General features: G+C 37.6%; 1 protein-coding gene across 1 annotated transcript; it reads left to right on the plus strand.

Annotated features, from left to right (window-relative positions):
* Nucleotides 1-1,132: 1,132 nt before the first annotated feature.
* On the plus strand, nt 1,133-35,487 carry LOC139715709 (uncharacterized). The gene is made up of 2 exons (XM_071627261.1): nt 1,133-1,680; nt 31,592-35,487. The coding sequence occupies exons 1-2, from the start codon at nt 1,254-1,256 to the stop codon at nt 32,227-32,229; spliced, it is 1,065 nt and encodes a 354-aa protein (XP_071483362.1). The 5' UTR covers nt 1,133-1,253; the 3' UTR covers nt 32,230-35,487.
* The last annotated feature ends 36,602 nt before the right edge of the window (nt 35,488-72,089 follow it).

The raw sequence follows: 72,089 nt of genomic DNA on the forward strand, positions 1-72,089 counted from the left end.
AAGCCAAATGTATCTTACAATCATGAAAAAAAGAGCAAAAACCAAGTAGGACGCAATTTGTTTCAGCGTCCTTTCCATCCATGTACACACAGTTGGGAAGAGAACTCGTCACCACTAAAAGAAGACGAGATTTTCATTTTGATGTTATTACTAGACTAACTAGAGTCCTCCACAAGTATCTCTACCTCCTCCTCCAAGGACTCGGGTTTGTACACACTTTACCTGAGAGAGTGGGCATGACCTTTCCAAACCGTATATATATAATCAGGCACGCCTACCACCCCACCACCAAGCCATTCACCAGTGAGCGTTGAGTACGCTTGTGTGTGTAGATGTGAGTGAAAAACTGGCGCGATCGCAATTGCGCTAGTACCGCTCGTATTGCGGGCTTTTATAGCTCATTTTCACGCTATAGGATGTGCAAAGTTCGTTTCTGCTATTAGACTGGAATGTGTCCCAACGAGGTGTTGAATGCTCGTGTAAGACTGGACTATTAACGTGTTATGACTGATCGACTGGCCAATAATAATACGGATTCTTTGCAATGACCTCGCATTCACGCATCTATTGCAGGAACAGCGAAATCATAAAGAGATTAGTATGATTTGCATTGAATATACAAACGATTAGATAAGTGCACGTTCTCAACCAACTCCTCAACGTTCGGCAGATATACACTGTATTATCACAGGCTCAGGCATAAAAACATTATTTGGCAAAACGTCTTCTTTGAAGACTACGAGGAACTACTCCAAACCAATCAGGACGTCTGAAGGGAGACGACGCACAGATCACGTCGAGAGGTTTTACTCTTTTTTTTTCTTTTTCTTCTTCTTCGATAGCTAGCTGACCTCGGATAGGAATCCGGGGACCTTGCGTGGCTCGACCCCTATCTTGTTTAATGGTTCGACCCATCCGCCCGTCACACTGTCTCCGGCACCATCGCAACATTTTTTCTCTCTCTCTCTCTTCTTTCTCGAACACTAATGGTCTGTTTTATCAGAATTTTAAGACCCCTGATAAGTGAAGGTAAATGTTTATTCGCAAGAAAACGTCCCGGCTTGGCTAGGAGAGATTGACGGGCGAATTTAATGGAAGCGGAATTGTTTCACTTCGAATAGGACGCCTAAGGATTTTCAGCTTAGTCCCGTGCCAGTGGTGGCTAGTTAGTTCTCAGTTTCGCTAGTCATTTATTCTGGGACCTTCGTCAGCAGACGCGACAGGCCAAAGTGAACCGCATATTCGGGGCAACCATGTCGTTCATGCAAACGTACCTGCCTCCCTGCGGACCGCCAATGTTTCAGGGTAATACCTCGTCTTTTTCCATGAAAAACATCCTAAATCTTGCGGAGCAGCAGCAACAGTACAGACTGGCCAGCTATCAAGCGCAAGGCATGCCGCTAGACCCATATTATCCGTACGGCATCCAGGACGAGTGCGCCGTTGTTCCGGATCACCATACGAGCATGCCACCGCAGCAAGCATGTGACTATCAGCCCCCTAGTAATGGCTACGCCGTTGCGTCCGGAGCCGCTTCTCTGGCTTCTAATTCCTCCGATGGCACGTCTGCGTCTGCCCCACAGAACGGAGTGCCGTGCACGTACCAGCCCAGCCCAGCGGGCGGGGAGATGAGTATCGCCCAGTCCGTCGACGAGACGCCTGCACCATCAACCACGCAAGGTATTAAAAGCTCTGATTTTAAACTTGTCGACCATGATACCTTTAAACGTTCGACCTGGCTCATAAGTAGGCCCTGTGTTGAAAATATAGAGTTAAAAAGGTTATGCATTTTCTCGGTTTAGACATAGTCGATACCGGTATCGCTGATCCACCAAGAGTATTGGTGTTTATGCACACCTGTGTATCTCCGTTCTCCTTGATTTGGTTTCTCCTTTACCCTCCCCCTTTTTCTCTCATACCTCCTGCCATGTACCGTAAACAATTTTAAGAGTTCACCTGTTACTCATAACCTAAATAAAAGAAAGGACCAATGTCTCTCTTGATCCTTCTGACATTGTCTTACCCTTATCAACAGCCACTTGTCCCTATTCTTGTTCTGCTCAAGGCGAGACAGAGCAACATGTTATCAATCACTTCATGTATACTTGAAAGACACTTATCTCTGAAGAACCTCCTTGTTCACGGCGGGCAAGTGCGCTCCTCCAGTCGGACGTCTTCTGCCGATTATTGATGCTCACTCTCGGATAATTATTTTTACACGCTAATCGTCATAAAAGTGTCATTTATATTTCACCACGGAAGCTTTGAGCTCACCTTGAATCAGATAGCGATATTTTCATTGTCGGTGCATGCATTCAAGCTCATTACGTGTTGTTGCGGTGTGTCGGTAAACACACACTTGCACTGGCTGTATAGAGACCCGTTTGATTTTTATCCTGGAGATTTGCGGGAAAGCACGCCCAGAACAAATTGGTGAGTGATGATAGAGCGTGGTTTTCGTTGTGTTTGGTGTAGTTTAATTTTTGCATTTTTGTCTCCAGTGACAGCAACAATTAGGTAGGCCTACATCTGCAATCGATGCTATTACATAGCAACACTTTCCCATAGCCAATCAAAGCCATGAAATCACTAATTGTTACCATGGATTTGCAGAGTTACCATTAATAACAGATTGTAAAGTTACCATATGTTTTATGCAAGTTGCAACGGGGCCATCATGCAGATAGATCAGTTCCGTAAACGACACTTCCCCGCAGCGATTGCACACAGGAAAGTAGAGAGACATTGCATATTATACGTGGAATCAATTCGGGGGAAACGATTCTGGAGACCGCTATCGTAAGCAGAGCTATATAGCTTTGATGGAGCCCCATCTTATACATTCAGATTACTAGCACTATATACGGCACATATGAAGAGTTTGATTGGAAAATGAATTAAGCGCCATTTGTAATCATTTAACAGTAAGTCCATCATCAGATTGAACGAAATAAAGCCTTTCCAGTCATACCTCACTTGTTACATAATAAAGAATATTTTTGAAGTTATGATTAAGCATAAACCACATTTTCTTTGTGTTTTTTATTTTTATTTTTAGCAGCTTTATACGAAAATATCCCAAATAAACAAGAATGGACTTAACTTGTTCTGCGATCAAAATTCTTCACATATTCCTATTTTGGAAAGGTGACAAATTATGAGATGACAAGTTCATGTTTACATATGTGCGCAGGCTCGTGTTGGATGTGTGGTTAATATGCAGTCAATATCAATGACTTTACGAGAGAGAGATAATAAGTACATTAGGTGTATGATATGTCTGTAAGTGTGACGTAAGTACCAGTTAGTGTAAATGTTGAATGTGCATGTTTTTGGTGTAAAGTTTACGCCTGTGTGGTATAGTTGCTCAATCGGAGACGATCCCTGGCCCAACCTCGGTCTCACAATAAAAAGCACATCCCTGCTTCATTGGTTGTTATCTTCTGACATTACACACTCCACGGAGAGAACAGCGATTTGATTCAGCCAAATTCATCATTTTGTTTTTTCTCTCTCGATCTCGTCTTATTTCAGTGGGTTTGTTTTTCATGCATTCCGTTGTCTTGATCCTCTGCAATGACTTGCAACGATTGTGCCAATACTTTACATTCAGGGAATTTTAAACGACATTAAGGTCAATAGCCGGTGAGCGTAATCCTAACCATTGCTCATGAGAATAGATTTCAGTAAATTATTGATTACTCTTGCAAGTTAAATCATGTACAATGAAATGAAAACGCGAAAAACAAAATCAGGGCGTCAGACCAAACGAATTACATTACGGCGCCATTTATTTTGTATATTTAACGCGGGAATTTTCACATTTTATTTGTTAAGTTTTCTTGGCAGCTAGCCAAATTCGAGTCATATACTCATATACTCATAGCTTCATTAATAGAACAAATATTGACAATAAACAACTGAGGACATTGATTCATGTGCGTATGAATATTGTTACACTTTCGAACTGATATTAGGGAGCTATGTTTCATGATATTCTCTGTTTAGGCGTTGGGGGATTTTTTTTTCCTTATAGGCCACGAGAGAAAAATAATCTCTATATCGTTACAGTCATTATATCGTCATTGTGTTAGCACTGATTGAAATAATACTGACGCAGAAAAATAATCACGGATGCGACATAAGGCGATGATTATTTTCATTACAGTATAAGATGCCGAGACTAGATACTTATCAGGATCAATAATTGATAACTTTGAACGTCGTAGCGGGCTTAAACTATATGCCAGTCAACACACAAAGACAAATACAACTCTGAGCAGACGTTCACATGCTTTTCGGTCATTATTGCCGCCTTTACCATTTTTGTTTGCATGATGCCATCTGAACTCAGATTTCATAAACTTTAACTGGTTTAAATCGTCTTGTATAGGGCTTAAGTATAAAAACTACTCTATCAAAGCTGCAGGTATGCTCCTATCGAAGTGGTCAATCGTATTCATTGGTTGTTGTTGTTGATTTTCACCAGGCTCAAATGATTTTCCACAGTTTTTATGAAATTTGAAGAAATGAATAATGTTAACGACAATCCATAGCGTCCATAAACTCGGGGCCCTAATGTTAAAAGATTTAAGTGAGCGTTGTATTACGATACTTTTTTTTTCAATCCCCTGAAAGACACAAATATAATTAGTTTAGAAAGTGTCGCAAGATGCCAACATTTTCAGAGGATGAATGGTGATTATATGTAGTGGTTAGTCATCAGCATTTTGACGGGACTGCATGCATGCGGTGTTGTTATTGAAACGCGCTGCGATTTATTCTTACATCAGAGAGGTGGGAGAGAGAGCCGCTCTTTCATTACACCAAATGAAGTGCGTGGTGCTGTTGTTGGTCAAGTTCCAGTAATAGTGCGATGGAGCTATAGCTCCATGCTAATAGCATTTGGTCAATAGAGAGTTTTGGTATTAGTGAAAGTGCGCTTGACACCTCTTAAGCCTGTAGTTGGACAGACGGAAAGATGTTACGAGTTCTAAAAAGGTATTGAAAATGTACTAGTACTTTGTTTGCAAAGATTCGATATCGCTTAACTTTATGATGCAACAAAAAATATGGACTGACGAACAACTTGGCTCATATTTCACAGCTTTAATAGACGTTGGCATGTACGACATGAATTTTCACATATTCCTGTTTCATGTCAAATTCGTCTCATGGCTCAAAACTGAAAGAAGAGCGTATTCATGTTAAAATCTTGAAGGACATTTTAAAGCGGTATTTTCTGCATTTAAGAACGTATGATAACGTCTGAGTGCTGTATGATCATCGTCGAATGTGCAAGAATCTGAAGAAAGTCAGACTACAGTTGTCTCTGTTTGTCTTGAAAAGAATTTAAAGGAGAGGATCAATCATGACTACCACAGTCATGATTGTTGACTACAAAAATGTATGTGTATCTGTAGTGCATCGGTTTTTGTGCACATTACTGTAATGGAGTACATTACCCCCTCGGCGGGCGCTACTTTCTGCCGGGACCATCTCGCCTCTCTCAGCCTAGTACTTCCCTCTCCCTGCCGAATCTACCAAACCATTGGTTACCTCTCTTATTTGCCATTTTGCAGATGAAACAAAACCACAGCTTAAGTGCTTCAAAACAGTTTTAAAATGTGAGTTAAGGATAGAAACAACCTATGTAAAAATCTTAATCAGTATGATCAGTGTTAGTATTGTTAGATATACAACATGACGTGAACAATAATCATAATAAAATTATTTCAGGAATAAACCGTCTACGGATATGGTTTATTGAGAAATGTAGCGGTATCTCCTTACATTGCGAAATTCTTATATTTGTTTGATAGATACTTTATTTTCTGCAAATCAATATACATAAGTTACATAATCATGAAAATGCAGGAAATATACAAAGTAAATTCAACGCAAAGTCGTTTGACTTGCATAAACCACGATACATATTAAGTACATAATCATGAACATGTAGGACATATGTAAAGTAAATTTAACACAGTCTTTTGACTTGCATAAACAACGATATGAAAGAAATTTAATATACAGTATGCATGTCTATGCAGCAGTGATTCAATAAGAATAACATTTATAGTTGAGAAACGATTATGCAGAGGGCCGCCATTATAAGCATTGCTTGAAAAGATGGCCGGCCCGAAGGATGTTTTGTGATATAACTGACCTACACATGTATTAAGTGTGATAACTCAAACATTATTTAAATCCGTGCTCCCAATGGTAAACACTACCTTTAACATGCTCCGATAGGCTCTTGATCGAGATCTAAGCCCTCCCCTCCCCCATTTCGCCTATATAATTTCGTTAAAGCGTGTCACGCAGATTTCATAAATACAAACTATCTAAAAATAAGATGTAAAGCTTAGAAGGATATTTCGATAAAGAGCAAGTTAGAGTTACATTTTGTTATGTGAACATCAGCTTATCTTAGTTCTGTGAGTCACTGTAACACCAACATATCACAACGATCATATGTCTGAACCTTCCAAAGAAAGATTGAAACTGAGAAAAGTTTATTGAATCAGAGTAGATGTTGATGGTCAATAATGATTATATTTCATTCAGTTGAATGCCATGTGCTATGTTTGATTCCATGAGCTATGTCCGTTATTAGCAATAAAATTGCAGAGTTTACTTTTATAGGGCGGATACAATCCTTTGTTTCGATCATTTGGCAATATTGATGCATATCATTTTGAAAAGGTATTGTAGAGAGAACATGTTCAATTCAATATATGAATCTGGATATATGAATATTATGTCAGCTTTGCGTTTAATATGAAAAGCATATAATAGCAAATCAATTGACAGCGATTCTGTACCAAAAACATACAAACAAACAAAGCGACGAACGTGTATTTTGGGGGATATTCACATTAGATCACTTCATGGCGGACCTCTTGACTTGAAGAAAAACTGAAAGAATATAATATTGTAGAAACCATTATGAGTTCTCCAGTTTTGAGGAGACATGAGCACTCATGACCCTCCGAAGTTAGAGTGGGTATAACTGTAATTTTTACAACTTTTCTTCTCCAAAGTTTTCACCTAATTTGATAAAATGCCTTCACCTGTATGTCGTCTTCTTGCAGAAGACGTGAAGATTTTTTTTTTTTTTATCGGATGGTCAATTTGAAAATGCAGAAACAGTTGAAACTGGAAAGTAGATATAATTATTTAGAAGATTTCTCGCCACCGCAAAGATACGTCATCGCTTCTACAGTAATATAAACTGTCTGCTTGTTTTCTGTTCTATTTCAAAACGGTTAAAAAACCCACTATCAGCCTCAGGGCTATTTTTCAGTGGGTTCGTATATCGGTTTACAACATAAAACGGCACTATAAGATAGAGTACAAAAAATAAAATTCACAACTAGAGAATGCACATATTAACAAAAAGAGAGAGATACAGAGGTTGACTAGAGTAAAGGAAGGACAGAAAAAAAGAGGATAAAAAGAGGAACGTGATTATTTGCAATATCATAGATCATGTTACGTGATATTTTGTGAATAAACAGAATTATAGTATATTTGAATGAAAGATTATTATTGTTTTATTATATATCTCAATTTACCTGATCGAAACGGAATTTAAAAGATAATGCAATCAATGTTTAACCAAAAAAAAAACATTCAACTGGGTTTCACATCTTAAATTGGAAGGTTATCGCAGATTTTTGACGCTACATACAATGTGCTATTTTCCTTGAAATTTGTGTTTGGCTTTGGTAAGGAAATTTTAGACTCGTTATTTCTCATTAAGTAATGTAATAGTTTTGTCCTTATTTTAGCACAGATCTTCTTTGGAACGAGTTTATTAAGTACTTTGAAGGACAATATAACCAAATCTTTCTCTAATTTCACATTCAGACAGTCTACATGTTATGTTTCATTCAGTAATTTTCGACAATACATGCCATTTACTTGTAAGATTATTCTCAGTGCCCTGTTTTGAACGATCTGGAGTTTCTGTGTGGGGGTGGAAATTTAATTCATGTGAAGTGACGTCTTCAAGAGAGTTATATAGCAAGAATTTGAAAGGCTTACTGAAGGTTATATGTGTTTGTTTATTTTCTTCACAGACATTTAGATTTTTATATTCTGAGTAATCTTAAGAGTGGCTTTAGTGGACCTCTCATTTTTTTCTCAACTGAAGCATAACTTTATAATTTTTGCCAGTGTGCATGCATATCTTTATCTGTATCATTTATTCTCTGCATGTATATGTTTATGATATAATTCCTGATTTATTCTGTGTTGTTTTGTTGGGAAAAGAAGAGTAAAAATAAATGAATTAAATTGAATTGAATTAAATTGAATTGAATAGAATTGAATTGAATTGAATTGAATTAAATTGAATTGAATTGAATTGAATTGAATTGAATTGAATTGAATTGAAAAGCACCTTAGAAACAAGTTTTGATAACATAATAGATCAGTCACTTACATAACTATTATATTCTTTAAGGAGACCACATTACATGCACAAGCCGTATGAGAAAATATGGCTTGAGGCCGTGATATGAGACGTGATGACCAGGTGGACTGGTACTGTTGAGTCCTCTTTACTCGTTTGCATTCAAGGCAAAAGCGTCAGCTTCAATGTGTTTCTCTATGTCCCTCAGTAAATTCTATAATCAATCATAGATCTACATGTTTGTGAAATAATCATGTTTATTATCTTTTCCTTTTCTTTTCTTTTCTTTCCCTTCACTTCGTATGCCTCTTTTTGTAAGATGGCAAAATCAACGGCATTTATGCTTACTTAAACAATAGAGTTTATACAAACTATGCTCCATGCTGTATGTAATATTCGCTACTACAACCATTGCCGAAGTCCACGTGCTCGTTCAGTAAAAGCGACAAAAGCTGCTCACTTCCTGGTCACCATCCATTACAGGGGCCACAGAACATTTTGTTTTAGGGTGAATGGGGGCGCTGCGGAGCCAATAAGGAAGGGGCTCAAGGGTTAATGTAAAATGTACAATGTTACAGCACCCCCCCCCCCCCATCCTGCTTTGATGGGAAAATTCAACGGGTGGAACTGTAGGAGATTTTTTTTTGGGGGGGGGGTGGGTGTCACCCCCAAACAAGCATATCAAAAGGATAATAGAAGCACAATGAAAAAGAAGTTACAATAAATCTTTACTTGGGTCATCTCCACAAGACGAGAAACGATCATTCACTCCTCCGCCACATCTTGCAAAAGCACAATTCGCTCATAATCATCTATAGACATGCATTCCCTGAAAGAGACAGTAGCATCTTGTCATTTCTCCCTCCTCAACACCATTCCTATTCTTCTGTCCTGTTCCCCGCTCCTTCTCGTTCTGTCTCTCAATTGCTGGACTGACAGCTGACAAATTGCATGATGGATACGAGTGATGGCGGGGTGGAAGTCTTCAACCGACAACCAGCTTGATTGCTCGACGAGCGTAAAAAACCCCGGCGGCTGCGACCACCGGCGACCCGCCTCTATTCGGTGCCATGTCTGGTCGTTGAGTGCGTGTCACCTAACCACTGCTTTAGTGATGCAGTGGTTGCGATCAAGCTTAGCTCATATATATATATACGACCATGATACGACGATCCTCTCCCCCATCATCACCCCTGCAATAAGAGTTACAGTACCATTGGTGAAAGCATGATCCCCCCCCCCCCCCCCCCTCCGAGTATGAGACTTTGGCATTTCTATATGAGAATCGTCTCATTAATCGGCACCATTAACGCACCTTGCTAAATCCAGGATCACCTATCCGGCTCCGCAACGTGCGCTGTACTCCCACAAACATTCTGTCATATCGTTCTGTTATTTGATAAATTGTGACTTAAGGGACGTATGTCCTCTTCTGTGCTTTTCTTCGGTAACCGATAGAACATTTTGAACTCTTGCCCATTATGATACGGAAACATGATACTCTGAAAAATAACAGTTCCACAGCAACGCGCTCCACAGCGAAGGACTCTCTGCAAAAACTAATTGCCTCGTCCCTTGAATTGAATTATTCCTGTCGACTGTTGGGTTAGTAATTCAGTAAGTAATACTTCTAATTGAAACTGGGTCCTGGTGGACTAGTTATTGCAATATTGGTGAAACGTTATCCTATCCATAAACGTGGTTTTGATTTCCTTGTATCCTGTATTAAGCTATACGATGCAAATGAAGTTGTATTCCCCCTCAATTTAAGTATACTACAAATCCTGTCACTGGGCAGGGTAATGTATGCAAACGTGTCTCTGTTTTTCAGCGACCAAATCACGGTTAGACCGGCTGAAGTCCTGTGATTTCCATGAAAGCCCGAAAGAAGTAAGCGATAGCCTCCTTCCGTCTTGCGCTGAGTCCTAGCACCCAGCCCACCATGCATGCGTTGATCCCTTTTGTTCCCCGCGAGCTACGCCTCACGCCGTTGCATATGCGTGGGTCTGCACACGCCGAACGTCTCCCCATAAAAAGCGCGCTCTTGAACACAAGTAGGTTGTATCGTTCACCGCTTAGTGCTTCATAAACAAATACTTCAAAAGTTATGAATGAGCCGCACGAGTGGACTATTTCCGAAACTTGCCGGGTTCCCACCCCCTCATTCAGTTGTTTTTTAAAGGTTAAACGTGCTGCTAATCACGCCTAACTGTAACGGCTGGCCTACGTGCCGAGTCCGAATTTCTCCCCGTGTTTTTCTTCATCCTTCACGCAACTTGTGCTGTTGACATATTACAGCATAATTCGATCCAACGCAGCATGGCACTCTTGTGAACAGATATAACTGATTTGTCACATTATTGTTGCACGACTAAAGGTAAAGAAATCCCGAGTAATCTAAAATAGTTTGGTTTCATGGGTAAAAGTCCAAGTGTTGTCAGTTTCTTCTTTCGTTTAACTGGATTTTAAATTCTATACATTGTCTTATAAGACAAAAGTCATTCATCACCTTCAAACCTTCAACAGCCAATTAAACTTCTGTCTCCACTGAGAAGAGAGAGGGCTTACAAGACTAAATCCACGATCTTCAAGTAAAATCAATCATTCACTCTCTAGGAGGCACTAATAAGTTCTGGGACCCGATCAGCAAGAACCGTGCTTTTGTCACACATGTTATAGAAACTCACCTTGTTTGCTATCTTTCTTTCTTCTTTTTCAATTTTTTCTTTATCTTTTTCCTTTAACCCTTTCCAGTCTTTTCCCCGTGAGCGTTGGACTGAAAGCAATGATAAACAGAACATGATTACGCCTGTCATCATTGTTCAGGCTTGATACCAAGAAATGGAAAATGTTGGACTAGTCCAGGACAACCAATGTAATATCCTATAGAACTTGTTTTGAAAGGTTTTGCGTTTTGGAGATTACGGCAATGTATAATAACCTATACACTCCCCATAGATATCATTTAGAAGTTCCGCTGAATATATATATATATATATATATATATATATATATATATATATATATGTATATATATATATACATATATATATATATTTGTCAAATACTAGTATAAAGTCAAATAAAAGTTATGACGTGAAGAAGTATAATCAGTACATTGAAAAGTACGTTTTGGCCAAGCATGAACATATTGACGAGAAATTCTTACAAGAATGTCTTTGTTTTTCTTTTTTGTTCGCTTGGCATATCAAGTACAGTAGACCTCGGATTGTTTACATGTGTTTATTTTAAGCACGAATGTCATCTATTTGAGTTTGTACATATCGTGAAGATTGTGTGTAGATCATTTCATTTTGTTTGTAGTGAGTCGGTATATATAATCACTTTGAAATCAAAGCAATAACTCTAGTTTGATTGGGTAGAGTATAGTGGAGTGGAACTTTTCTGTCCGGTGACATTGCGATCGATATGGAAGGTGATGGATGTGTTACGTTTGCGCCTGTTTGTGTTTGCTTCCACATAAACGATGCAACAGAGGACATGCAGTGTATCAGAAAGCGCGCAGCGTTACGCACGGAGACCTTTCTTATAAGAAGAGAGCAATTTGAAAAGTATACTTTATGCTCGCACTGTTTCGGCAAACGAATTTTGCTTTTCGATGGACAAAAAACAGAGTCCTTTATCTTTGACGCTCATATATTTCCCTCCCCTGTCCCCAGTAAACTGGTGCCCCACATCCGTGTGCATACCTGCATGGAATATTTCACTCTCGACAGCTTAAAGCCCTCAGATAAGCAGACCAACGGGCAATGATAAAAATGGGTGGTCTTCAGCAAACAACTGCCAGCAATATTAAAGGGACAATATGCTCTTTATAAAAATAAAATCCGACCCACATTTTATCAGATATTTGTTGATTTGTTTGGCTTTATTTCTGCATTTTTCATCATTTCGATTAAAAATTACATCATGACTAGTATTTTTCTAAACATTTTCAATACAAAAAATATCATCGATAGTATTTTTCAACATTACGGACGAGAGAATAATATACAGTGCAAACATAAGTTACAAATCTATTGTCAACGATGATAATCGACGCCAGATAAAAGGGAATGTCTATAAGGAGAAATATGCTTCAGACCATATATCGTAAGCGTGTGCTTGAAATGATAGTGGCCTGAGAAAGTGGTAGTGGGAAAAAGGGAATCTAAATTGAAGTATTTTGTCTTTCTTCTTCTTCCTGAAATAACTCCAGCAGCTTTCCAAGGTATTTGACGTGCCGGGGATGAACCGACATACAGTCTGTTCATGACTCCCATTACATTCATTAACTTTCACAATTAACGAGAATGATTCGGATACGAGAGACACGAATGTCCCCCCCCCCCCCCTTGTGGCAGGTCGAGTGTAATAATGAAGGTTCTGTTATTTAGTGACGAATAATGTCCTCGGAAGTGATATTGAGAGTCTCCATGAGAAGACGATGAAGTTAAAGCAACCAATATCCTCCTATCAATCAACTTAAGTAAGACCGAAACTTGGCCTGGTGAACGATTTGGACGTTGTGGCCGTTCGGTTTGCACGTCATGTAATGAACATACGCATCTCATCTCATCTCATGCCATTGTGACGTATAGCCGAACCTCTGACTGTGATGGAAAAATATACTTTAGAGCACTTGTGGTATATGCAAGAAATGTATTTACGATGTGACTGATATTTCTGTAATTCTTCTTTTTAACACCTTATTGACAAAGTGAAAATGATTGCTCTCTTTTTTGGAACTCCCGGGTTATCCCATGATACGAGATTATGAGTAATTGATATTCTACATGGCAGGTACGAAGTAGATACCAAACGTGTCATCCCCATGTATTCCATGCATATAGTTTGTAAGTTTACAACATTTTTGTTCTAATGTCTGTTGATTATTCTGTCTTGAGCTGGTACGTATGATTCAATTCGAATATTCTGTTCAAATTGATGATGTATAATATTGATGACACTTTTATCATGTGAAATGTATAAACAAACAAAGATGCTATAAAATCTGATAAAATCACATTCGCACTGGTTTTCAACTCGCTGACACCATTCCTTTTACAATGAATAGACTTTGTCAGGTGTCATCACAGTTAAAGCGGGATTTTACCGATGCCATGTAAATATATTTTTACACAGTGTGTGATTGTTACAGGGAAGAGATGCAATTACATTCGACAAGTGTACAAGTGAATCTAATGAATGAAAATATTCCGCTCACGTCACACTTCTGTAAGAAGCAGGGGAGTTAAACAGGATTTAATTTTAGCTGGTTCGGATTTTGTTTTCTATTTTGTTTTCTTTTACCCTTTCACATCGTTTGACGCTTAGACTTTTGCTTTAAAATCACAATCGAGTCAGACATCAACCGGATCAAGCCTTTTCAGTCCTAGTGTGTGCCATACACGTGTATAAGAACCAGAAATGAGAGCTATACGCCTATCAAAAATAATGAATTCATGAAATAGGCGCTTATGACAATGACAATTATCGTTCTGCCGTAACGTTATAAGAAGTACCTTGAATGTTTTTGATTGTTTGTTTGTTTGTTTGTTTGTTTGTTTGTTTGTTTGTTTGTTTTGTCTGAATGTGATGGAACGCCAATGTTTCCATCCGTTTGGTTATGCTCTTTTCTATTCGTTGGAGTCACATTGACGTCGGAATGAAATTTCACTTCAGATCATCCCTTTTAGTTCGAATCATTGGTGCTGTTTTGTATCTTCTCCGTTGTTTCTTGCAGAGACTGTATGTCATTCTATCATGGCTAATATACATCAATTCAATTAAAATGTGGTCTCATTTTTGTCCACAGAACATAACATAAACTTCACTATTTTTTTTTTTTTTGGAGGGGGGTCAAAAGGATAATGCGAATGGCACATTATGGGGAAAACAGTTTACAAAGACGGCGAGACATTATGATACGTCATTTTATAACGAAACATTATAAATCACCAATAGAACAGAATGATATTATGTATTGTACAAAACGAAATAAGAAGGAAACACTGGAAAGGTGATCCTTGTAATGTGTGGGCCCCTCTGCAGAAATGACTCTTTTACGAGCCATCCTATTACCATATCAAATAGTAAGGAAGGACCAATCTTTGAAATTCGCTTTGTGATTTACAATTTTTTTTCCCACATCACCCAGTCACATTCATGGAAAATGTTCGAGAAATAAATTGTCTGACTTTGGTGTTTTCAGCATTGCATATCGTAACCCCTCTCTTGTCACCATCCCCCTCCCACACCCCTACCCGCTGTCCTCGTATTGAAAAAGCTTGAAAAGGTCGTAGTGTATACTATAAGCACTGTCACCTGCAGCGAAGGTTACAGCTTTCCGATGCTTCGAGGCAATAACATGTTTATCTTGGATGACGCCACCGCTATTCAAGGATCACACTCCGGTGTGTGTACCAGCGTTCCGTCTTGTCTCCGGACGGTGTACAACTACACAAGTCTCGAAACGACTTGCGAGCACGTCACGAAACACTCGGATTGCTCGCTCGTTGAACGCCGCCGTGCTTGTGCATCAGGCGCTCATCTGTAATCTAGACTGTATCTGGAGTTTTGATAATCATGTTATCAGCAAGAAGCAGAACGCCTAATGAATTTTTATCATATTCGCGTCAAATATGTTTAGTAGGGCGTTACCGGACACCATAAGACAAGCCTTGGAAGACGCTATCGCTGTTTATCGGGGGGGGGGGGGGGGGGGGGTTCTCTCGCTCTCCTGCGTATGGCTTAAAAAAGTTTCCACGCAACCGAACCCACAACTTTTCTTCATTCGTAATTTTGTAGAAGATATCTACTTCCACTGTCTCCATTCCTTTTTAGAGCAGTCAGTTCCATGATTTAATTTGTGGAAGATCGTAATGACGGTATTTCTTTTAAATGTGTGTGTGTGTCTTTTTTTTTTGGGGGGGGGATGGGGGAGGTAAAAATCTTTGCAATGGATGCCAAAAATGCCTTCAAATCTTAGTCAGGTTTGTCAAAATATTTGCATTTTTATGTGCTGTGTTTAGAACTTTCCTATTACGTAGTTCCTTTTTCCTGTAGGTTGAATGTTCCTTTTTAATGTTTGTGAATGTCACAAAAGATCAATCCACATCGTATTGCTTTCAGTTGAAGAAGGTTTGATGTGCTGTTCAGCAGAGAAAATGATTAGAGAGTTCTGCGGAAAATGACTGATTGTGAAGCGATCGACCAACATTGTGCCCATGACGAAGTCCACGCTATGCTTTGAGGTAAAGCTACTCTCATTGTTTGCGTCATAAAAAAGTGACGAAGTGGATGGTAAAACTATTGGACGCCTAAGTCTAACTAACCTCCCATGAATACTTAGAGAGATATAAATTCAAAGTCAAAGTCATATAAGTCTTTATGTTGCTTTCCCCCTCCCAATACGTGCTTTAAACCAAGACCAGAGCTTTGTATGACAGTAAATAGCCATTAGTCACCAGAACGATCTGCCCACCACCATTATCATCGAGAGTAAAATTTGTAAACTTCACTGCACACTGCTATTTTTTCGCATGAAATTCTTCGAAAATGCCTCTTGGTGACTTTCAACAACTCTCCTCGACTCGCGGCCTCAAACACTGACAAGGCGAGTGCTGCTTTCTGTGCCTTTGCAATGTCTTTCTTCAGTTGTTTTCACTGTCTTTGATATTTACTTATTCAATTGCATCCAAGATTTGAAGAAAAGATAGGAAACAAAGCATTCATTGAAGTTGTGTTGAAATCTATGCTTGTTGTCGTTTGTTTTTCATTCGAATACATGACACAACGAAAAATGCACTAAAACGTTATAGAAAAATAATCATGAGATCTTTAAAGACCAAAGGAGCGGATAATCGGAGGCTGGTTTGGTAATGTCCGCGTCACCCCATTGTATTTTCATATACGTTTATGTCCGATGTCTTTATAATTACCGATCATCTGAATATAGATTTAAAAAGATGGAAATTGCACCATGACTTTACCAGTAGCCATCGAACCTATATTGGTCTTAGGAGATTCTTGGTTATCGTAAGGACTCGGTCGAGTATGTATATAGATTCTTATTTTGTGTCCGACTTCACTAAAGCTGCCACTGTTTTGTTTGATTAATTTCACCGCAACACCGCAACTATTAACGATTAAAGTCAACTTGGAAATGATGTATAGCATCACACTTCCAGAAGCGATCTTGGCATCGGGGTCAACGTCTCTTGTGAACGTGGTAGAACCATCATCATGTGTACGGAAACGATCCCACTTCAAGGGGAATTCCGGACCAGTTAAAAGTTAGTCTGAAAAGAAAGAGTAAAATTTTATATGCATATTACACAGGGAAAATTTGATCAAAATCGGATAAAGATTAAGGAACTTACGAAATTATCAATTTTCGGTAATTTTCACCAAACCGTTCTTGAACAATCAATATGAATAATTATGTAAAGGAGAAAGTTGACGATGTCGTCGCCCATACTTGCCAGACAATGTATGCATAAAATCGTGAAATTTCCCATTTTTGTATTTTTTGTGTGTGTCTTTGTTCAAGAGCAATTCTTCCCTAGTCTCAAATAATACTTTATGTGACTGACCACACTTGAAGTTATTAAGCCAGAAATAACATCGTGTTCAACACTTTTATAGCAGAAAATTTTAATTTCCTTGGGCTTTTTTGTACACAATCAATAGAATATTACGACTCTGGGTAATGACATCATCACCTCACCAATTTGTATATTCATATCAACTGTTTCACAATTTCATAATTTCCTTTTATATCCGATTTTAATAAGATCGTCACTGTCGTGCTTGTCGGATTAACTTATAACTGATCCGAAATTTCTCTTTAACCGAGAAGTTTTCCCAAACATATACATACGGCTTTCAGTGAATGCAAAAAAAGAAAAGAAAAGAAAAATAAAAAGACTAATGATACGGAAGAAGTTTAAGGAGAGTCGGACGATTCGTTCAAAAGGGTTTTTTTTTTTCTTAAAGTTATGATTATTCCATGGGCCGCTCTCACAAGATAAGCAGTCTACACATTTTTGTCTGCCACATTTAAGTTCACCTTAATCATAAAAAGACACACACACACACACACACACACACACACACGCTATTCAATTGTATGAAAACAAATTCACTCTATTTTATACTTCAATGCAAATGCACTTTACGTCGACATACCATTCTCCATGCCCTCTGGCGGGGCTGGGTCAAGCGTTCTTTCGATCTGTGATATCGATGACGCAGAACTTTAACATTAAATAAGATTATAACGCAATTATTTAGTTTGCAGCAAATCCATATAACCCCAACTCCTGCCTCATTTACACCACACCATTATTAAATCGTTACAACTCTAAAAACGATATGATTACTTCGAAGAAGGGCAATTTTTAAGTTAGTTGCACTAAAAACAAATCATTCATTGATTAGAATGATACGCATTACCCGCTTCTCTAAGAATGAGACCCACCACTGGCTGTCGGGCGGAAGCTCGGTAGTCCAGTGAGATATGACGCCTGTCTATAGTGATCAGGAGATTGTCGGTTCGATTCCAACCCGCGTATTAATGCATGAGCAAGATCTTTTTTTTGAATCATTACCACTACTAAAACACTGAATACTAGTACTCAGTGCTTATTTTCGTCCTTTAAGGGCAATTTGTTAATCAGTTGCAATAAAAAGATTCCCAGAATACAATTTCTTCTTTTTGAATCTATCTCATGACAGAAACTTTAGCGAAGATATATTCGAGTATAAGTGAATAGTATAGAGGTTGTCATCATCTCCGTATTTTAATTTTTGCGCTTTGACCATTGAAATATATAATTTTTTTTTTTTTTTTTTGCAGGAGGAGAGGATGAAAAATAAGAAACTAAGTCCCTTACTCTCTTTTTCTGGCTAGTGTTGAACATTCATCGCTTGTTTAATTGATTCAAATTTAATGTTTCATGAATTCTGTGTCAACATGATGTGGATTGTCACTTGTAGAGTGCCATCGTAGAGGTATCAGGACTGAGTGCTACAGAATTATAGAGGGTTCACCAAAATCAAACCTAAGATGAGAAAGAAAAAGATTTGGGTTACTTTTGTAATCGACCTAAAATTGATGATATTCTTGTGTTCGTACCAAGAGAATACTATTGTAAAACTTCGACATTCAGTGAATTTGTTATTTCGTTTGAATATTCAGTCATGACGAAACTTCATCAAAATGCTTATACTTCTTTTAACGATATCTTGCACATGAAATAGAATTGATCTCTGCTAAATCTGAATAGTCATTCTTGAGTTCACTTAAACATATGATTTGATAAGATATAACGAATAGTGCCATTCGTTTAGTTAGGTAACATATTTACCTACGCTAATACTTTTTTAATTCATGATTTTCACTATCGATAAGAAAGATGTCATATGAAACTCAACAAAGGATGAATAGAACAAAGGACGTTAGAGAATAGACTAACTGATAGAGACAAATTAAAGTTGGGGTATGTTTCAGCAAAAACAGTCAGTTAAATCTATACTTTCGATGATGTTGTCTCATACAATATGTGTATAGTTTTATTGAAAATTGTAACTTTTCTGTAAATCTCAAACTTTTGTTTTGTTTTGTAGACACTGTTGTCTCGTTGTCTATTTGCGTGGTTTTTTTAATGATTTATTGGACACTGATAAAATGTAAGTGATATCTGCAGCCGAAAATGGAAAAATGATAATCAAAATGATGTCTGATGAAGTATATTTCGGTTATTTGAATTCTTTTAATTGTTCAATTAATTTCGAGCAGTTTTAGCTATCCATAGAGACAGCTGTTTCGTCAAGTGTTAACATCGCAAAGGACATGTAGTGGTATCAATGTAATCAAAATTGTAAGAAGTGTATTTTTTTCCCTGAATGTTTGCTGTCATCTATGCCATTTTGCCCAAAGCGTCTAGGGGTTGAATTTCCGTATGTTACTCCTGTTCATACGTCCCTCTATTTCCTTGTCTTTTCTTCAGGTGTTAAAATATTACCTTTTCCCCACAACTATCATCTGTTTCTCTTGGCATGCTTCTGTCGAAGATCGCTGTCTCCGTTGTGCGTTTTTTTGTCTGCTATTTTGTCATCTGTTTGTCAGTCTTGTCCATTCCGTTTTGTCCTGTACAACCTTTTCTTCAGTAGCTGTTTTGTTGTCTGGTCTTGTTTCATGTCTGTTCGCGTCTATGAAAGTGTATTTCTCTGTTAATTTAATTTTCAGTGGGCTTCCAGACTTCTTTCTCTTCTTTTCATTTTTTTTTTTTTTTTGTATTTACGATGCTTCAATTTATCTTTCCAGAGGGTCCACATTCTACAAGCTCTGTCTTTTTAGTGGGTCCCTCCATTTCTTGCACTTTAAGCAACGATATACATGTACTTCCCTTTTTTACTATACAGTGTATAATTAAATTAGGTCCTCAATTGTTGTACAGTCTTTTCATTTCACAATGTTCTGTTTACCTTATTCTCTGTTATCAAAGAAAGTGAAACATATATGTTTTTGTCGAAAAATGAAATAAACTTTGAATTGAATTGAACTGAATTGAATTGAATATCAAAATACGGTTACTACAGTAGTACATACAAATAATTCATACTATTTACAATAACTACAGAAAGCAAAAATTAATGTAATTTTATCAGGCAAAGTAATAAATAAAACAAGAAAGTAAGATCGCAACAAAATTGATCGTATGAATATGAACAAGAAAGAAATAGAAAAATGCCTCTCATTGAACCTAATTTAGCTTCACAGATGTAATGTGATAATTTACATTTTCTTTCAATTGTAATCGCGTCCTTTAACCAAACATTTTTAAATAATGCAATACTAAGTGAACTTATCAAAATTGTTATATCATTTTAACCTAAGACTTCAACTTGATATGATGGATTTAGTATGAAATTACTCAATCAGATAGATTGTATCTCCTTTAGAATAGAATTATATTCAACACGTCTTATCGCAAGGAATATGTAATTGCTAAAGATTGCAAAAGTGATACCAATATATATAAAAAAACCGCATGTAACAAAATAATTATCGGTCTTTCTCATTATTGCCCTCTGTTTCAAGATTGTAAATAGAAAAGATTATTATTATTTGATGTACCAAATAAAACGATAAATATTTTCAAATGGCCAGCAATTTTTTTTCTCGAATTTTGGAATTGTTTTTATAGATATGGATAGCTGATAGACTCTGCTATCACATATGACAGACACCAAAAAGTCAAAAATGCTTCATGCTTGAGTGAGCAATGTCCACTTTCGTAAAGGGCGTGAAATTTATTGGTTGCGCAGGAATTTGCTATGCACCTTGGGTGAAGTGAAAGTTTGTGCGGGGGGAGTATGTGTGTGTGTGTGTGTGTGTGTGTGTGTGTGTGTGTGTGTGTGTTTGTGTGACGCGTCACAAATCTGGGAGGTGTATTTTATTGTTATGGGTCCATCGCTATAGGTACTTTGCTTCACTCCATTCATCCCACATTTCCTGGCCAAAAACTCTACCATTTTCTTGTGGGGTCACTCGTAGGCACACACAGGTCTATGCTACGCCATCGGCACCAGCCAAGTTCATAGTGAATACTTTTCATGTCCTTTACAGTACTCACCCAATTTAAGCATGAAATATATTTGGACGTTTTGGTGCATGTGACAGGAGAGACCTTCAGCTTACCATATACATTGTATTTTTTTTAAATCCAAAGAATTCACTTTTTTTGGAGAGGTTTATTGAAAAGTATCAGTTTTTATAGTACACCCTGTATATCAATCCCAGTTTAGTTTAGGAAAACTTGCTCAACTGATTTTGCCGTTGGGCAGCTGAAAAAGGTACAAAAAGAGCATGGTATTGCCATGTTATGAATTGAAGAAAGGTCTTTGATACCTTTGATCATTTAAAAAAAAAAATCTTCTTTATGTTTGAGATACTTATTCTTTGTAAAAAAAAAAAAGTTACTCGTATGACAAGTACTAATTTGTATGTTTACAAGGTCACGTTATTTAGTTTTATTTTGTTTGCGGATGACTTTTCTGTTTTAGTTTCTCAGAAGAGTCATCGTAACCTTTATACTCCGAAAATGAATTCAAAATTCCAGAGGTTATTATCTTGGTTTAAATGCATCAAATTATATCTGAATATTGGTAAACAATTTTCATGTAGCCTATTTCCAAACTAGGCACTCCAATGTTAATACACACATTGATTACGATGATACTTATGCTGCAATCTCATGTGGGGACATTGTGGTTAATCCAAATTGAAAGTATTTAATTCTGGAAAAGAAGGCTGTAAGAATTTGTATAAATTCGATAACACATACTGATCCTTTATTTCATCAATTTATAGTTCTCAAACTAGATGATATCAATGTTTTTCAAACAGCAACATTTGACATGTGTATGTATACAAAAAGAAATTACCTCAACATGTAGAAAATTATTCATTTATATCTATAGAATGGAAACCCGTACCTGCAATAACATTGTACTATTAAATGACCGAAGGATCTATAACGTATTGGCTCTCAAATCCTTACGATATAATGAATCTGATGTATGGAATGCTCCCCCTCATCATCGGAAGCAATTCACATTCTTCTTAAAACTTTTATATAGCAAAGCTAAAAATGATAGATAAATATTGTTCTTTAGATGAATGATCATATATATATATATATATATATATATAGAGAGAGAGAGAGAGAGAGAGAGAGAGAGAGGGAGAGAATTCACGTATTGGCTCCACGAAGAAATGAAGAAATAAACTGGTAATGCATTTTTTTGCCAATAAAGAATGAGTTTATTCGACTCAAATTTTTAGCGGCCTCCGCCTTCTTCAGGAGTCTTGACAATGACTCATTGTCAATGACTCATTGTCATTGTCAAGACTCCTGAAGAAGGCGGAGGCCGCTGAAAATTTGAGTCGAATAAACTCATTCTTTATTGGCAAAAAAAAAAGATGCATCACCAGTTTATTTCTTCATATATATATATATATACGTAATAACGTAGTTCTGCTAATTTATGATACCTTTAAGTATAATCACATATTTTGAAGTAAAATCAAACGAATATGCCATTGGTGATTCCTCCCTCACCCTCCTGCACTTCCACCCCCCCCCCTCATGAGTAAATCTTTGAGAATAGCTCTATGATCGTTTTGAAAAGGCTGTCATATCATCAAGTATCATTACATAATGTTTATCGTGATTGATATTATAAATATCCTGTACATACTTATGCATTATATATAATTTCTTTGTTTATTTGATGGAAGTGAAAATAAATTTGAATCTTGAATCTTGAAAAAGAAGGGAAAATGCAACACTTTACAATATCTTTTTTATTCAAGTAATTTCACAATTCACAATTTCTTAATTGGTGTCATTATCGTCATCCCATTGTCATTATCCACTTGATGATAATTGCCATTGTTCATCTCATTTTTATAATGATTACTTTTGTTTTATTTTTGATTTGATTCGATTTATTTCTGCTTAATTCCGTTACATCAGATATGATTGTGTACAAATCATTTATGAGAAAGAGTACAACGACACATAGTTTTTAGTACAAAACAAAACAATACAAACAGTTTAGGGAACTTAAACAGAAGGGTCTCTTTTACTTCACTTTTGACTTTTATCACTGATGTGGCGGTTATAATTATAGTGTCTGTAATCACATTGTATAAGAAGAAATAATATCATATTCCGTCGAATGACAATTTCTTGTCCTGACTGGCTTATAGCTTCTTATACCAGTACTGCAGAACTCTATATGACCTCTTGTGCGAACTTATTTCTTTGCTTGTTTGTTGGTTTGTGTGAATCTACCCAGAATTGTCGCTAACCTCATTATATTGTATGTATGATTATCATCGTCATATTTGCTATCACATACTCATCCATAACCATGTATTTGCAGCTTTGCACGCAAAATGACAAAGGACAAAATCGCCAAGTTTTAAAAGGATATACGATAGCTTCTAGGTCTTCCTAAAAGAGGCTCCATGAATGATTAGATATCTCCTTTTGTCATGACAAAGAAAACAAAACTCTTCCTGATTTGGGGTTCCTATTGCCTGTTATATCTTGCATCAAAAGTTCCTCCTCCAATGATTGGTTGGAAGAGCTTCTGATCACATTTATTTTCCAACTATTTCAGAGTGTTGGCTTGTTTAACACTCCATGCTACGCTATTTGAAAAATGACGTCACTTTTTCATGACGCCATTTTCCATATAGTAGAACAGATACATTATTTGTGAAATGATGTCAGAAAGTGATTGTGCCATGCTTCAATCGTACGGTCCTGCGCAGGATCCTTGCACAACATTACACCCACCAGGATCCCTGCACAACATCACACCCACCATACGACTTTTCGCCTCCTTCTTGTGTTTAATTTTTCAATCTGAAATATTGAAATATGAAAACAAATATACTCTGCCTAATGTCGCGTTTCTGGTTAAGACTTTGATGGGTCTCGGTGCCTTCAATAGTACTATTTTGAGTCACCTCTGCCCATAGTTTTAACCAATAACCCTCAAGGCAGAGCATACTATAATCATGATAATCATAAGATACTCTTATCCTCAATACCCTCAATACCCTTCGGAGCCTTCCTGATTTTGATAATTGAATGTTTGCCGCCCTAGCTTGATTTATTCATGTGTTGATGAAAGTTCTCCCACCATTCACGGATACACCTGGAATAGCTGCCTAAATAGTCACACCCGGATTGCCCGATTCCGTCACCATTGACCGTGGACACGATTAGCACGAGATTTATCATCGTGCATGCATGTAGCCATGCCCGTTGCAACTGCGCGGTTCGTGTTTATTACCGATATTCCGTTTGTGGGATTTCTTTACTCTGATGGTCATTCTTATCATAGCCCTTCCATTTTTACTCTATGAGGTAATTGCATTTATTTATACTACAATGAATGTGTACTTTTATGTGCGTTTAAAAATAAGTAAGCTAAGTAAGGATGATATAGGCCTATATACTAGTATGCACTATACGCAAGTGATTATAGGCCTCATGCATGTATACATGCACAGTGTATATATAAGATATGTAATAATGCACTGTATATCACTGCCTGTATGTTAGTTACCGTGAATTTCGTGTTACATAGAGTGCGACGTTGCGTGACTTTGCTATACATTGAATGTTGGACATTTTGCATATTCATATTCACTTCCAAGTATGTTACAGCAAAGAAATCTGTAAAGGATGTTAAGAGAATCTAAGTCGTAACCTGGGAATATGGGGGTACTGCGGTCGACCGTGAACAAAGGCGACCCTGTATTTATTTCATTCACCAACTTTCGATTTTGAGCTGTGTTTGAACAGGCTACATCAGGAAGTAGTTGCTCTGAATTGAAGTTTCCCAACAAAAATAATAATCGCGGCTGAAGATATCGCACACGAACACAATGATTGCAGTCGTTTGCTTAGGTCTTTCACTCTAACCATGGACGTTGTGGAGCAGTTGACAATACATTACTTATAAATATAATCCATGATTGAAAAAAAAAAGGTGTTCAAGAGAATTACATCATCGCTGTTATCATTACTTAAATCTGTGAGAGTGAAGCGTGAAATAAGGAGAAGTGTGGATGTTCTGCAGGTGGCAACTTTCGCCCAAAAACTTTTGCTAACTTTATACGAACTGAAACTTAGTATGTCAGTAAAGAGCAGAAATTGAGAATAGGGGTAAAGCTTACCCCTCCCGCTCCTACCAGAGAAGCCCCTGTGATGCTAACTTCCGTCACGAGCCAAATCAATGATGGCGAGTGGGTTTGGTGATTTACAAACTGTGTATACTGAAAAAAAAAAGGACAAAAGGAAAAAAATATTTTAATCGCCGGACAACGAACTTTCCATGAGTTGCGCTGATGGTTCTTCTTGTCTTCGTTTTTTTTTTTTTTTTTCGTTTTCGTGTGTGTTTTTCTGTGTCTCTTTGTGTGTATCCATCTGTGTCTGTGTGTCACCCTCGATCTGATTCGCCACAAACGCGTTGAGACTTTGTTCAGGAAAGTCAAAGTTCTGTCTCTCATCCTCGCTGTAGCGACTTTGTTGTCTAAATAAACACGGGGACGACGAAGAAAATGAAAGTCAGCAGGCATACGGTGTATTGATCAGAGTCGATTCCCATGCGCAAAACATGCTTGCCCCTCACCTGTCCTACGTGGAGTAGGCCAGGGACAAAATTTACTATTTTTCCTTTCTTTTAAAGGCTCCCTGCAATCCGAATGTATCACAATGTATGTTGACCTCTCTTAATGCCTTTTGGTCTGTGTATAACTAAATCACTAGATATTTCATGAAAATATGCTTCATACGTTTTTAAACATTTTTCTTAATTTTTTTCTGCACTCTGTTAAGCCCCATAGATTTAAAAAAAAAACTTCCAGATCATCTTTGTTCATAGTCCAGCCATGACATCACCTCGTAACACTTGAGTTAAACAATATATAGACACAGTTATGTGCCTTACTATTCATTGGTATTACTCAAAAAATGCACTTACTAACAAGAGCATACTCGTAATTGTGTTCTTTTTCATGCAAATATTTCTGATAAGTTTTAAAAAATAGCAATTCACAAGACTAGGCGGCGATCTCAAACTTTATAATAGGCTTTTGCTGTAGAAAATATGCCATGCACAGAATCGCTCTCTTTTTATTTTACAGTAATTCAGCATGCCTGTCATGCCTAAATTTAGTCGCTTTACAAATCCATCAGGCCTATAATCGTTGACAGCATTGTTGATGCCAAGAATGCAGTTCTTTTCTTCCTGAATTCGTGCCAATCAGGGAAATCAAACTTGTGAAGCTTTGTGCCTACGCGAATGGGCGTCTTTTGAGTATATGAGACGATCACCTCTGCAGTTGCTGCTAGTTTGTGATGACATGTTAGAAGGTTTGAAAGTCCATCAACTTTCTTATTTCCAGTCTAATAAGTTTTCTTCTTATATAATGAACGTTTGACTGTTCGATCGTTCCATTTATCCCAACCTTAATTATAGCGTAGTTTATGTCAGGATAATACTAATAATGGTGATGATGATGATGATGATGATAATAATAATAATAATAATGATAATAGTAATAATGATAATAATGATAATAATAATAATAATAATAATAATAATAATAATAATAATAATGATAATAATAATAATAATAATAATAATAATAATTATTATTATTATTATTATTATTATTATAATACGGTCTTCTTTATTCAGCGTATAACCTCTTCGGTGTTGCCACTGCCCTACCATTATCATTACCCCAGCTTTGCCAGGTACCCATTTATACACCTGGGTCGAGAGGGACATGGTGGGTACAAACATCTTGTCCAAGGACGCAAGCACTAGACGACGGGATTCGAACTCGGGTCCTCCTACTGAAAGTCAAAGGAGTCTTATGCCACAGTGCCCCCACAATGATGCGCATGTATAGGTCCTCCATGGTATAATCGTAATTCATAGCAGACTTTCCAAAAGTCCGGATCGCCCTCTCTCGCGCGTGTGAGTCGAACATTGCCGGATTGCGGGATCTGTTCATTCGTCGATTCTCCGATCTCCTTTTGAACTTCCCATGATCGGATCCCTCGATTTATTTAATAATTCAGAGGGAAAAACAAAAATCGGGGTCACCTACCCACCCTGACCAGCATTCGCTTTCCTCTTCTTCCTCGTTACACACACACATCCAGCTTCTTTTCCATTCAGTGCCTCGTGTGTTGTTGTTATCTTTACCTTTTTCCTTTCGATTCTCTAACCAAGCTGGTATCCCGTTCCAAGATAAGGTTTGTCCCCATGAGACCTTTCAGCAATTAAAGGGGAATTCCGGACCAGTGAAAAGTTTGTCTGATAAAAAGGAGTTAAATTCTATTTACACGACAGTGGAACTTTGATCAATATTGGATCAAATTCAGCGAAGTCGGAAACTTTTGAAGTTCATCTAATTTTCACTAACAGTCAAAATGAATATGCAAACGAGTGTTTATGGTGTCATCGTCTCGCACATTTTGTCATATAGTTTGTACACAACGTTTTCATTTGGGGGGGGGTTGTTTTTGTCTGAACACAATTATACCCCTGTTTCAAATCAATCAGGACGCAATATTTATGTGACTGATCATTATTTAAATCTATTCAGCGAGGAATAACATTACGTTGTAAACTACTTTGGCAAAAAAATATATCGAAATTTCGTCAGTTCTTTGTATACAATCAAAGGAAAATTGTGAGGTGATGACATCATCAGCCCACTCCTTGCATATTCATATCAACTGTTCGAAAACGGTTTCGTGAAAAACTGCGAAACTTCCCTTATATGTTTCTCCAATTTTGATCAAATTTTAAACCCTTGTGTTTATAATATTTTACTCTTTTTCTTTCAGACTAACTTTTAACTGGTTTGGAATTCCCCTTTGATGCTTGCTATTTCTCGAGTCTTCAGGTATCAAAATTCCGCAAGGCAATCTGTCAACATGTCAAGAGGTTGATGTTGGTCATCCTTGTCGGAGGTTGTCTGAGTCTTACTTAAGATTGCACGACTTCAGACCTATATATACTATTATATGTGTATTGTCAATTCGTTCACTAACAAGTGATGCTGCGAACGGTTTTTTTTTAAACAAACTTCATGGGGAGATAGAAACATTTTTTTTTTGAAAATTGTCTGTGTCTAAATCATTCAACGTGTTAGCCTGAAACACGTATACAATTTGCCGTGTCACTCTGTATTTAAATTGCAGTAATACGTGATATGTAAATGTATGCAAACAGAAGTGTACGAATTTCATGAGAATAGATTGTAAATAAAACCAGTTATGGGGAATTTTCATGTTTCACATGTTCTCATAAAGCAGTGATGTTGCATGCAAGATGAATTATTGTTGAGATATGAGGTGGTAAAGTCGTCACCTCACAAACCTCACAAATCTTGCATAAATTTCGTTTGTTGAAAGGAAACCAATGGGAGTATTCTTGCTCATTTGTTTCACAGTTCAGCAGTGTTATAGGTCCTAACACTCACGCAAGGAGAGTTCTTAGATCATCACGGGAGGATCTATATGTAATACCCTCCATTTCAACAAACTATTATGGCAAACGTAGTTTCAGGCATGCCGCCCCAGAACTGTGGAACAGCATCCCAAGTGATATAAAACATGCGAGTTCCATCAATAAGTTCAAAACGTTTTTAAAAACGTATCTGTTCAGAAAGTAACATAGTGATTGTCGATGATGATTTATGCAGCATTCTACTGTTTCTGTAAAATTTTATCTTTTTTGTATGTTTCTTTGTCTCCCTCCAAAGCGCATAGAGACCTTGCCAAAGGTATGCGCTATATACGAACGGTGATAATAATAATAATAATAATAATAATAATTAGCTTTTAAGGGGTAGTGGTATTGCAGCTAGCTAATTAGGGACCAAAACACAAATTTACGGAACTGTTGTACGTTTCATAATGACATCATTCATTAATCACTTGCTCATGTGCAGCCATTATCACCAATTCTTCAAAAAGATGTGAAACATTCAATGAAATCCCGAAACCATGGTATAACGTTCCTATATCATACGTCGCATTTCAATGAAACTTGTACCTTTCCGTGCGTGGCATTACGTTCTATATATTGAAGTCAGTTTCAAGATTGAAAACATAGGATTCTATAATCTTATTTCGAGGCAATCAACCCATAACACTTTGAAATAAACGTATATTACAGGTACGCAATGTGTTAAATAAAAGTCATATGGGAGATATGAAAGGTTTTGGCAACAGAATCTTTTTTTTTCAACTTTGAAAGGATTTGACTGTAGTCAAGTAAGGATCATATAAATAGTTAGCAGAGTTGTTATAATTTGTAACTTTGTGTCGGTGTTGAAATGTCACGGATAAGATTCGGCAAAATCGTCAGAGGTATCAATGTAGGACTATTTAAAGCTCACAGTCTCTTCTGCTGATGTCTATGCCGAATATGACTTTGGAGCCCAAGCCGGTGGTGAACGGGTCGTGGGCAGGATTCGCACTGGAAGTTTGACACTGGTTAGTGCGGATCGAGGATGCTGAAGACATTCCCTTCTTCTTCTGCATTTTGCCTCCTCATTATGTTGTCTGTTCTGCTGCGTATGATAGGAGCTGGTTCCATTGCGGATGGCAGTCCCCAGGCTTTCCTATTGTTGGGAATAATGTTCCCATGCAGATGGCTTGATGTTAGTTTGAGCCAGGGTTCATTCGAAGTGGTCTTCAAAAAGAAATTTCTGTCCTCCTATGGAGATAAAGTATAGAGTATAGTTGGAAACAACATTTTGGCTAAATATTTGACACATTATTTTCTTCGAACTCTACATATTTCTGTATTTCGGCGTTGTAATTTCAGATAGCTTTAGCTGAGGCTCTTTTTTTTTATCAAACCGTCTGACAAACTTTCCTCTGACATGACCACTTTTATCATTAAAGTCTACAGAACTATAATTAAATGACTGAGCTTCAACCAACCTTGAATTGTAGAGGGCAAGCTTTCGTCCTCTCCTGAGGACTTTCTCAAGCCTAATGCAGTGGAGTGTTGTCTTGCTGCCGTTGCCTGTCTTTATTAATCACTGGACCATAGATTGGTGAAAGGGTATATCCCGAGTCTCTGTTGAGACTCAACAGAGACTCGGGATATACCCTTTCACCAATCTATGGTCCAGTGAGGTGGAAGGCGTCCACCTCCCTGCTAAGAGTAATGAAATGACGCAATCCAAAAAGAAATACAATATCAAACAACTGGTAAGATTGTATGTTCTAGTACACCATAAAGAAGAAAACCATGATACCTGGTGAACATGTTGCTGCACTGTGAACAAATTCATTAATGACACATGATGATTGTGTGCATGTTTTATGCGAGAGATCGGTTCCGATCTGAACATGCGCGGTGTCTTATTGTTAAGTGTATAATGTGAAAGAGATGACATTTGCATCTCAGCCCTAATTTCTTCCATAAACAATTGCATATATATATATATATATATATATATATATATAAAGCGTTCCCGAGGTCACCTTCATAATAATGGGTAGTTGTATACCAATTTAGTTGTGAATGAATAATCAAATATTGTATATACACTTGTTCAAGACTCAACTTAACTTAAGAGAAAATAAAATACAACTTTGCTGATTGGGTTGTACTAAAACATGATAGGGAGAACCGTGGGGGAAAATAGTATGGTAATAGCAGACATGGTAAAAAATTGAAATTATGATCATATGATTATCATTATTCTATGTCAAATGCTACCAAGACACTTATACTACCGTTCTGTCGGAAGAGGAGAACAGTATTAAACGGATGGGCTTGTAATAATTACACAGGCAGACAAAATTGATTATGGCAAAATCGTGATTCCGTTGGCAGTCTGTATTTTCCAAATGATGAATTCTTCTAAAACAATTTATTTACGAGAATTAAAGAATTGTATCTATCCTCGCCCTTTCCCCCTCCGCAACAACTTTCCTCCATGTCACACATAATGCACACGCACACAACCGCACATGCCAAGCTCCTTGCACGTATTATACAGAGAGAGTGGGGGGGGGGGGGAGGGGAGAGCAAGGAGGAGGGAGGGACACTTCAGATTATGTTTGCCAAACAAAGTGCCCTTTGAGGTCACAGATGAAACAATGAAACGAACTTCAGGAGTCATCAAACTTTTACCACACACAAAAAAGTCGATCATAAATCCTCCTACTTCAGAGATGGGTAGATTTTTTTTCTCTCTCTGCTGACACTGCAAATCATGATTATTCAAAATTTGAGATAATTATCATTTGTTAGGGATAATATGATACTTAACCTATCCATTTCATTTTTTTTGGGGGGGGGAACGTTAACATCACAGTTGCTTACTTTGCAACTTGAAATCCTTCAAACAAACGATTGCGCACCATATCAGTGCAGTCACCAATCTTTTTATGTTAAGTACAACTGTGAGGCTCTACTATCTGGATTTCTTCATAATATATAGGAATCATAATCATTTTGATTCGAATTTAACTGAACAGACATCAAATCAAATAACTAAAATCATCCCTTTTTATCTTGTATTTTCAGGAATGGTGCTACAGTCAGCTAGTTCAAAGTCTGAGACTGCAGACGTGAAGAGATCTTCCTGTAACAAACAGCAGCAACCTACGAGCACCACGCTCAAGTCGCCGAAACCGCCGCGCCAGCGGCGGAAACCTCGAGTGCTCTTCTCGCAGGCACAGGTGTATGAGCTCGAGCGACGCTTCAAGCAGCAGCGCTACCTCTCGGCGCCCGAGCGCGAACAGATGGCCAACGGACTCAAGCTGACGCCGACCCAGGTCAAGATTTGGTTCCAGAATAGGCGTTACAAGAACAAGAAACAGCGTGACACGAAGACCATAGAGCTGGGAACCGCCACAGCTGTGGCGGCGGCGGCAGCAGCTGCCGCTCGACATCAGCAGAATTCCGACCAGTATCCACCCCGCCGGGTGGCCGTGCCCGTGCTGGTTCGAGACGGAAAGCCATGTCCTCTCAACGCCAACCCTCCACCTTACTCGTACTCGTGTGCAAATTACACATATTCCACCGGCAACGGGGGAAGCCCGGGCCCCCAGTACAGTAGCAATTCGTGCAGTTACGAATTCTCGTCAGCGGGTACGCCGTCGCTACCGTCCAGCCAATACACCGACTCATCCGCACCTCAGCATGGCAGCAGGACTTGGTGAAAGATGCGGGTTCGAACCCCATGTAGAATGACAGCTTACCTATCCTTTGCTACCACAGTATCTGCGTCGTTGAGCCAGCGAATCAAGCCGCATGCAGATCTACCGCTGCAAAACGTCCGCCCTCTCCACTCTTTTTGTATCATAAACGCACCTTGGCTTGAGATAGACTGACGTTGATTTACATTGCAGCAGGCAGGGAGGTTAAAAGCAGCGAGTGTGTCTGAATTCCCCCTTTCTAAAATAGGGACGGACCGTGTGCTGCGAGAAGAGTCGACTGCATTCTATTTATACACTGGAGAATGAATAGTTGAAAGTGCCTTCGATCTTCTTTATTCTAAAATTGTACAGTTTTCTTATGCAAGATTTTCCTTTCAGGTTCAGATCGCATCTAGAGATCGTGTAGACTTTGTCAAAAACGACAGGTGTCGGGTTATTACATTTTTTTTTCAAAGTACAATGCACATGTACTTGAAATACACATCACGAAACTACATGTAGCTTGGGAGAAAGAGGTAATTGCAGTGAACTATATGATTAGCCTGTACATGTATATCCTTAGATAGTGCAAAATTCTTGCCATAATTTGTTGTCTAACGTTTCTTTATAACTTTAGCTGCTCCCCTTGTTCAACCACATAGAAATCTACAAGACTACAGTGTAGGTCGCAGTCGCCTGGCATTTTCTATTTTGTTTATTCCATTGTCAACCTTATTTCTGTCCCTTGTTATTTAGATTTACTATTTTTTCTACAAATTTGAAATAAATGAATAGTATCACATTGAATGAATGTCTATAGATATGCCTTAAACCACTTTACTGATTATTTGCCCATGACAAATTACTTCATGTGTTCTGTTGTTATGTATTATTTCTTCAAAATGTATTGTTTTACATGAATCGGGTACATCATTCAAGTTTATGTAAGATACATAATTCTATACCAACTGAAGACACTGTGTTTATTTCTGAGCGTTTACTAGTGTTTATTATTAATATTGTATTTGCATGTTCTTGGCTTGCTATTTGACATTGAATTGCCATAATAAGCCACATGATGAATAGGTCCCTAATTAGTCATGGCATAAGCGGGCTCGGGTCTCATGCTTGTGAGTATTAAAAGACGGCTAAAGATAGAGAGAGTTGGCTTAAGTGTCAAATGTTAGATGAAGGTGTTCGCAATGAAATTTTACATTTTCAAATGTTGTCGAGATACCGTCATGAAATGATAATCAACCGGATCTGCTACTTGCACACATGTTCATTTCACAATAGATATCAATTTTGTAGAGGTTACTGTGTTTATGAAACCAATACGTTATAATACTTGTGGTAGATACCTTAAACAAAGGATTCGAGAACATGCACTCTCCTCTATAAGGAAGCACTAAATTCTGTTGTGATATTTTGTAACTAATTCTTTTTCACTTCTTTACGCAACTATTGTAAGATGTCTAAAATGAAATTATGTAATATTTTCTCTGAATTAATTGAATCAAAATACTTCTTGCTGCGTTTTGAGGAACGGAAATTCGGTATTAATCATGGCAGTCGAAGATGTCGGAAAATTGGTGTGATATAAGTAGTGGTTGTATCGAGATCACGTGTAGTCTGTGGTCAGTTTGTGACTGTAATGATCATGACTAATGTACTGATATACTGACTAGTGGGGCTTAACTGCAAATTCACGTACATGTATACCGTGCTAAGTAGCAGTGACTTTCATTAAGAAGAAATTGTGGTCCAGTGGCAAGGACCTTTTGAACTTTAAAAGGGAAGGTTTTTAGTTCAAATCTTGCCCGATGTTCATGCACATACTTGACCAAGACCACAAGAAGACGGTTTACCCACGTTGGCGGTATCATATTGATACCCGGGCCCAGCAAACCAGTACTAACACACATGCTTAGGACAAACTGTGGGAAACAATACTGGTAATAACAGTAATGATAAAAATAGAAATTATGATGATGATATGATTAGCATTAGTTTGTAGTCCAACGCCATAACAAGATAGTTCTATCGGAAAGGGAGACTAAGGAAAGGGTTGTAATAATTACACACGCACACAAGTCATGATTCCTTCAGCACAATGGTTCACCATAAAGTCTTTCTTGCAAGAATACATGAGCTGTATAGACATAACCACGATGTAAATCTCTACAAGCTACGAGCTTACTCCGGAGCCGTCGTTTCTTGTTGTTCTTGTTCTTGTTTTGTTTCTTTTTGAAGGTGTGTGCACGAGCAAAAACCACCTGGTTGGAGGGGGTGGGGTTGGACTGTAAGCAAATCCCTCGGAAAAACTGTGGGTTTTAGAGAATTAGTTTGTTTATTTGTTTTATAAATTTATATATTCCTAATCTTTTGTCAGGGTAGCCCATTCACTAATGTTGGGTTTTCCCCTAAGTATTTCAATGTTTGTTTGTTTGTTGTTGTTTTTTCTATCCAAAAAGCAGATCTAGATACTGCACCCCACCCACTTTATATTTCTGAGTCATTGACGAGTGCGGTTGGGCCTGCAGAACATGAGAGAACAGGTTATTTGGGGGGTGGGGAAGGGTTGTTTTCTGTTTTGTTTAGTCTTCCTTGGTGTATTTATAATGACACCGTTTCATTACTCAATTAATGACTGACATGTCGTGTTTTTTTTACCAAGTTAATCATAGGTATGCCTATCGCGCACAACAAACATACACACACACACACACACACACACACACGCATATACTAACACATCAATCGACACGCGCATACGATATTATACGAAGGAACACAATAGCACAAAATAGAACAGGTCAGGTGACGTCATGACTGAATCAAATAACCCGGCATGAGATTGCCGATGACGTCACTGGTATACTCAGCCGTGCAAGAATTCACTTTAATATACAGATACCCTGACATTACCAACAGCCGCCTGGTTGTACACATGTAGTCAATGGCGTTTTGAGTTGTCGGTCCTGACTGTCTAAATCAAATTGATGATTTAAATTCAGTTCAGGGACTAAAAACAAGAGCGAGCCAATCCGTGTATTGTAATAACAATATGTGTGTACGTTCGGTTTGAATTCCGATGGCTCTTAATTGGTGCACGCGGATCTTGCGTAATCCATTGATTGTATGACTAGATTATTTTCCACTACCTTGGTGAATTTCGGCCATCGTGTCACATTATAACTCTTGATTACGATTTCTGCACGACAATCACATCGTAACTTATTTTTGCTGGACATGTAATAAAATAACAAACAGAAACGAAAACTGTTTGGGACCCCGTGTCCATTTTATCGTGATGTTAGAGTCATATTCATAATGATAGAATCTGACGTGGTGGAAAGAGAGAGAGAGAGAGAGAGGGAGGGAGATTTAGAAAAAAAAAAGAATATTCTCGCGATAATATTTTGACAGTGAGTCAGGAAAGAGCTTACCGTCGTGAATTAATGATGTAAATAATGACTAAGTGTTCTTAAAATAAAGCGTATTTCAAAATTAAAGAAGAGAGTAGATTATTTTTTGGATAACCGCATGATACAATCCATACTGGTGAGGAAGTAATACGCCAACGTAAACTCTTGTAAAAATCATAAGTACTTCGATTTGCCGTGTCCGATTTGGCACTTCGTGTGTTGTGAAAGGCCGCACTGTCAACAAACATTAAGTGCGTGTCTGCTTGCTCCGATTGAGACCTTGCGAATTTCTCAAGAACTCGTAATACATTTCCGGCCTAAATGCCCCCGCATGCAACGCGACTTTTGTTTCGATTTCCGACCAGCTCATTTGATTTTCTCGCTCCAAAAAAAAATGGCAAAAAATGGCCGATCAAGTCATCGATCAACACTCCTCGGTCATGTTGTCAAGAGATGAAAAAGAATTGGGGTATTAAAAAAACATAAATTGCAACAGTTGTGTGATCTTTCATTGTCTATCATTACAGCAGTTTTGTTCTACTTTTTTCATAAACTGATAATAACCATCACTTTATGAAACGCTGAGGTCCGAATGCACAAAGGTGTGTATACATCGAATCCATCGTTTAATTGCGATCTAGACTAAAACAAACACGAAATAAGCCTACTTTACTCATGCTTTACGTTTCCGTCCGTTCACTTATATAAGCCAGTTCGGAGTTAGCCCATGTGCACATTGGTACAGGTGTACCGTACAAATGGTCTTTTTTATTCTCTCAGTTGGTTAGGCACTTTACTATTTTTCAAAGTGACATAACGCATAAGCTTAACCGACGTAACAATTTATGGAATCCATCAGTCATGTTCAAACAAAAGACAACCAGCGCAGACCAAGTGACAGATTGGTCTGTCAGTTACCACTTGGGGAAAGCGTCCATTGCATAATTTCACATTGAATGTATTAACAAACTTTTTCTTATACTATACTCTTACTAAAATATACCCGGCTTGCTGTCAGGTGAATGAGCTGGCAAGCACCATTTACATGTACAATGTTACATGAATAATTCTTAAATTACAAATGCTAATCTCGGTGAATCTAAAAATCGAATGGAAAAAACAAACAAAAACAATTGACTAATTTCTGTTCATACGCAAGGTGGAACTCTGAACAAGTTTATTGGATGTGTGTAGTTAGCATCCATTATATGCAGTCGAATTTGTAACGTCCATTGGTAGTAAGACTGACGAACAAGAACAGTTGCGTGTCCATTACACGCTATATGTGCATAATAATGACACACCTTTACCCGCAGTAGGACCCTATACATACAACTGTCAAGTTGACGAACATTTGACACGCAATAAGAAAGTTCCCGCATTTAAACTTTTCAAATGCTTTCACCGAATATAATATATAGATAGAATCATGACATCACTTCACAACTTTCCAGGTTATTTGGACAGAAGGAATAGGCCTACAATAACACCCGAGTGTTTGGTCGATGATATTAGCAAATACAAAACCACTTTGACTCTGTTTGTTGCCGTTGCTAGATTACGAGAAGACAGCAAATACTTGACGCGCATGATACAACTCATTCTACATATTTTCATGTTAAAGATATTTTTTTAAACGTAATTGTATCTAGCAAAGATTTAATAAACAGGTAAATGCAAGGCTTGTAAGATGACGATATCATTACCACCTACAGTTTCCAAATGTGATTTACTCTAAATATCACTGTGTTTTTTTAAAGATGGGAAATTCTGGAACTCCATAACTTTCCCATAATAGCGTGGTAAATCCGATGTTGATGAATCCTCCGTGATTCTGACAATCTGATATGACTCTGTTTATCAATTAAGTTGACTATGATGTAGAATTGGACTGAATACATGTATAGTGCTTGCAAAAAAAAATTTTTTGGTACTTTCTCATTATTGCTGTAATGCAGACAAACAAACAAAAGAAGAACAGTAATGTGATGGTACCGCTCTGGAAAAGCTTTAAAAATGCACTTAATGCCTCCCCCAAGATGCATTTAATGTATGTTCAAGTCTGCTTACACTAGTAAGAGAGTGCTGTCGGTCCAAGGTGAACGGTGTGATTTTGATCCTGTTCCTCATGTTGTTCGTTGTTTTTGTAGTTACAGTGGTGAATGCATTGCAGCAATGTAGACCGGTTCTGTAATGAATTCAGACTTTATGTATGCTCTGTTCACAAAAGTTGCCCTTAACAACCACAAAGCTTGCAGGAGGCTTGCCCTACCTAGCAACAGGAGGGAACAGGTGTATGAAATGCTTCGTTACTATAAGGCCGTAGAAAAAGAAACATCCATTATTATGTAATACATAACAGAACGTGCTATTCCAAAATGTGATAACCTGTGGAATATTAACACTTAACATGTTATCTTGATTATACAGGCGTAACATGCAAGAAGCAGATGTCATGTGTGTTGTAGCCACCTGCTCATGAGTATTGTACTCACGTGCGTGTGTGTGAAATTAATCATTAGGGCCTATGTGTGCACGAGAGTTTGTGCGCAGTTTTCGATGCAATCAAGGAGCTCAATGTATTGTGTTTGAAGCTTCTTGATGCAATCTCGCAATCACGTTCTTCCTCGTATCGCGTCTTGAAGACGGGAGAAATCCCCAAAAGCAAATAGAGAAAGTTACACAATGTATCAGTCAAGGGTATCGTTAACAGTTACTATTAGAAATTAGTCGTACTGCTTCACTCGTGGTAGTTTTGCGACATTGTTTAATGACCGTGATAAGCATAGGGGATTTCATATAACTGCACTGTAAAACGAATTGGTGCTTCTCTCTAAGACTACAGTATTCTTGCACACAGACACACTCGTGCGATTTCAAACACAAATGGCATGATCTCGTGTTGTTCACAGAGAACCAAAAATATTGTGTGTGCTATCAATGTTATCGTAAAGCCCTTAAGTAAATCTCTAATTGTCTCGACTATGCCCAGAAAAATAACGACTCTGCCAAGTTTTAGAGCACACCGTGTGGGAACATTCGGTCGCATGGTCCCGATTCTGGAAATTCTCCCGGACGGAAATATTGGATTTCACGAGAAGCTAGAGAGAATCTACATGGGTGTATGCGTGAGAAGAATAATGAGTTCTTTTATTTGAGCATAGAAACAATGATTTCCGTGTTTTAGTTATAAATAACCAGGTGGTATGGGAAATTCTTTGCATTTATTTTCAAGCTTTTCTGAAGATAACCGTGTTTGGTGGAAACTGTCACATTCGGGAATTAATGAAAGCCATATGATATTGAGATGACGAGCTTACAACATTTTGTATTTGATAATAGTCCATGTTATAATGGGGTTATTCTATAATCCTCCAGTTTTATCATATCCAAAGGGGCGTTCGATCTCCATGAATATCGATATATATATATATATATATATATATATATATATATATACATATATATGTATATATATATATATATATATATATATATATATATATATATGCATATATATATATATATATATATATATATATATATATATATGTATATAGTGTGAGAGATAGTTCCCTGGGTCCCGAACGTGCGCGGTGCCTCATTGTTGGTTGCATGTATATATTGAAAGAAATTGGACTGAGGCGGGACGTTGCTCTCGATCTTAGTCTCCCTTTTATTTGTCAAGCTTTCGGCCCGTCATTAGGCCTTCGTCAGGACCTGCGTGGGACTCGTATCGTTATCGTGCATCCCAGCACCGTGTGCTCATCTTCTGTATGTTGGGCTATATTTTGTCCTGTCTGGTCATGGCCGAGTTTTCTGCTACGGGTGTTTTACTGTGAGTCTGAAGTTAGAGTCGATATATATATATATATATATATATATATATATATATATATATATTTGATTAAAACATTCAACAATCAGACAACACACACAACTATTGAAAAATGCACGGGGTCTGGAATAAAGTGTAAAAATTGATCCTAGAACTCGTTTGTCCTGAAAGTAAGCGAAACTATTCCGGAAATTTCTAAATTTCGTGGAATGAGCATGTCGCATATGTACGACGCTCCTCGTATCTCGACACGCCATCATTTACGCGTGAACAAAACAAAAGGAAGCTCAACTCCGTGTTTCAAGGTGGCTTTACAAATGAAGTGAACTCAAACAAAGGGATAAAGACATAGAATAATTAAGAGCATGTTGACACATTTTACACGTGTTTTCATAACGCAGCAATATCTGTTGCGGTCACACGTGCAAATGGAGGGATGGTGTCTCATAAATCTATTGCTTAGTATATGTCATAACTAATGATCATAACTATTACGTTTATATCGAATTGCCGGCAAGTACAACATCCTCTCACTGAAAATCATCATTAATGTTGAATACAAAAAGCTCTCCCTGAAAATCATCATTAATGTTGAATACAGAAAAAAAAACGTTATAGTTAGTTGACTTTAATGCAAACATGCATTGATGTTGATGGGATGATTTTTATAGAGTGATGATATCGTACAGTAACCACTTGCAATGCAATTAGATGATGACCATTAAAGTCTGTGTTGCGTGACAACATTCTACACTGTTACACAATGTAAGAATATTCTAATTTCAATTCTGTGTTCCATTTTAGTAATTACTGAAACACTGCAAAAAGTCGGGTGTTAAACATTACACCTAATTGGTGTCAGATTTCCAGTGCACATTGTGGTGCTAAAGTCACTTTCGAAATATATAATATATATATATATATATATATATATATATATATATATATATATATATATATGTGTGTGTGTGTGTGTGTGTGTGTGTGTGTGTGTGTGTGTGTAATTAGTTTCTGTTCTTCTTGTTGATTTTGAACTTCAACAAGACGAACAAGAACTTTCTGTTAAAGTACTTGATTTTTGAAAGAAAAAAAAGTTGCGAACACATTTACACCACAGTAACACCAGTTGGTGTAGTCTCCTATCACCTATTGACACCGTGCGGGTGTTATACAATTGACAGTAACACCAGCAATATCAAATCAACACCATGTATAGTGTCACTACATTACCAGCTATACAGTGTCATATTAACTTTTTTCAACACCTTCACAACATACTTTCTACACTTGTCGGTATGGTCCTTTCTTGACATTTGATCGGTGTTAGATTTGATGCCCATGGTGTTAAATCTAGCACCAATCTTTTTGCAGTGAATGTTCCCCTTACTGTGGGATTTGTGGGAGAAAAGAGTTGATTAAATTTTCACAATGGACTGGCTGTCACTCTGCGGTCGCTCTGATACAGCAAAGGTCTTTGTTGAGTATTTTTCTTCTTCTTCTTGATAAGCCAATCTGAATTTCAGGTTCCTAAAAACTTTACCCTATTTGCAAGTTGACTTGAGCCGATACTGATGATATTCCGGTTTCATGTTTATATCATTGGGTGTGTTGAGATCTGATAGACAGACGTTGTAAAAGAAGTTCTTAAACATGTTCTAAAGTTCGGAGCTCTAAAAAAACAAATCATATCTCCACGTATCGCATTGTTTCGGAGTATCGGATATTTAGTTTAGTAGGAAAGATTTTAAAAGAAATTACATCTGTCAAGGTATTGAAAAATAAATGATTTTTCAGATGTGCATAAACAAAATATGAGAGAGTTAAAAACCTATGATATCATTGATGATGGCATCCAACCCGCAAAAATAAACAAAACCTGTATGCACACACACACACACACACACACACACACACACACACACACACACAAGTATATGATTGACATCATGAATATATTCGTATATTCATTATATGTATATTATGTATGTGTATGTTATATGTATATGTTTCAGAACACTGCTAGTTTGCCTTTTGGCGCCCATCATCCGCTGAGTCCCGTCATGAGCGCAGGATACGATGGACTGAAGGAAAAACACACACACACAAACACACACAAACACACAAACACACAAACACACAAACACACAAACACACACACGACACACACACGCACGCACACACAAAAGAACAGACTTGAAACGATTAATGAAAAAATCTCCGGAGATCTTACCTTTTGAAAGCGTACTGATTTCAAGCGCTTCGTGGTGACTCGACATAAATCAGGATTCATGTTTTTGAAAATGAATGTTTGAATATTTTATATATCAATTAAATAAGTTTAATATTCTTATGTATATGTTCAAGCATAAGATTAACTTGTTAGCTGAGATGATTTCTGGTATGTTTAAATCTAATGATCAAATTCATAGTTATAATACTCGAATTAGTAATAAATATAATTTATTTCAGGTAAATAAGATGTATGTAATACACACACTCAGACACACTGGACCCTCATTATGGAATTCTTTACCAGATACAGTTATAAATTCTCCAACTACAAATGTTTTTACGAAAAATCTGAAAAGACATTTGTTAGAAAGTTAGAGATGTCATTATGAAATACACTATGATTATAGATAGTTTTATGGTTTTTGTTTTCTAGGGGTTGATATGGCTAAACACTATTATTTAATTGTATAATGAAAATGTATTTTTTGTGTATGTTTGTCTGCTTTTTGTTATATTTTCACCTGTCCTATGTCTTGATCGTAAAGCAATATTGTTTCCTATTATTCTTTCTGTTGGGAACTACCCTGACAAGACTCCGGTCTTTTGTAGTTTCCATGTTTCATTTATAGTTATTATATGTTATGTATGCATGTTCATTTGTCATTGTACAAATGATATGTGTTTTTTTTTAATGAAACAGAATAAAGTTCAAGTTCAAGTTCAAACCAACATGCCATGGAAAAGGTCGCGGTGTAATCAAGGGTGCTTGTCGCCTAGAGTATCTCATTGGTGTAATCATGGAGATACGTACGCTCCATGATGTAATCAAGTCTTCTTCTTTGTTTTCTTTCTTATATCTTTTTATTTATGTTTTTGTTTTTGTTTTTTTTTTTTGTAAGGGGAGGGGAGACCGGTCCCGGGGCAGTAGCACAACAATTGAATGCGTGTGATTGAAATAATTGTAATGAATACCGTATTTCACACTTCACATATCACATCTAGTTCCAGATTTACGTACAAACATGACACAAACTGGACACATTATAGCTTGGAACGAATAGCAAACAATGTGTAAAAGTGTAGAAAGAAGACAATTACGAGTAGAGATTCCCTATATTTTACAGTAAGTAGATATTGGTAAATAGATATAAAACCTAATACAATACAAGTACTTGAAGTTCAGCCCAGCATGATAATGCAAGAGTAAAGAAGCAGGAATCGAATTGTCTATGCAACTAGCCAGATTGTACATGTACTAAATACTTAGTGAGAGAAAGCTAGTGAACAATTAGTATGCTTATACAAGGAGTGGCACGATCTCATCATCATTCAATGTAATCATATTTCTTGTTATAGGTAGGTAGATATAATTTTAATTTACGTATGCATGTGTAAAAAAGAGAGTAATGATAATGGCAAGGCCCTCTTGTAGAACACTGAAGAGACTAAATCCTGGATAAAGAAGACCATATTATCATTATCAATATTATCATCTTCATCATTATTGTTGTTTTTATTGTTATCATCACTGGTAGCAAACCATTTCTACTCAGCCTATAAATTTATGATCCAACTTTAAAGAATAAAGCTCTTCAATTTTAAATGTTTTGCTTTACGAAAAGAGGGGAGTCATAGTTCTGAAAATGCAAGCATTAATATTTCTGTAATGTGACAGTATCATTAAAGCACACACACATACGTAATATTTAATTCATACACACAAAAAACAAGCATAGATGCATGTATGTATATAAATGTTGTACGTTTTGCATTTTTGTTAATTTCTAATCTTCTCTCTCTCTCTCTCTCTCTCTCTCTCTCTCTCTATCTCTCTTTTTGTCATCAATATGGAGCAAATGATTTTGAAGCACCAAATTATCGAAAGAAATACAGACGATGCATTTAATGAGGGTGATCGATGCTCATGAGGATACTCATGATGATGATGATGACCATGTACCGGTCTGTACAAATTACGTCTGCGGTAATAAAATCACCAAGATATCATTGTTTTGGTTTGAGGAATTTTTTTTCTTTTTTTTTTTCTTTGTCTGCCAAACATTCAATGATACGATAAGCCCGGCTATGAGGAAGAGAAGTGAATGGAAGCGAATGGAAGAAGGAAAAGAAAATTCGCAGAAGTGGTGTAAAGAGTATATTTCCTCGTTATCGTGTGACTACTAACAATGTCCTGACAGAACAAAAATCTGGACCCTCCGGGGGAGAACAGTTTAGTTCTGTTACTATTGTGAGGCTTTTATACGGCGCCTTGAAACTGATACTATGTATAGAATCACACGACTGTTGAAGAGAGCTCGATTTCTTCTCGGTTTAAGAGCATTTTTTCCCTTTCGAGCTCGTTTTGAAGTGGCGTCGGGATGCTATATGTCCACAAGATGGAAAGGTATATAGTTCCTGCTGTGCATATGTTTTAATGTGATAAGTTCTGACTGTCACGTGATCAATAGTTCATCGCATTGGTCATGAGCTGTTAATTGTGTGTGTGAGTTTACAGTAGCGGCAAGTTTTTTTTTTTTCAGTTCTCGTTGCTCTTATAGTGTTTTTCAAAGTTACCATGTGTGCTATATACTGCATGCTCATCTTGATTGTGGGGGCGCTGTGGTTTAATGGATAAGACTCCCGACTCCCAATCGGAGTACCCGAGTTCTATTCCCGCCCAGTGCTTACTTCCTTGGACAAGATGTTTTTACCCACCACGTCCCTCTCGACCCAGGTGTATAAATGGGTACCTGGCAACGCTAGAGTCATATCATATAACATACTAAGGTAACTACGCTTACACAGTGAAAATCGCAATCTTCTAACATCTTTTTGCTATGTTTCTATTTTGTCCCTCCTCACAGTGCATCCTAAACGGAATTGGCGACTTAATAAGAGAATGGCTGTCATGCATCTAAAAGAGCAAGAGCAATCCTGCACCATTTTAAAATAATTGGCTTCTTCATAAATGCTCTAAAATCAAACAAACAAAAACTACAGAAGTGTCATCATATTCAGAAAAACTTATTTTTTTTTCATTCTGTGAGTTGATGATATGGCCATTTTAGCTGGCTTGCAATAATGTGCCTGCTACCATAATTACTATTCTTTGAAAATACGTTCGGCACTTCAGAATTCCACACTTAATGTTACAAATTTCTTTTTCATTCCTCTGTCTGATAAAGTAAACTTGAACATTGTGTGGCATTATATCCCGTCATATTGTTTGATTATAAGAGAACTAATCATGCAATGTATACATTCGATATACTAACTTCCTCCAACTGAATTCACCCTCCCCCCCCCCCCCGCTTCGTTCCCTGTGATAATGATGGATAAAACAGTGCCTAGATTGTGTAAACTTAAAACTGAAAAAAAAAAACCGTTCTTCTTATGAAGATTTACCTTGATGAATACAGAGTTCAATCTATCTTACAAAACGGCGAAAGTTTTGTAAGAATGTTATGATTAATCACTTAAAGAAAGGAGCGAGTTTCGAAGATTCGCATGTTGTCACAATTGATATCAATTTATGAGACACACAGTTACAATCAATACAGATAATTAGACGGGGTATGTGCGTTACTGCTCTACCAACCTCCACTTTGTCCGTACACAAATCTAAACGTCTTCGGCGTAAAATGCAGATGAAGAAAGTGTATCCGTTGCATCAATCATTTATTGCAATTATCATGATTTGTGTTATTAATTCTAAGAGTTTATGGATGATGTTAACCTGTAACGGTGAAAACGTCATGAATCCTCAGCTCTTCAAAAAATAAAATAAAATAAAACGAAGAAGAAGATGAAGGATTTACATTTCAAAGTATAAAACTATGGAAGAGGCGATTAAAATGTCGCCTTATTTGAATTCCACCGGAGTTAGAGGTTTTGACGGATACCACCCTTTTTTTTTGTGAAAACACGTTAAGTTTTGAGATTCCCTAACTTGCTTATTTTGTGTAAGAGTTCAGTTTCAATGAAACTTTTGTTATTCGTTTGTTTGATTGTGCGCTTATCATCAAATTCAATGTGAATTTGGAGTGCAATGGCACGGAAACAATAACGGGCAAACATTAGTGCGACAGATCGAAATTGAACGCCTTATTGTTAATATTAGCAAGCGTTAAAGCCAAGTCTGCATATTGCAATCGAGGTACAGCAAGCGCTCTCAAACTTCCTGAATTACGTAATCCAAAACCCGGATATTATTATCACGTGTTTCTGACTTGTGTATATGCTTGGTCGAATCTTCATCTATCAGTTTGTTTTGTTTGCTTGTATGTAAGTTCATGTGCTTTGTATCAAGCTGTATTCCATTCATCAGATTTGAAAATGCAACCCCACCTTTATCATGTTCGTTTAATTTTTCTCATGTGACGAAGTCATAAGCCCTTCACTTCAGTCCTCCATCTCATGTTATAGTAAAACTGGTTATAATGCACTGTACACACAGCACTGCGCTCTGAGCACCCAGGTAAGGTGGCTATGAAAATCATCCTTTTCTTTATCATTATCATTATCATAAGAGTTTCGTTGTTGCGATTATTATCATGCTTCCTCACACATGCATGTAATGTTATAGGTCTTTTTGTTTTAGTTTCTTTTGTTTTTTCCACTTTTTATGTATATCAGTCAATCGATCATGTCATTTCTTGTATTACGTGTGGGGGGAATGCACCCTACAAGCACTGCTTTTTAGCATTCCTCCCCGTTTCCAACATTTCCGTATACTTACAATCTTTTGGTAAACTTATCCTTTATTTTGTATTATGATGAAATCTATGTATTCAATTTCTGTAATATATTCATATGTTTCTGTTGGAAATGAAAAGAAAATGAATGAATGAATGAACGAATGTTATAATATACAGTGGGTGATAAATGACGATTGAGTTTTATTGTTTACTTCATTGTTGAAACGTTTTTTTTTTTTTTTTTTTTTTTTTTTTCGGCAGCTTTTTCCAGGAGTTATACATGGCCTATAGATATTTAGATAGACTATCATGACACCTTGCACGTTAATATATTCATGGCTGTATCGTGAATACCAAATTGTCAGGCACTTTCGAATCTATGTACATTAAGCGTTTGCATTCTTCATGGATGACATGACGAATGAAACATAAACGTAACTAGTTCTTTGTTAATAGCAAATCTAATTCTTAAGGCGAACGGGAAATTTCTGATTTACCCTGTGATTATATATGTCGTTTTATGGTGACGGATGATTCGGATTTTAGATCTTTTTTAGTGGACCTCTCAGTTCTCTTTTTTTCTCCTCAAAACATAACTTTATATTTTCCCGTATGTATACATGATTTATTTATATTAGTTTGTTAACTATCGTTTAGCCTTCGCACTTTGTAATGTATATTGTGCCTATGATGGATTTTCTGATTTCCTTGTGTTATGTTTTGTTGGAAGAAAATGAGAATGAAATAAATGAATTGAATTGAATTGGATTGAATTGAATTCAGATTTTCTTTCATGAAGGCACAAAGGACTTAGCGGAAGCATGTCAACTTTGTACAGTACCACTGCGATTCAAACAGTAGCATTCTCAAAGTAGATTGCCCTTAAATGGTCTTTCACATATTTAACCACTTTATCCACAACAAGATTCTTTCTTCAAATAATTATGTTGCATGTGTGTACCAACGAAACTTTTTTTTTTTTTTTTTTTTTGGGGGGGGGGGGGGGGGGGGGGCTCGGGGGAGGATCTTTTGTACTAGCAGGCCAACACATCAACGCAGACTTTCTCGAATACTAATGATTGCATGCAGGCAGTTCAAGTTCAAGTTCAAGTTGATTTATTTCATTTCCAACAAATAAAATAATGGGAAGTACAATGAAACATTCGTATACACAGATGTCAAAAAGTCAGTACCACAATGCGATGAACAGAAATAACATTGTAAAAAAGATACAGGTAAATTATCAGCAGAGATACAAAAAATAACTGTTATGTCACTGTGGTAAATGCATAAACAATATTGCTGGAAATGGAGGGGACTGCTAAAAAGCAGAGCTTGTAGAATGCAGTCCCCTCATACAGAAAAAAAAAAACATATAGTTACCATATAACAATTTCCCTAAGCGGTAGTAAAAAAAAAAAAAGACAGACAGAGTAATACACACATACATGCACACATACCAACGTTACCAACATACCCACATTGACAAACACAAGGCGGCTCTCTTGTAAGGAAAGATTGATGAGAGGATAGAAAGATAGTGAGGAAGGTAGTAAGTCCGAGGTGGACAAAGGGCGGGGGGAGGGGGAGAGGAGAGGGAAACGATGGGTCATAACCAGGGCACTGGAGGCACAGAAGCACGGGCTCGCTGATAAACAAGGAGTAGTGAGATTACCGAGCAACAACAGTTTTGAAAATCAAAAGTAAAAAATAAAAGAATGAATCATTATGCTGCATGCGAAGTTTTTAAATAATTCTTTAACTTTAAAGAAAATGTATTAGAACTTAAAGCTTCTTTTATATTGTTATCAAGAGAATTCCAGAATTTTGGTCCAGAAAAGGAGAATACAGATTTTGCAAAAACCGTCCTAGTCAAAGGCAAATGATATTCATGGGATTGACGGATTGGATATGCATGAACAGTTTCATTCTTTAAAAACATGAAATCAAACACAAAGGGGAGAGAATGGTTGGTGAGTTTATACATGAATTGTCCTAATTGCAAACGATAAAGGTCATAAATTTTCAAAATATTATTTTCGTGAAATAAATTATTAGTATGACTTCTCCACGATTCGTGACAAATGATACGAAAAGCTTTTTTCTGTAATAATAATATTCTTTCTGCATAAGTAGAAAAAGTGTTTCCCCATGCGAGTATCCCATAGTTTAAGTAAGGTAGTATCAAAGTAGAATATAACATAAAAAGTACATTTTTATGTACTTTTTAAAAGTAGAATATAACAGTAAAAAGTACGTTTCAAACTTAATCATAATTCCCAATAGGCCTATTCGGTCCAAAAAAAGGCAAATTTATAAACTTGATCTCGAACTTAATTGTCTACAGAGGAAGTGCAGAACATCAACATTCACACAACCAATGCGGCAAACCGCTCGCATTTACTCTCACCATCATACATACTCTGGTCACCGGCCGGAAATAGCAATGCAAATGCCATGACTAACAAAGCAACATCTTAAGATTAAGTTATCTAAAGGATATGACTGTATGGTCATAGGATACTAAAAAACAAAAAAAAAAAACCCTCACTATTATGCATTGTGTATAATACAATTCAAAAGTAAGTTTCACATTTCTGTTCTTATTGTTTCTTCTCACTGCAAGTATCTGAAAGTAAGAATTAAAGTCCCTAACATTTAAATTGATACAAGTCATCTTAACAAATAGACACATTTTAGTGGGAGTACATTTTGTAAGCCATGATCGCAACAGTCTTCGAATTGGCCCAAATCTAATATATCCGAAAATTGAGATTCTCAACGCGTACTCTCTGTCTTTAAAGAGCAAGAGCAAAAGAGAGAATAATTGATTAACATTCATTAAGATTCTAGATCCCATAGACGCAGACTATACGGCACAAGTTTTCATGTCTGGGACAAAAGTCATTCTGTCTTGTAACATAATATTAGTGCGACATTCTATATATCAACGCATGCATCTGTTCAACAAAGAATACATTCATGTGAGCCTATTGTGATAATTGCAGTCACAGCTAGATGTCTCGTTGTCCAGACAATACTACTTAGTTTAGATAAGTCCAAAGTAGTTGTTACTTTCATTTGAAGAAATGTCGTGCAAGTGAAGCATGAGAATAATGCACCACACCCAGTAGCGCAACACTGAATAGATAACAACTGACCATGTATACACAATTCATCAAAGTGTCAGTACTTATGATCGTAAAATATAGCTAACACTCCTAAATACAAGTATTAGAGATGGGGAGACCCCTGTGTACCAGAAACTGGTATATGATGATTATCATGTGCATTTCCATGGCAACCGCAGAGTCTGGACATAAGGACCTGTCCATGAATGTGTGTGTGTGTGTGTATATCTGTGTGCGTGCATGTGTGTGCGGAATAGCCCATGGCTGACCATCAGTGACCACAGGGCTTAGGAATGTTGGGATGCTTGCCGGCTTTCACTTTATTCCATCATATTGCTATACAAAGTGTTTGGAGTGTAATATTGCCGTATAGAACTGTGCAGCGTGTATTGTTACTTCTTTCAAATGTTGCATCAACATACGTCACACACACACAGACACTCACACGCACACACACAAACACACACACACACACACACACACACACATACATACACAAATTATATTAATATGTGTTAACATTGACCTGGATAAAAATGTCAAGATGTCATTGATATGATTTTGACAGCCAACATCCAAAACGCGCTTATTTACACTAGTATTATTCTACTCTCTTTTCCCTTGAAGTTTCACACCACATGGGTTCCCTCATAATGAACCATGCATACATCAGTTTGCATTAATTCAAACATATCCATGACAGTATAACGATGATATGCAATATGCATACGTATTATATATATATATATATATATATATATATATATATATATATGTACATTTAGCAATGTTTAGAGATAGAGAATATGGATATGGAAAGGGCAAAAAGTCACTTGCCTCTAGTCACTCTCACAAGCATCGTCATTATGGAGTGAAATGAAATCATATCATTATGATAAATTACAGGTCCACTTGAGCATATAAACTTATGGTATTCAATTCGAGTGCGTTGACAAAGGTCGACTTTGCCTGGCGAGCTGTTATTTCCTTGTTTACGAGCCTTACGTTTTTGCATTCAGCTCTATGATTGATTAATGTATATGTTCGCCAAACGAGAAATCGATGATCTATGTTTCACTTCTGTAGATGTTCTATTTATTGTCATGCCTGTATACATCCCTAGATTTCTTTCATTTTGAAATGAGTTCATTACAACTCTCAAGTCGTTCTCCAAGCTAAGCATTATGCTACAAGTGTCTAAGATCATACGGTGGAAAGCAGGGGAATGTTTTGAGCAATTTACCGTCAGAAGACTCACAGAGGTTGATACAGTCCTAAACAGTGTTTTTCTGATGTGCCACAACTGACGTTTTGGAGTCTTCTAAAAGATGTTTAAAGGAGGCCTCAGGATGATTTTCAGATTTTTACATTTGGACAACTATAAATTAGTTATACTGAGGACAGAGTTTCACAATCTATGATAACTGGGATGAAGAAAAAGAATATTTTCGAAATTTATAACAAATGGCAACGGACAAGGATGATGACATGGCAGGGTCATCATAAGAATGCAAGAGTTGGGGCGCAAGGACAGTGAAGGAACAAAATAGAAGAAGAAGGCATGCATAGATTATACACTGGTGAACTCGCAAGCAAGCGGTATTGTAATGGAATATACACTGCTACATTTCGGAAATATGTCAGCCTCTATGTCATCATCCTTGTTCAGTGTAATTTGTTTAAGGTTTTTCAAAGTATTGTTTCTTTGCTTAAGAACCCCAATAAATTCCACAAATCTATTCATGGAGCTACTGATTTATATACTACATGAAGTGAAATTGCGAAAATCGTCTGGAATGCCCCTTTAAGTTGTAGCGCAGGGGTGTTCTATTCGTGATCTCATTCTTCTCGCACACGACGCCACAGCTGGTGTGAAGGTTAAGTCTTATTTCTTTCTTTAACAACGAGAAACAAGTTCCTATGAAGAAATATGCTTGCATATACGATAGTGCGTAAGTCATTAAGTGCATACAAATTACTGAAGTTGTTAGATATCTGATTGAGACGCGGAATATATATAGGAACTATTAACCACTCCCGCCTTTACTTGTTTTCTGCACACGCCCTCAAATTTAGGTTTAAAATCATAGCAAACCACAACAAGATGGTCTTGGTATGGAGGTATCACACACCTTCTTGGTCCTGGTCACTTCCTCCAAAAACGCTTTGCTCTACAAAATACAAACGTGAACTTGCATGATTATGACTGATCTAGTCCGTGTATAGGAAAACCAATCGCCACAACGAATCAAATGCTTGAACAGAAACAGGCGAATATCATACCGCCCATAGATGATGAAAAGGTACATTTCAAGGGAGGAGCAAATGCAGATTTTTTTTTTTGAATGACGCAATGATAATTGTATTATCAAAGCCATTTAAGTGGTTATAATGGCTGTAAGCCTTTTTACATTGAGATACATGTATGAGTCACTGTGACAGTAAACCAATAACACTGATTGCAAGCACCTTTGTATAAGAATGGAATCATCCCCATAACGAATACACATCTACTGTCAGGTAAAAACTCTTCTTTCACTCAAGGAGTACGAAGAAAAAAATGAAGAACTAACAAAAACAATCCTTTCTTGCTGAAAATCCTTCTATATTTTCTTTTTACAACACAAAGTAAAAGAAAAAAAAAGAAATGTAATTTAAGTCATTAACTTATCTACAAAACAGCACTAATTAAGTGTAGTTCGTGTTACGATCTTAGTAAAATGCTTTGTTCGATATCCTTCCCCCTGTTCTAGTTTTCTCTGTTTAGTTGTTATTTAATCATCCGCTTTGGTCTTCTGACATTAATATATGTATAATATTACTTTTGCGAAGTGTCAAGGGTAAGTGGTGTGTGGTGTTTGGTGTCTTAAATTTGATCATGTTCCCGTTGAGGGAATGAAAATGGAAGTAACAGCTAGTCTCAAGAGGTATATGTATCAACACTGATGTCGCTTCCTGTATATCTTGTATTGCAACATCACTTGGTTTCAAAAGTTGAGATCTTACGCGAGCACTCGAGATGGAAATGAAATTGTAAGCCTTTCGGTTGCAATCGTGTGTTTTTTTTTTTCGGACAGAGCAAGAAGGACTACAAGAGAGAGAGGGGGGGGGGGGGAAGAAGTTGCATCTCCTCCATAAAGACCGGCTGAAGTTCACAGATATAAAAAAAATGCTCTATGAGCATTTATTTATTGCCCTCCCCACCCATGTGTGGTATAGCGTAGGCGACAATTTGGTGACAGTGTTTGGTTGATGGTGAAATTTAAGAGCTCGTGTTTTTTCGCAGTGCTTGTTTAACCCCTTGCATATTTACTGTGCTGTATTGCGACCAGTTTCCCGCGCGCAGGGTTTGAAATCTATTTCCAGTTATTGACCGAGCGCATTTTTCCTATGATAATGTATGACGGGGCTTCATCTGCGCGCGCGAACAGCATAATGATTCTCAGATAGACCTTTCCAGAGAAAAGCTGGTTGAAATATTCCGTAATGGAGACCTCGCTCGAGGCGTGAGAGGCACGGTTCAACAATGTTTCTAGCTTGAAAAAAAAAATCTGATCTACATTGTCCTACAATGCATGCTTCCTAAAGCTTTGGTGTTGAAAATGGATTCCTATAAAATGCTTACAAATTGTAAGCTCAGTTTGCGTCTACCCATTGGCAATGGCAGTGGAACAAACCATTTGGGGGAACTTATTAGCTGGTGGTGGCAGTTTGATATGATTCTGTTGACAGTCACAGTGGAAGCAAGATTTTACAGAGCTTTTCCATGCATGAATGTTTCCTCCTTGACTGAAGCTTTGCTATGCGGCAAAGTTTCAACAACTGTTTTTGAATGAGCCACCATACTGATAAACGGTGTCTGACCAAGGAGGTACTAGGCTCGCGTATACTACCTCCTTGTTCTGACAGCTAAGGGTTAAGGGAAATCTCAAAATTGTTGCATTGCCTTCCTTCTAAAACTTAAATTGTCCCACGGTCAAAACAAGGTACCTCCTTGGTTCAAACCATGGACCTCGGTCAAACCAAGAAGGCTTGCCTATGCGATCTCCTTGGTCTGACAGGGCTATGGGAAATCTCAAAAGTTTTGCATTACATACTTTCAAAACTTGAATTGTCCCATATGGTCCCATATAGATCTGTGCGGGCCCCTCCTTAGCGCACATCTATCATAGCTGCTCCTGGAGTTGTGGATATTTTTCGATATTTGCGCGTTCCTTTGCACATACTGGTGTTGTGCTTTGTCACTGTGACATAGACGTGAGGATGTGACAGCTTGAACGTCAAAAAGATACTGTTTTGTCGCTTGATTTTGGTGTAATTTGACGGTCAAAATGTCGAGCAACGGGCGATCTGCTGAACACGAAGCTCCGAAAACCCGCGCCCGGACCAGGGGGCTGATTCAAGCACCGATGACCGAGGAACTGACCGCTGGTCATCAAACCGAGGCCGGGACAATCGAGGGTAATACCACTCTCGATCTCGCCATTGAAGTGAAAATAAAGGAAGCTCTTTGTTCTGATGATGTGTTGAAAGCTCTCGTGTGCGCCGTGAAAGAAGCTGTTCTTGAACAAGTTACACAGCAGGTGTATGAGGCTCTCAAAATGGACGCCGACCAACACCAAGTTCATGTGAACAGCTTGGAAAAGAAAGTGAAGGAGCTGGAAGGAAAACTCTCCGCCATGAACTCAGCGCTCGAGGAACAAGAGCAGTATAGTCGCCGCAACTGTCTGCGATTCTACGGTGTCAAGGAAAAGCCGGACGAAAATACCGATACACTCATCACCGACATTGTGAGAGACCACATGAACATTCACCTGGCAGCATCCGACATTGATCGCAGCCATAGAATCACCCCGAGAAGCAGCACCAGGACAGGGCCAGAGAGGGGAAAAAGCATCATAATCAAGTTCGCCAGCTACAATGTGCGTCAAAAGGTCTACGCTGCAAGGTCGAAGTTGAAAGGGACATCTGTCTTCATCAACGAGGATCTTACCAGCCATCGCCAGAGCTTGATGTACGCTGCGAGGACCAGTGATGCCATCGCCTGGACATGGTCGCAAGATGGAAAGATCTACGCCTTGACAACTGGAACTGGTGCTGACAGGAGGAAAATCGTCATCCGGACAAAGGCCGACATCGAACGTCTCAGCTAGTTGCAATGAGTATGATGGTGATCTAAATGTAACGATGATTTAGCAATATGCCAACACTATACCCATGTATCATATGCTGTAAAGCAGTCAAAAATAATCAAAATGCTATGATGTGTGTTAAATGTTCATTATGGTGCCATCTCAAATGCACGTCAGTTGACAGAAAAACATTCGAATCAGAAAATGATTGGATATGTGATGTTTGTTTATCCAAAGAATTGCCATTCTATCCATATTCACCCAACCCCGAGTTAAGTGGGCCATCCGATGAGTGTATAAGTACAGACAGATGTGAACCCAACGTTGAAGATTTTGAAGTAAATGTTCAGAGAATTTCTAAGTGTAAAGGATTGAAATTGACACATTTAAATTGCACGTCTTTATTGAAGAACATAGATGAACTGAGATCACTTCAACATAAACTTTCAGCTGATGTTTTTCTTTTGACTGAAACACATATAAATGATTTAATTTCTGATTCTGAATTAAGTATTGATGGATATGATATCATACGCAGGGATAGGGACCGCTATGGAGGTGGTGTCGCCGCCTATGTCAAATCAAATATGATGTATGAAATACGTACAGATTTAGTCGAAGACAGTCTGGAGTTGTTGCCTATTGAATTGAAGTTCACAAATAGAAAGAACTTGATAGTAGTTGTGTGGTATAGGCCACCTAGCGCCAATCATGAAGTATTTGAACATTTTCAATCGTTTTTGCAAAATATCGATGACTTAAACACTGATTTTGTTATTCTCGGTGACATCAATTGTAATATGACGAAGCCGTCTGGTGTGAATTTATGGCAGACTAAGCGACTCTTACAATTGTTTGAAAGTTATAACTTAACACAAGTTATTGATAGTCCGACCAGAGTCACACAAACAACTTCTTCGATTGTAGATTTGGTTATCACCAATAAGTCTGAAAAAATCGTTCAGTCTGGTGTTTTGCCCATTTCTCTCAGCGATCATTTTTTGATATACTGTACATGGGGAAATAATCGCCTGGATTACAAGGAAATTGTCACAGGTACAGAGAAATGCGTAATGTTAATAAAGTAAATATGACAGAATTTGTCGATGATGTGAGTAAAATAATTTGGAGTGATATCACAACTATGACAAATGTTGATGATGCATATCGCTCGTTTGAGGAAAGTTTAATGAAAGTCATTGATAAACATGCACCATTAAAGAAACAAAGAGTTAAAAAGAAAAACTCGCCATGGATGACTGTCAATATACTGGAATTAATTCGCACAAGAAATGTACAAAAGAAAAAAGCAATAAAATCTAAGCAAGAATGTGATTGGTTTGAATATCGGAAACTAAGGAATCTCGTCACAAAGGAAGTGAGAAAGGCCAAAACTGAATTTGTTAGTAATACCGTAAAATCGAATATTAGTAATTCCAGTGCAATTTGGAAATCGTTGAAACATCTCATGCCATCAAAAAGTCGGAAAGAAAATATTATGTCTATAGAAAAAGAGAATGGAATTATAAGTGACAAACGAGAAATAGCAGACTGTTTTAATTCATTCTTTACTGAAATTGGTGAGTCCATACAAAAAAGTGTGGAGTGTGATGATAGCACACAATACAGACAGTTCATAAGAGCACGTGACAATACGTTTGAATTTCACTCGATCTTGGAAAGAGATGTAATCGACGTAATAGACGTATTACCAGATAAAAAGTCTTGTGGAAGTGATAATTTACCATTGTTTTTGTTGACACCTATTTCTAAATATATTGCGATTCCTTTGACCCAAATGTTCAATCTGTCCATTCGAACAGGGAAGGTGCCAATGAAACTGAAATGTTCCAGAATTACACCCGTTTTGAAGAGTGGTAAAAAGACTGATATGAATAACTATAGACCGATATCTATATTACCTCTTTGCGCTAAGATACTAGAGAAAATTGTGTACAATCAAGTTCATGTTTATTTGAAAGCTGCTGATATTATCAATGTAAACCAGTCTGGTTTTCGTTCTCTACACTCCACTCAGACCACCCTCCTAAAAGTAACGGAAGACTGGTTAAGTTCTATGGACACAGGGAAACTCGTTGGCATGGTTACTATTGACCTGCGAAAAGCGTTTGATACAGTCGATCACTCTGTACTTCTTGACAAACTGCGCTTGATTGGTATGGGTCCTCTCGCCTGTGAATGGTTTGGGGATTATTTGAGTGGTCGCTTTCAGTACACTGAAGTCAATGCAGTTAGATCCCAGCCTTTGAATGTAAGGTGTGGCGTCCCACAGGGGTCCAATCTCGGTCCTCTTTTGTTTATGATCTACATTAACGACCTACCCAATTGTTTGCAGCATTCATCTGTTGCGTTGTACGCGGATGACACATGTATTTATTTTTCTGGAGAGAGAATCAGTCAGATTGAAGCCAAACTTAATACCGATTTGGAATATGTATCTAAATGGCTGAAGTGTAATCATTTAGTTCTAAATTCCAATAAATGTGAAGCTATGATAATTGGTTCACATAAGCGAGTTAAAAAGCAACATATCAATATAGTAATTAACAATACAACCATTAAACAAGTTTCTTGTTGTAAATATCTTGGCGTTTATGTTGACCAATCACTTGACTGGAATGAACATATTGATTATTTGTGTAAAAGTACAGTGAAAAATTTGTACTTGTTGAAACGAATTCGGTCTTTTATTTCTGATGATATAGCCCTTTTGTTTTATAAATCAATTATTCAAAGTAAATTAGATTACTGTGATGTTGTGTGGAGGAATATAAAGAAATCTCATATTCAAAGACTCCAAATTCTTCAAAATAGATCACTGCGTGCAGTACTGAACGTACAAGCTAGGTTCCCCACTGATTTATTATACACAGCACTCCCCATCGATAAACTGGATAAGAGGCGACATAAACATACTCTACAAATTATGTATAAAATTGCACACAAGTTTTGTCCGAAATATTTGCTTGATATAATTCAACTTAAAGTTTTCAGCTATAACGTAAGGAATTCATCGTTAAATTTTGTGTTACCTTTGATTAAGACTTGTTTCAAACATAAAAGTTTGACATATTCTGGATCAATGCATTGGAATAAGTTACCATTGGAATTGAAACAAAAACCAACGTTTGTAAGCTTTAAAAACGCACTTGACCGAAACTGTTAATTGACAACTTTTTCAGTTTCCCCCTTTGTATGTGCTTCTCTCTCCCTATCTCTCCTCTCTCTCTCTCTCTCTCTCTCTCTCTCTCTGTGTTTCTCTTTCTGTCTGTCTCCCTCATTCTCTCTCTCTCCTGAACTCTCAATTTTTTAGTCTCTTTCATTTTAAACTACGGCGATCATTTGTATAATTGTACATGGTTATCTTTGATTGATCATGTTTGTTTCTGTCGAAATGTGTGCCGCAGTTTCATCAACATGTTATTGTGTTTTTTTTCTATATGTTTTTTTTCGGTTTTTAAGTATGAGTTTTGTTTTTGTTTGTTTGGTTTCTTTGATCATTTCTGTATAAAATGTATATCTATGTTGTATTTTTTATCCGCACGGACCTGCGGAAGAACAGCCTACGGGCTGAAGTATGTGCCGTGCATAAATAAATGAATGAAATGAAATGAAATGGTCAAAACAAGGTACTTCCTTGATCAAACCATGGACCTCGGTCAAACCAAGAAGGCTTGCCCAGTACCTCCTTGGTCTGACAGGGTTAAGGAAAGTCTAAAAAACTTTTGCATTACATACTTTCAAAGCTTGAATTGTCCCACTATCAAAATAAGGTACTTTCTGGGGTGAAACAATGGACCTCGGTCAAACCAAGAAGGCTCGCCCAGTACCTCATTGGTCTGACAGGGCTTCCGGAAATCTCAAAATTTGTACATTCAAAGCCTGAATTGTCCCATGGTCAAAATAAGGTACATGTTCCTCCTGGGGTTATCCCACGAGACCACAAGTCATAGAGCCCAGGAGTTCGACATTGAAAAAATGTCCATGAGTCATACAACCCACGAGTCATACAGCCCATGATTTCGACAGTTGGCAAATAAGGCCTACGAGTTAGACATTATGCATCGGTCTCGTCGGCCCCGTTTACTTAGTGTCGAACACGTGGGCCTTCTTTGCTTATGTAAAGTGTCGAACCAGTGGGCCTTGTTTGCTTATAGTGTCGGACTCACAGACCTTATTTGAATGACTCGTGGGCTGTATAACTCATGGGCTGTATGACTCGTGGGCTGTATGATTCGTGGGTGCCGAACTCTTGACGTGCATCCGTACCTCCTTGGTCAAACTATGGACCTCGGTCAAACCAAGAAGCCTGGCATAGTAATTCCTTGGTCAAACTAAAGACCCTGTCACACCTTTCCGGGCAATCCTTGCGTGCGACTTAAGAAGAACAATTTTGCTACCCGGAGGTCCCCGCAGATGACCCGCACATGCAGCACCTAGCACGTACATTGTATCTCACCCGAAGTTAGAGACCCGGAGTTGCGCACGCAAGTCCTATTTACCCGCAGCCAAGTTTACGCATGGGTGACGAGTGAGGGCTGACAACTCGGTGAAGGAATCCCTCTGCAAAGGGATTCGATATGGCGCATAAGCGTAGATCCACGGGCAACTTACGTGCTTCAAGTGGGTCAAGTGCCTGTGACTTGCGGCAGTCAGCCTGCAAGGCTTCCCCAGACACGGTGTGGTGAGTCGCGGGGGTTTGCAGGCAGACACCAGTAGGGGGGGGGAGGGCACTTAGCGGCAGCACCTAGCAGGCAACTCCCACGCATTTAAGGACTTGCAAACGTTAAATTTTCTAGACAGAATTTTATTCAAACTTGGTATTTTTATATAAAAATATGTTCGCTCAGTCTTGCCAGATACATTCAATGATTATTTTTCTTCTCATGCCAAGAAACATTCTTTCAATACTAGAAACTAAATAAACGATGTTATATTTTACCATTTTTGTCGTCTGAAAATCAGTCAGTCCAACTCAATAAAGTACAAAGGGGCTAAATCGTGGAATTTGTTAAGCATGAAACTGAAATCTGTTAACACATTGAATCTTTTTATGACTCAATATAAGCAGCTCCTTCTTAATCTGTATTGATTAATGTTTATTGTATAATTATGAATGAATGATGAATAATTGTGCAATTCCCATACAAACCTTTGACAATTACCCTGCATGTTTTTTTTTTATTGTATTGTATTATATTGTATTAGTTCAGTTGTTGTTTTGTTTCCTGTTTCCTGTCTCTATCATAATGTATTGCTGATTTTGTAACGGCCTTTAATCTAAGTTCTGTTTTGATATATAAATGTTTCCTTCAAAACTGTGATTTTAAACTATATTGTAAAGGGAATCTCCATTACCAAGCCCTAGGCTTTTGCGTGATTTCCTCCTTTGACTCACACATTTATGTAAATATTTTATATGTGATTTTATGAAATGAATAAATTGAATTGAATTGAATTGAATTGAGGTACTTCGCAGTCCCCGTATGTCGCTCGTAACTGAAAACGGATCGGTTTAGAAGCTCTCACGCAAGTCACACGGAATACACGCAAGTAGCAGGTAAACAGCGCGCGTCTAGCAAGTAAGACCCAAGTACGGAACTCGCCAATATCCTTGTCCGCTCGCAAAAAAAAAAAAAAAAAAAAAATCTCCTGCGTGCTGGAAATCCCTATATTCGCAATTAGCCCGCGTAGCTCACCCGGAAAGGTGTGACAGTTTACGTATGAAGGAAGCAAATTCTGTCCGAGATACCCCCCCCCCCCCCTCACACACACACACACACACACGTGCGTTTTGTGTTCGTTTTGTTTTGTTACGTCACGTCTTGTTCTTTTGTGGCTGCTGGCTGCTGTTGTTAGTCGTAGGGTGCAAAGAGTAACATAGCAAGCAACGCTGCATGCACAAAGATTTTTGATTGCCAAATTATAATGTATTAACAAAAAAAAAACAACTTACACAAACTGTGAACTGCAGGAAATGGAATTAGAAAAATAAAGATAGTATATAGAATGAATGATTAATTGTAGGACAATAGATACTGGTGAACTAAAGCGATGGCCAAATATTGCGTGAAGGGCAAGTTCTCGTTCATATGCATGTGGATTGAAAATTCAACATAAATTCACTTTTCTCGCATGATAGAAGAGTACTTGACGTTCCTCGTTCAGGAGGCAGGGGAAAAAATAGTACTCTTACCATACGTCAGTAGCAAGTCGAGGGAGTGTGTACTTTTCAAAATTAAAAAAAAAATGTGAAATTCTTTTTATATTATTCTCTTTTATATCGCTCTACGCATGTGACATCTCAAACTGTAGCAGTCTTCTAACCCAGCGATGGCAGCACTGAAAATTAAAAAATTCACAACTTTTTAACGGATTGTCAGATTTTCTTCAAACTCTGACTGTGTTCTACTAATATTGCTGCATTCACACAATTCCAAATGTATATTATGAAGGTGAACTTGTTGATAGTGATGTGGACGTCTGATTCCAGGGTAGCCTTTCTAGAGTTGGCATTGTTATACCAGAGGGCCTGTCATCACCGTTTTCACCTTAGTGTTGCCAGGTACCCAACATTTGCACTTGGGTAATAAGGGGCACGTTAGGTAAAACATATATCGCCCAATTTAAAGACGCGAGCTCGTGATAGGATTCGAACTCGGGACTTTCAGGTGAAAAAGCTTTGCCCTCGATACCACAGTCTCTCTCTCTCCCTCTCTCTCTCTCTCTCTCTCTCTCTCTCTTTCTTTTTTTTTTGCGATGTGACTAGGTAAAGTTGCTATTGTGAGGGATGAAAAAAAGTTTCGCCAAGAATCTCAGAAACTCGCCAAATTTTATATCATCATTTCCACAGCAAATCCCTTCATTCTTCGTCATACGTTCTTATCTATAGAGACCGAGAAATGAGTTCTGATCGATATTTAGGTCCATATACGACGTCCACTCTGTACCCTATATACAGAGACTGAAAAAAGGCATAAACTAAAGGCGGACCTCGGAAGCCCTTTTGTTTACCCCGCATGCTATAAAGTTATATGCCAGACGCAGTGATACTGAACACAATGGAGAACAAACTTTTACTTTCAGAAACACACAGTGTCAAAGAAAAAGAAAGGGAGAGAGAGGGAGAGAGGGAGAGAGAAAGAGACGAAGAAGAAAAGGACTAACATAAATCGCACACCCAGCCGTATCGCTGTATTGTAGATGTGAGTATTGTGTGGCTTGTGGAAGGTCGCTTAAAATGTCTACCGCATTTTGGGTGTGTTTTTTCCCCTGCAATTTCCTGTTTCTAAAGCGATTCACCATTTCGCGGATTGTATACTAGTACATGGACGCATAATTCTCATGATAATTGTGTCAAATAAAATGGGGACCTGCCGAAGATTACCTCCGATAGTAGGTCAGGTTAAATCACATTATGAGGCTGGTACGTACGATGCAAAATGTACGTCGAGAAAAAAAAAAACAATATTACAGAATGGATAATGACACAATTGGCTTTGTGTAATCACGTCGAGAAATTCAATGAATTCATTACACTGATCAGTAAGTGATCTTTGAACAATAATCCATTATTTTCTTTGTTACATTGACATACTTTTTTTTTAGGTTTGAATTTCTCCATTGGTTGGCACATATAGGACTTACAGTTGCAGAGTAACTTAAACAAAAGAAAGTTGTAAACGTAAAGATAAATGCCCGGCACTTTGAATGGAATTGTTTCAGTTTAAATAGTGGGCCTTGAAGAGTCTCGTGAACTTATTTCCCGCCACAACGTCATTCTCATTCTTCTAACATTTTCCCAGCATATACCACTGCATAATTCCAGCAGGTTCAGCAATAAACATTGAACAAAAAATCAACAACATATTAACCCCAAAACGGAAGTCCCACTCTTATGTTCTGGCTGACTTCAGTGATAAAAATAAACTTTACTAAATAAACTTTGAAAAAAAAGGGCTGGTCATATGACTCCTTGGTATAACCATAGAATTATGAGGTTTAAGCGTCACAATGCACTGTTTTATTCCTTCTGAACCCATGTCCGATGCCACAACTCAAAAATATTTGCAGTATGTGCCAATTAAGTTGGATTTGCCAAGTAGATAAGAGACAAATGATCCAAGTCTCATTTCGTAAATAGCTGTGGCCAACCATTCTGTAGGAAAGATAACGTCCTGATGATGGTAATTACTTTTCACCATTTCTACTCAAAAAAAAAAGAAAAAAGAAAAAAAAAAGATGAGCGATGCAAAATTATAGGACACGGAGATGCAAGAATAGAAATTGCGAAAAGATTAATGGAATAAAGAAACAAAATTACTGGACTGGGCATGTCCGGGCACGAATCTGATATATTGAATTCAAATAGCTGCTCGAAGATTATACAATGTTATAATTTTCATTTGTCGGATATAAGCGGAAATGCGATAATATCGCCTTTCCAGGAGGGTGCAGTTTCAAAGATTTTCAAAGAAAAAAAAACACCAAACAAACACAACAGCTCTGATTTACACTGATACAAAAATTTTTCAAAGGGATTGATTTTTCTTTGATTATGTTTTATATCATTCGGTGAAATTTCATTTCATTTGATTAATAAAGAAGCAAAATATACCCGACGTTATTATAAGATTTCAAAATGAACCTTCAGATTGCTCGGGAAGACGGCGGCTTCGAACCCCAATCGTCGAAGGCGCAAATGCACCAGTGGAATTCTTTTGTCCATCCATGTAAAGCTGAGAGCTGTTTGAATAATCATGGGAGGTTAAAACTCCAGTTCTTGAACCACCTTGGTATGACCACGAGAGCGGTTTAATTGTAGGAGATCAGCAGCTGGTAAGGGTCCGTTTCATGAAGTCATCACATAAAAGCCTTTACATAAAATCTCAGAATGGCCAAAGTCGCTCATTTATTATGTAGCTATGAGAGACTTTCAAACCCATTTCATGAAGACTCTCATAAGTGTGTCTTATGAGCGAAAAGTCTCTCATAAGAGTCTTTGCATAAAACTCTCATGGCATAAAAGTTTTCACATAGATTTTACAATGGCCAAAGTCACTCATAATATGAGAGACTTTCAAATCCATTTCATGAAGTCTCTCATAAATGTGTCTTATGAGCAAGAAAACCGCTCATAGGTCTTTGCAAGATGTATAAACGGGCAATGCTACCTTTATTGGTTGATAGCCAATAAAAGAAGAGTCTGTGCAATGTGCCAAAAAAAAGACAATATATTTGAAATTTCCTAATTATCTCTGACATGTCTGATGTGACTTTCAATCGTTTATGCAAAGTTATTCCTTCGAGTATTGTATCAATTTGCAAACACATGTTGCCTTTTCGAGGGAAGAAGATTTAATTGATGACATCATTTGGTCTGCAATATTCAAGAGTATATCTTGCATAATGTAGATAATAGAAAGATGAAAAACGAGAGTTTAATTCAAAATAATTGCATAAATTATTGCCAGTAGACGGAAATCTTTTCAAACGGGGAAAATCTATACTGATGATGTATGTCCACACTCTTGAATCAAGGAGGACATAAATAACGCATGTACAGAACGCAAATTGAATGAGCCCCTCTTCAGATGCCTGAAATGAATATTACGAAATATTAAATATCAGCTAAAGTTACTGACGTAAAGACAAGCACAACTAAAAAACTGTTTGTCTATCCGAATACTAACAGGAACAGGCAAAGAAGTATTTGTTTCCGAACAAAATAACTTTTCCAAAGAGAAATTTTAAAAAGAATGGAAATTCGGTCAAATAATATCAATATCACCAGACAGATCTTGATTTTGCCAATGGATTTGTTGTCTGTTATCTCAAAACAAGAAAAAGAAACGAAACAAAAGAATTATTTGTATCATTAACATGTTACTGATAATTTGAAGGTTCCTCTATCTTTTTTAAATTACTTTTTTCCCCCGATATTACGATGATTTTGTTATGATGCCTTTGATTTGTTAACATTAGCTTGTACCTTTTAATTTAAAACATGTGTAATATATTTCATTTGTGAATCATCTGATTGGGCAAAGATGATTTAAAAAAAAAAACTTGTTGACACACTATATAAATATCAATTTTCATTCAAAATATAAAAATTGATAAGACAACCAATCGCATCTCCTGCTCCTTTTGTCCGCCGGCGCTTACAATCGTGTATTGGTGTGTCTGATAGTATTGGTCGCAGCTATAATTATAGTTCCAATTCAAATTCAAATTCAGATTCGAGTTTATTAAGAATTTCCTGCGTTAAACATATCACACATGAAATACAGCATTTTTCCCCATTATTCGAAAACAATAGGACGTATATAATCGGTACGTTCAAGCGTGTTACAGTCACGTAAAATCACACGTATACGTTATAATACGGAATGAAAAGTTGATGTTGAATTTATCGAGCTATTCGAGATAAATGGATAAAAAGTGATCTGACCGAATTATGCTAGAACGTATAGGTCTACTGGTGGGATTGGAATGCAGAAAGTTGTCGTTAAATAGCAAATAGCTCAAAGTAGCTAGCCAACAGCTTGAAGACAATATAAAACAGATAATATATTCTATGTACAAAGTGCATAGAATACAAAAATTACTCCAACGACTGCATAAGAAATGTCTTATCGTTCAACAGTTGCCTTCTTCCAGACATGAATATTGTGCTTACACAGAAATGTTCACCAGAACATGGGAGAATATCACATAATATTCTAGCCAAGAAGCTGCAACACAGTTCTACCCAATTCTAACCGTGGTGTGGTACAAAGCACGGCAACCATTTTAGGCTGTGTACACTTCCTTATCAGACTGTAAGAGCACATTTCTGGGGGAAAGAGCGTTACATGATACGGAAAACTTGAGAGGAGCAGTCTTAATTACAATCATTCGTTCCTTCAAATCGACCTAATTTCAAGCTTAATTCTTCCTCCTTTTCATCCCATATCTCCCAATCACTTTTTTAATGTATTCTGGAATTACTCTTTTATATATCATTCTGAATCAATAAGAGATTAGCATGATATAGGCGTGTTTGTGAAAATGGCATCTTGTGTATTGCTAATGTGCTTGTGTATGTTTGTGTATGTATGTGAAAATGTATTGACTGTATTGACTTTTTTGTCAGTCATAGTTTACAGAAAGAAGAGACAAAACATTGTATTTACTTTCCCGGGGTTAGCCTTAAATAAGACCTATTCCCTTCTCATTAACCCCTTCACTTGCTAACTTTGGTTGTCTGTTTTCTTTTTTGTTTGTTTTGTCACATTTTCATGATGTACTTGTCATATTATTGTCACTTTATTATGTATGTATATATTATGTACATGTTTTATGAAGTAAAAATAAATAAAAAGGATGAATTTCTTTCGCCACGTTTTTCAGTTTGTATTCTTCTACTCCTATTTTATTTTGTTGCAATCGTTTCCTCATCATCCCGGTCCCTACCGCCGTTTCAATGCACACTTTCATATTCCAGTCCCCTATTGATTAGAATCATACTGTTATATCTTGGTGACATAGCATTCATAACTGTTGTTCACAAATTATGGAATCTCCTACCTAGATTTCTTCGCAATCAACAGTCCCTGATGGATACTGTAAAAAAAGAAATTTTTAAGCAATCCGCTCTTCTGTTAAGTCATCATTCTTGTTTGAGCATGTGCAAGGAAAATACGCTATGATATACATTAGAATCATAACCATTATAGCAGTCCCTAGACCATAATAGATAATAAATCATAATGTGACAGTTAATGTTATTAAAAAAGGAATACTAATTATGACATTCTTTGAGGGCGCCCACAAAAAAAAAAAAGATATCTCTAAAGTTACCTCCAAGTCCTATATAACAACATGATCATAGGGGCTAGGTGCGACTGGTAGACATATTTGGTTTGTATTCATAATGATGTTATGTGGCATTTCAATTTACATGTTCTATATAGCAGAGGAGATATACATGTATTTTATCGTTTAAATTATCATTGTTCAGTAATGTGAGGACATGCATGGTGTTTTCATCCACGCCATCTTCTTCCACATCAAAGACATCGTTTGCCATTGGCAGATGAAACAAGAACCCAGTTTTAGTGCTTCAAAATAAAATGTGACTTTGGGATAGAAACAACCAGTGTAAAAAAAAGTTAATCTGTATAATCAATGCTATATTGTTGAATGTACAAAATGTGAACAATAGTTATGATAAAAATGTTTCCAGACAAAAGCGTCTAAAGTTATGGTTTAGTAAGAAAAATAGCGACATCTCCTTATATTTCAGGCTTTATTGCAACATATCTATATGGTCGGATGTTTTGTTGTACAACTGACCTGCACATAAGCATCAAATGTGATAACTCGAACATTTTTTTTTTAAATCACTGCTACCATGCAGTGGTAAACAGTACCCTCAACCCCCTTCATCACTATCAATTTGATATGACATGAGAAAGCAAAAACAGCAACAGAAAACATAATTGTTTCATAGAAAATTGATACAGAGGAGGACGATGTGATGTGAAAAATTGATATCATTTTTTTTCATGGTTGAACCTGTAGAAGATTCCGTGTGTGCAGTGCTTGTTGTGTTTGTTGTTGTTGCTGCTGCTGCTTTTTGTGTGCAATACAATATATAGACAACAGCCACGTTCAGATTTGACTTTTGTCTTTCGTCAGGAATTTACCTGGTGGGTTCTGACCATGTGTGCATACGCAAAGTGCATATATATTTGAGATTGTCGCATAATGAACTGACTGAAGTGCATGTCCTCGATATATACTTTTTGCTTTTTATCGTTATCAAGTCATTGAGCCCATTCTTCTCAACACTCTTGTCCACTTGTCTTCATTCTCTGCTTTGGTCTCAGTATCTTATAGGCCAAAACTTGGCCATCCCGCTTAGAGTAATTACGGCATAATTACGAGATAATGAGAGGAAATCATGAATAAAAAGCACTCGATGCCAATTAACAATCCGAGTCATCTACATGTGACTCAATAGAGCTTTGCCAGCATCAATGATAATGTGCACTTGTGAAATTAGTCTTTTGTCTATTACCCGAGATCAAAGTGCTCCATTATGATCCATCCAGCACTCTAGACAACTCCTTGAGAAGTACTCGAGCCAGTTTCCGAGAGCACACTCGAGGTTAAATTACCTGTCATCCAGCAAATCAAACCTCCATGCCATTCCATAATTCCATCTCTTCTTAAATCAGTCAGCTCTCATGATAGAGTGAGGAAACTTGCGCTCACCTTTTACAATTTAATAGATCTATTTCTTGATTGTGTGTTGGCATCACCCCTCTGTATCTATCTATTACGTATTATCATTTGCATGAAATCTGTCATAGATGTGTCGGAAGAATTTGTGTCTTCATGTATTTTTTCTTCCTACGGAATCGTCAACATAATAACATCTAAATCTAACTGAGATGCATTATGAATAAATATCCAAGGGAATAATACGTACATACAAAATTTGATACACATACGTATTTACACACATCGCACGCACATACGTACATGCACATACATAATACACTTGCCAAATCCAAAGAAATAAAGATGTCAACAGTGTTCACACACACAAAAAAAAATGTGAAGTATTCCCAAGATATGTTACTTCAGTACATTAATCAATAACAAAATGTAGTTACTTTATAATTCATAAAGAGCTTCTATTCGGTCGATATTGATGTTGGGTCGTTCACCTTGCATTCTGTCAGTATCTGCTGTCAATATAGTGGTCCAGAACATCTGATCCTTCTTAGTTTCTTTTTTTTTTTCTTTCAGGCGTGCATTGAATCCAGCTTGTTTAACTCACCGCGTCCGAAATAGACATCGCCTGCATTTTCTAATGATAATGGTTATCCGAGTTTCCCCTAACAAGAACAAGTTATCGCAACTATCTCATTCTTCGGAAATACCGAAAGACACACCAGCAGACGACATGACTACGAGCGTGTATGTAGGATAGGATTTTCGCTAATTGTGGCCAGCTAACGACTAGGTTCAACTTATTAGCGCGATTATATCTCAGTAGATTTTCATCGCGCTGCCGCTACGCTAGAAAATTAGGAGTTTGAGATGTTCCAAATCTTCACCGAGTCGTCACTATAGCGTCCTTGTATTCAGGGAGGCGACCCCTAGCTGTGGGGGGGGGGGGGGGGAACACCTGGTATAGATCGCCGTCTTTCATTGCAGGCTGTAGGTCCTATAAGAAGTCGTGTGAGTCAGGTGATGACGTCGTGTTGATGTTTACAATTCCATGCAGATCAGTAATTAAGAATAGTCATAATTATTGTCTTCTATCACATCTACATGTCGCATGTCCAGGGACTAGCCTCTTCAGTGTTGCCACTGCTCTATATACTAGAGGGCCATACGCCATTATCATTAGGCTAGTGTTACCACATGCATTGCACCAATTTATACACCGGTGTTGATTGAGTGGATATAAAAATATCTTGTACATATAGGGTGGGTAAAAACATCTTGTCCAAGAACGTATGTAATAGGAACATGACAGTAATTCGAGTTTGAGATCGTCAAGAGCCATATCCACTATTATGCCACAGTGCCCCCAAAGGGCAATGACAGAGAAGAAAGCTATACGCGTCCATTAACCACAGCATCGAGGGAACAAAGGAAATATGATCGTCGTCGTCAAAGAGACCAATATGAAAACGGTGTTAGCATGGCTATGGAGCAACCCTAGAGAATGTGTAGCCTATGTGAACGAGAAGATTCAAGGAGGTTGGTTTTTCTCCCTCCGACCACCCTGTCCCGACTTCCCTCTTCGAGTCCCAACATATTTACCATAGTAACCGCGTAATAGCTTGGGTGAAACATAGAACTAGACTGTGTATGGATGAAATGAGGTTGTCATAACTCTACGGAAAATCCAAGTTTTGCTTGTATCTTTAGAGCGAAACTTGATATTACAGGATTGATTTTCAACTATCTATAGAATGAGTCGATTTATTAGTGCTCAACTGGAAGGCCTACTGTGTGTACGGGTCTAGATGGAGCTTCATTAGGTGCACGCAATGCCAGGTGGTTATACGAACACCTATAAGCAAAAAATAACCAAGCAAACAAACAACCCCAACCCACAAAAAAAAAAATGAAATGAAACTACACAAAGCAAAATAAAACATGGATAAGAAGAGTTTATGACATTGGCAAACATACTTATACCAGGAAGGTGGAAGAGAGCGCTCTTTTCCACCTCCCTGCTTATACCGCACACACATACAATATTGTGAGAGATGTTCCTGTCTGACGGGCGTAAAAGGTCGTACAGACTGTATGAGAAGGTGAGATTATACTTGGAGCTGTCAGTTCTCTGAACACCATAAGCAAGTTATCAGTAGTGGTCTATGGCAGGCAGACGCGGCTGTCAGAGTTTGGCGGGAACGCGGGATAGAGAGCAGACGATGAAACCCGCAATCTTTCATCCATTTATCGGTACTTTAATGAGGAACTCAATGCACACTATATAATACGAAAAGTCTGAAGTGCAAAGTTAACCAAACAGAACTGCAAAAATGTCATTCAAATCTTACAAGCAGTGTGAAATTTTGAAAATTATTATCTCTCTTTTGTCACATTCACAATAGACTAGGCAACAATGACGCCTCCTCACAACTCTCCAACAAGTTTGTGCATGAAATTATTTTGTAGAGTCGATATTTCTTCATTTCAAAATCCTCTCTCGATTTTTCGCACTGTGTGCCATTATGCTAGCCCGTTGATGATAGGCTGATTTTGATACAACACGCATTTCCCGTATAGACACTTGCCCGAGTATACTCGGGACTCGTCCTCAACGGGCTATAGTATTGGATCCTTGTAGGGTTGTGTGCATGACAGGTACATGGCAGTTTTAAAAGATATAATGACCTGAACAAAAGACTGGTGACTATTAAACAATCTCCAATGTTCTTTTCTTTTTTTACCATTTTATACAACGAACTGAAAGACACTTGATTTTAGAGTCCCTGCTCATTATTTGGAATCACTGTGCCCATTACCCTGACAACATTTTGATCTATAAGAGGCGCTGAAAGTGCCAGTAATAGGCCTGAGGGAAAGAACATTAATTGTATCGAAATTTTGATCTCACTGTACTACAAGTATTATCTAAATGCATGTCCAGATTCAATAATCAATATTTATGTTTATATTCTGCGGTAAAAAAAAATGAAATAAAGCTTGAACTTTGAACTTCCAAAAGGCTATACTAAAATTCTAACCAAGATATAGCATTGCCGCATTTATTGGAAAACCAAACGTCTGTTTCATCAAAGAAATCTGCTTAAAATACAGAACGCTTGCCACTAGGACGACCATGTTTGAAAGAGGATATATAACTTTATATACTATAATATAATTCATACGAAGACAAGGAGATGTCAGTATCGGAGAGAAGGATGAAAAAAGACAGATACAAATTATTAGACAGAGAGAATGCGTATATAGGCCAATGTGTTTATGTGTGTGTGTGCTGCGTGTTGTGTGTGTGTGGGGGGGGGGGGGGAGGGCTGGGCAGAAGAAGACAGAATCCATGCACGTGAACGACATGACAATTTCAAAACGCAATGCAGCCATTCAGGCATGTAATGTATTATGGCCGTCGCTAATAAGGCATGAAACAATCGTGTAAACTTCTGGAGCCACTGACGTGACGGGGTGTGGTGTATAGCCTTGTCAATCGGGCTGCGCCGGGGTAATCCCTCGAAGGGCCCACACACAGATGCGCGGAAATCATGCGACAGCTCCAGCCGTCTAGATTTGGTTAATATGTCCTTTTGAAAGTGACAGTTAGCAGGTTACATGTTTGGTAAGAAGTGACAATTTCTTAGAAGAAAAAGAAAAACTCATGGTAGGGTCAAAACTAATGCCATCAGAGTGTTTCTATGCAAGCCTGCACAATGTTTGATTGTTAGTAATTTAGTGTTGGACAAGCAAGGCGCTTAATTAGCAGGCAGCACCAATAGATCCGAGCGAAGGACCCACTTTGATCACGTGAGCACCCTCCCTTAGCAAGAAAAGGGGATGATAAAACAGAAAAGAATAAGTTTTCATCAAAAAGGGCCTTTAATGTATATGATTATCGTCTGTCTCTCACATCTTGTTAAGGTGATTGGTAAAAACATTCCATAACCTTGCGTGTATGTGTGTACGTGATGTGTGTGTGTGTGTGTGTGTATGTGTGTGTGTGTGTGTGTGTGTGTTTGTGTGTGTATGTGTGTGTTTGCGAGCGTGGGTGTATATTACGTTGTATAAGTGCGTGCGGATGTATTATGCAATAATATTTCCGGATCAATGGTTTATAGATTGAATAATTGTTATTCCTTTGAATTGGATCCAAAACTAAGCCATCGGAAGAG

The sequence above is a fragment of the Diadema antillarum genome, unplaced genomic scaffold (genome assembly GCF_040938485.1).
Source record: "Diadema antillarum isolate AM-2024a unplaced genomic scaffold, OU_Dant_1.0 scf00000053, whole genome shotgun sequence".
NCBI classification, from domain to species: Eukaryota; Metazoa; Echinodermata; class Echinoidea; order Diadematoida; family Diadematidae; genus Diadema; species Diadema antillarum.

Bases quoted from the DNA above. Each gene is read 5' to 3' on its own strand.
- LOC139715709 (XM_071627261.1), top strand. From the start codon at position 1,254: ATGTCGTTCATGCAAACGTACCTGCCTCCCTGCGGACCGCCAATGTTT. The intron at 1,681-31,591 runs GTATTAAAAGCT...TTGTATTTTCAG, and splicing joins TGCACCATCAACCACGCAAG to GAATGGTGCTACAGTCAGCT.